Raw genomic sequence first — 71,720 nt, forward strand, 5'->3', positions numbered from 1 at the left:
AACTGCAGTACACCGAGGTGGTTCTGGCATTTCAATTGCACTTAGCGAACCTGCCTTGTGGTCCATGTTTCAACCAAGCAACCAAACCCTGGGGCCCTTTCTAACTCCTTAGGCTGCAACGAGTCCAGACCCTCTGCTAGTGGCCCTGTTTCAATGGATTCAGCCTTATGTGTCTCATATTCCCGCCACCTGAATCCCACATGTGTTCTCCAGATTTCTGTCTGCATGAGGTTCTTCTGGAGCGTAGCCACTTCATCACGGGCCACACTTTGTACCTCACCCTTTGGGGCCTCCTGGGGCCTGAGTCTAGTTATAAGCAAAGCTGGGAGGTGGGGGAGCTGGTCCTGAGTATCCCACATGGACCCTGCTCCAGGAGAAGCCCTTCCAGGTGCTTCAGGTAAAGGAGGACTGACTGCTTCAGGCAGGGACCGAAGAGGGCTCTTCTGGCAAAACAGCCAGTGGAACAAAGGGGTTTGAGGCCCCCAGCTTTCCCCAGGTCCCCCTTTCTTCCCAATCAATAGCCCAGCTTTGACAGCTGGGCCTGGCCATGCACGAAAGGAGACTGGGTGCACTGCCTGCTTTGGCTGCTAATTCCCAGTTGCCCTGAGTGCATGGTGCTGGCTGGGACTGTGTCATTGGTGGCCATCTCAGCCATACTTAATTCTGCTGTGCTTTCCACCCTGAAGCCGCCCTGGAGATGGCACCTTGCCCTCCTTGGTCTTTCCTTCTTTGGGGTGGCACATCCTCCCGTGGATCCTGCGCTTGGCCTGGCCCTGAACCATGAACTCTTTCTCCCCAGAGTTGCCTTTGCCAGCCGTGGCCACCTTCCTTCTGCCATGTTCCCTTGAAGGGTCTGGTCACTTCTTTCTACTGGTTCTGGCTTCAGCCCTGTGCATCAGAAGCTCCTGGCCATCCTTGGGCGTGAGGAGCCACATGGAATTAGCAGGAGCTGGGGACCACATCTGGTGTTCCCCATTGGACAGGGGTCAACTGCCCTGCCCAGTGAAAAGTCTGGGGATGGCTCTCAGAGCTGACTCTAAGTGGGAAGCAGGGGTGTCACCTCGGAGAATTTGTACTTTGAACCTGCAGGTTTGCCACTGGAAGTTTATTGTAAAATAGCATCCCCAAGTTGGCCTCTCACCTGGACCACAGATGCCCAGGTGTCTGGCCCAGTTACTCTTTGTACACTGCAGTCATTGTCATGTAGAGGCTGTATTTCACAAAAGGAAACACAAGCCTTGTGCAGAAAATAAGGACCCCAAGGACTGGACACCTCTCGTACCTGGAGGAAGAGAACTGTGACTGGCTGTCCTCAGGGGTCCTGATGCACGGTTTCTACATGTCTGGGTGAGGCCAAAGCATGGGCTCCCACCTCCCTGTTCTCCATCACATGTCCCGACAAAGGAGTGGATGAGTCACTGCTAATCGGGTAGAGTGACCAGATGCTGATGCGCTGATCCCCGGACCCTGCAGCCAGCATGCCATCGGCAGCGAAGGCCACACAGTGGACGGTAGCACTGTGGAAGGAGAGCACAGCTAGTGGCTTCATTGTCCGCCAGTGAAACACACGGACACGATGGTCCCAGCCTGCAGTGGCTAGGATCTTGCGGTCTGGCCGAATCTTGACATCAGCAATCCCAGGATTGGTGAGTTCGTGAGTTTTGCATACCTACAAGATCAAGAGCAGCAGAGAGAACCATGAGGTGGCTTCTTAGACTTGTCACAGAGGCTCCCACCTGTGGACATCCCCAATCTGGCAGCTGGAACGAGGAGGGAAACACAGGCTGCCAAGATTGCATGCTCCTATAAACTCACCCCCTACCTTCCAGGAGCCAGGTACAGACCTGCTGAGGGGAGCGGCCTGACCACTACCTTTGGCTGAATCCTTGGGTTATGACAGAAGACCTCAGGCCCTTCCCTTAGAGAGCCCCTGAAGCCCCTCAGAGCTACCCTGTTTCCCTTTCTATCAGGCCCTCAGGAAAGACCTCAGTGGGCTGGGTCCTGGGGCCCCTGATCACAGAAATATATTGCACTCTAACGAAATGCAAGAGGTGTTTCCAGCTTGATAGCAGAATAAAGTCTGCATTTCTCCCTTCTGGGGAAACCTCACACCACCCCAAAGCATGAGGAGCACAAGAATCTTCAGGAAGAGGGGCTGAAGGGCTACCAAGAAGAGGAGCCAGTGGGTGTGAGTGCAGACAGGAGGAGTGGGGGACAACAGGAAGGTGCAGGTCGCAGGCGAACCTGCAGAGCCTGACAACACTGGCCATGGCTGAAACCTTAGTCCCTTGCCTGGTCTAAGAAGGGGTCAGGCAAAACAGAAGAAGGAGTTACACAGATGCATTCTATTTGCGTTGAGCCATTTGAAGCCAACCTCTCTCTGGGGGCTGAGCACTCCCACAGTCAGTGCTCTGTGATGACCCCTCCTCAACACGTGCCTCCTGCAGCAGGAAGGGATCCAGAGCTGCCTTGGTGGTCATGGGACCACTAGTGGTTATACAGCACTGTCTCATGCACTGCAAGGCAATTTGGCATCTCCGTCCCCACACACTAAATGACAAAGACACTTTGCCATCACTGTGACAATATACAATGACCACTTACTTCTACTGATCCCATGATTGGCCTAGATCTGTGCACCACAACCTCTTGCTGCCCTGAAGTTGCTTTGCTGTCTCTCACCAGCACACCCTTTTCTCCTAATTGACTTCCTAATGGGGCCATAGCAGTCTCAGTTAAGAATCCCTCATCTCTGCAAAGATAACACTACAGAAAAGGAGGAAAAAAACATGTAAAAACAAATGGTACGGGCACCTGGGTGGGTCAGTCGGTTGATTGTCCAACTCTTAATTTCAGCTCAGGTCATGATCTCAGTTTGTGAGTTCCAGCCCTGTGTTGCGCTCTGTGCTGACAGCATGGAGCCTGCTTGGGATTCTGTCTCCTTCTCTCTCTGTCCCTCCCCACTTGCTCTCTATCTCTCAAAATAAATAAAAATAAACTTAAAAAATAAATAAAATCATGGTAATGTTCCTTGGAAGCAAACAGAAATTGCTATGAAGCAGTTTTTGCCACAATGTAACAAAACAAAATTTCATGAAGTAATCACCTCTATAAAACAAGAACCCAACAAACACAGAGGAAGAAAGCTGAACTGACAGAGCACAGGAAAGAAGTAGAAGGAAGAACTCAAAGAAATGAAGGGGAATGGGAAGAGCAGGAGGAGACTGGAACTAGACAGTAAGAGCAGGAATGATACAAAGTGAGCAAAATGAAAGAGAAACAAAGAGTTACAATGGACTGGAGAGAAAACAGAAGATGTAGAAAACAGGTAGAGATGCTCTAGCATTCAGTGATTTAGAAAATCAATTTTAATTTCTAGAAATTGAAGTCTTACAATCCAAATCCAAAAACAGGCTGCAGGATGGTCAATGTTAAGATATGCCTTAGGAAAATCACTGGACTAAGGGGGAAAAAAAGACCTTTTGGTGGCCGGGCAAAAAGATCAAGTTGATTGTGAGGGAAGGCTTAGGCTGTCCTCAGAAAGTTCCGTGGCCACATCTGTGCCAACGGACGGTGAAGACTGTGAGGGCAGGCATGGCCCAAGAATTTTATATCCAGCCAAAGTGCTGTTCAAGTATAAAAACAATAGACAAGCATTTTTCAACATGTAAGAACTCAAAGAATATGCTCCCATAAGCTCTTCTTGAAGAACTGGAAGATTAACTCTAGTCTCTTAAGAGATAACCAGAGAACTTTAACAGATGATCTGGCAGGGAATACAGAATCTACTTACCAGAGGGATTATGTCTAAAACAATATGTGGGTTATGACTATAGAACCGGTTATGTAACTAGTCAAAATATAGGCGGATACTGAGAGAGATGGGATTTTTGTTAAATTCATTGATTTGCTCATCTTTTGTCATGTGGGGCCTCAGATACAATGGTCAACCTCATACTTGAGAGATTATCAGACAACCCACTGTAAGTAATGACAAAAACATTACTTCTTCCCCACCCTGACACTAGGTACCATGATTTCCTAGAACTTGCCCTTGCATTTCTCCATAAAAATATATTCAGCAGATTTATAACTGGATTCCAAAGTTAAACCCAAATCCGTGCTATGTGTAAGAGAGACACCAAAAGAATGACTGGCAAAGATATATCAGGAGAGTGCAGACAAGAAAAACAGGGGTCCAGTGTTAGTAACAGGAACGGTTGAATTCAGAGTCAAAAGCATGAAGACAGACTGTATACCATACTTATCGATGATAAAGGGTACAATTCACAATGAAGAACTTTGACTATCTCTTTAAGAGATAAACAGGCATATCATTTATGAAGCAAGAACAATACGAATATGGCTTTGATGGAGTAAAAACTGGTACGAGACTAGTCCTCATGCTATAAACAACCATCAAACTGGACAAAATATGACAAACAACTGTGTCCAGGCAGTGAAGAACAGGAGGGGAAGGGCAGCTGATGAGGTGGGTCTCCCAAACACCCTAGCAGCAATCTGCCCAGGGAAGTATCCCAGCCATGAAATCTAGGTGGTGCACCTCTGTGCACATGAAGCTGAGGAGGCAGAGATCAGAGAGTGGGACAGCTAGAGCAGCTAAGTCTGTGGGGTGAGTCAGCAGCATGGAGGGAATTGGGGGAGGGACTGAAGGCCATGTCTGGTTTCCCAACCATCCTTGTGTGGAAGGCTGGGCTATTCAAGTTCAGGACAGCACACCAAGTTTACCGGACAGTGGCTGCAGCAGGGTTAAATGTAATAGTTACAAGAGATCAACAGTGATCTCTGGTGGATCCAGCAAGAGTGCAAACACTGCCTGACACCACAAGACCAACTGAGATGCCACAATGGTCTTGCTTCAGGAATGAGGAACATGCCTTTGGGTGGGGGGCCTACCCTGGACCTACTATAACAATACTAGAGACTGAATTCTACATGATCAGAAGGGGAGGCAGAGTTTGGAAGGTGAGTCCCACCACTTCAGAGGAGCCTGGGAAGGACCCTGGGCTTTCCACATATCTTCCCTGACAGAGCATAAAGCCAAGCCTACACAAGTTCAAGGTCAACAGCCAATAACTGAACTGCCTGCAAGAACAAAAGTAAACCCGCTTCAGCACAAAAGACTAGAATTCTGAGTCTCCATCACGTATTACATGTATTATGATGTCTACCATGCAAACAAAAAATTATTAGACATGCAAAGAAGCAGGAATATATGACCCACAGTCAACTGGAAAAAAAGGCACTAAATAGAAACTGGCCCAGAATGACACTTAGACATATCAAACGCTTTAAGGCAGCTGTTTAAATATGTATTTTTAAAAAATCATACTGTATGATTCCAGCCATGAGGTTCTGGAAAAGACAAAACCAAAGAGACAATAATGTCAGGGGTTAGTGAGGAAGGAGGAATGAATGGGCAGAGCATAGAGGACTTTTAGGGTAGTGAAAATACTGTGTGTGATTCTATAATGGTGGACACATGTCATCATATATTTGTCCAAACCCACAGAATGCATACCACCAAGAGAGACCTTAATGTGAACTGTGGACTCCAGGTGATAATGTGTCAATGTGGGCCCACCAGTTATAATAGCTGTCTCGCTCTGGTGGGCTGTGGATAATGGGGGAGGCTGTGCATATGTGGGGGGACAAGGGACATAGGGGATATGTCTACACCTTCCTCTCAATCTTGCTGTGAATCTAAAACTATTCTAAAAAAGAGCCTTTTATTCAAAAAATAAAGAAGAACTCTAATAGAAAATATAGACTGAGAAGCTCGATCACTGAGATGCAAAATTTGTAGAATAGGTTTAACAGCAGACTGCAAATTAAACATCAGTCAGTAAAGTAGAGGACAAATCAATCAACATTTTTCAACCTGAAGAAGAGAGAAAAGCAAATGAAGAAAACTGAATAGAGCTTCAGGAACCTATGGGGTGACATCCAACTGTCCAACTGTCTAACTTATGAAAGTCCCTGCATGGTCAACTACTGAAAACCACAGATGAAAAGAAATCTTGAAGGCCGCCATGGAGTGAGACACACGGTGCATCTGGGAATAATGATAAGGTATGATGAATTCTCATCAGAAACTATGAACACCAGATGACAATAGAACAACACCTTTTTAAAATTAATAAATTAAATTAAATTAAATTAAATTAAAATTTTTAAGTAGACTTCATGCCCAGCATGGAGCCCGGCGTGGGGGCTTAAACTCATGGCCCTGAGATCAAGACCTGAGCTGAGATCAAGAGCTTAATTCTTAACTGACTGAGCTACCCAGGTGTTCCAGTACAAAGGCTTTAAAGTGCAGGGAGAAAAACAAAAGCATCATCCTTAGGTCCCATAGGTGGAATTCTTTTTATATTATCTTATTTATTATTATTTTTAATGTTTATCTATTTTTGAGAGTAAGACACAGCGTAAGCAGGGGCAGGGCAGAGAGAGAGGGAGACATGAATCCGAAGCAGGCTCCAGGCTCTGAGCTGTGAGCACAGAGCCCAACGTGGGGCTCGAACTCACGAGCTATGAGATCATGACCCGAGTAGAAGTCAGACACTCAACCAACTGAGCCACCCAGGCACTCCCAGAATGCTTTTCAAAAAGATTGTGAAATAGACATTTTTCACAAACAGAAGCTGGAGAATCTTTTGCCAGTAGAATTACACTGTAAGAAATGCTAAAGGATATTCTTCCAGATAAAGGAAAATAAAACCAGGCACTTGGATCTATAGGAAGAGCACTAGAAATTCTAACAGATGGGGGTAAATATAAACTCTTGAACAACATGGGATCAGGGGTGCTAACCCCCCCCCAACCAATGCAGTGGAAAATCCGCATATCACTTCTGACTCCCCCAAAACTGCGAATAGCCTCCTGTTGACTAGAAGCCTTAGTGATAAACAATTAACACACACATTGTATGTTGTATGTATTATATACTACATATTCTTACAATAAAATAAGCTAGAGAAAGGAAAATATTAATAAGATCACATGGAAAAGAAAACACATTTATAGAAATACACCGTATTTATTAAAAAATCTGCATATAAATGGACCTACACAGTTAAAACCCACTATTGGGGGGGGGGGAGTGGGGAAGGAACAAAGAGAGAGAGAGAGACAGAAAGAGAATCCCAAGCAGTTTTCCACACAGTCAGCGCAGAGCCAGATGCGGGGCTTGAACTCATGAAGTGAGATCATGACCTGAGCCAAAATCAATAGTCGTACGCTTAACTGACTGAGCCACCAGGGTGCCCCTACACTATTTTTATTTCTTATAAGTTTTAATAAGTAACAACTGATGGTTTAGCACAAAACCAGTAACACTGTAGAGTGAAGGTGTATAGAAGTAAAATGTGTAACAGAGGCAGGAGGAAGGGTGGGAAGGTGGTAACTGGAATCCTTCTAGCGTGGGGCTATGACGCACGAAGGGGTAGCATGGCAACACTAAGCAGGGTTGGGAACGCCAATGATGTGTGCCGTGGGCCTGCAAGCAACCGCTCAGAAGAAAACGACAAAAGCTATAAACCAAGAGAGGAAATAAAATGGAAAACTGAAATATGAATACTTGATGGACATACAAGAAGGCAGGAAAGAAATAAAAGAGGGTCAACAGAGAAGTGCCAAGTGGAAAACAAATATCAAGATGGCAGCTTTAATGCTGGACACATCAATAACTACATTAAGTGCAAACAGACTAAGTGCTCCAATTAGAAGGCAGAGAATGTCAGAAAGGATTAAAAAGCAAGACTAAAAAAAGATGCTTTTTAAATATAAAGAGATGGACATTGGTTGAAAATAAGGGAGATGTGGGAGATGTGCCTCGCAAAAAGGAAACTGGAGAAAGTTAATGCAGCTTTATTAGCGTCAGACCAAGACGACCTCAAGACACCTGAAACTAATAGAAACATTCATTGTGTGTCAACTATGCTTCAATTAAAAACAAAACAAAAAAAAAGACGTGACATGAGCTACAGAGGATATTTCATGATGACCAATCAGCAGGATGTGGGAACCATCTTAAATGCGCATAATGACAGCACTTCAAAATTCATGAAGTAAAACAAAACAGAACTAAATAGGGAAACAGGCACATTCACAGCCATACTCAAAGATTCAGACTTTGCTCAGTAACTGGCAGAAAACTGGACAAAAAGATCCGTAGGGATATGGGAGACTTAAATGCTACCAACCACCTTGACCGAGGCCACGCTGACAGAACACTCCACCCACCAACTGCAGAACACACACGTTCACCAAGATGTACCATGTGCTGGGCCAAACACAAGCCTCAATAAATATTGAAATGTTAACATTATACAGGTTCTTTCACTGACAGCAGAATTAAGCTAGATTAAAGATATCTACAAAATCAACAAATATTTGCAAATTAAATAATTTACTTCTGAGGAACAACTGGATCAAAGAAGAGATCACAAGAGCAAATAGAAAGTATTTTGAACTGAATAGGGGCACCTGGGTGGCTCAGTCGGTTGAGGGTCTCTTTTTTTTTTTTTTAATTTTTTTTAATGTTTTTAAAATCTATTTCTGAGAGAGAGAAAGCATGAGCAGGGGAGGGTCAGAGAGAGAAAGATACAGAATCGGAAGCAGGCTCCAGGCTCTGAGCTAGCAGTCAGCACAGAACCTGACATTGGGCTCGAACCCACGAACCGTGTGGTCATGACCTGAGCTGAAGTTGGATGCTTAACCGACTGAGCCACCCAGGCAGGCACCCTGAGGGTCTGACTCTTGATTTCGGCTCAGGTCATGATCTTGCAATTTGTGGGTTTGAGCTGCATGTTGGGCTCCATGCTGACAGCGCAGAGCCTGCTTGGGATTCTCTCTCCCTCTCTCTCTCTGCTCCTCCCCAACTTTCACGTGTACTCTCTCTCCCTCTCAAAATAAATAAGCCAAAAGAAAAAAAAGAAAAGAAAAGAAAAGAAAAGAAAAGAAAAGAAAAGAAAAGAAAAGAAAAAGAAAAGAAAGTATTTTGAACTGAATAAAAATGAAGGCACAAAAATAAAAATCTGTGGGACAGACCCACAAAGGCCGGTAAGCTGGCTTCCCAACAGCCCAGTGGAGGGCTGGTACAAATCCACAGAAGCCCCTAGAAACATGGGCACCATCCATGTGCAGATTCACACACTCAGAGGCCCCCAGTAAATGTTTCCTAACAGGTGGCCTTATCGGCTTCTGGAAAGAGTACCTGAGGAGCGGAGACTGTCCGGGCAACACTTATGGTTACAAAAACAGCAGCGATGAGATGCACTCCATGTGCAAAACCAGCTCTGTAAGAGAGATACCTACATCTCAAGAAAAGTTGAAGGTAAAGGATTAAAAAAAAAAAAATCTATAGGGGTAGGCAGGTGGTTCAGTTGGTAGAGTGTCCGACTTTGGCTCAGGCCATGATCTCACAGTGTGTGAGTTCAAGCCCCGGATTGGGCTCTGTGCTGTCAGGGCAGAGCCCACTTCAGATCCTCTGTCCCTGTCTCTCTCTGCCTGTCCCCTGCTCACACATGTTCTCTCCTTCAAAAATAATTAAATATTAAAAAAATATTTAAAAAATTTAAAAAGCTATAAAAAGAAGTAGTAGAGTCAAAAGAAATCTGGTATGAACCATGTTAATAGCTGGCAAAATAGGCTTTTAGGCAAAAATCCTTTTCAGAGATAATGAGGTCACTAAAGTATAGAGGTTCATTTCTCTAGGAAGATGACCACTCTAAACCTGTATGTTCCTAAGCCAGCTTCAAAATGCAGAAGTAAAAGTGCCTAGGATGCAGGAAAAGTTAGGGAGATGTGCCTCAGCATGGGATCTCCCTGCCCCTTCCAGAGGCTCCCAGTCCCGGCCGCCAGTGCTGCCTCCGTGTGTGTAGGTACAGCCGTGCATCTAGCAACAAGAGGCACTTCCTTCTCATACACATGTGGAATACTTATGTCAACTGGACCGGCCTCCACATTTCAAAGAGCTGATATCATTCAGACCTTATTCTCCGACCACAACGGCATTAAGTTAGAAATTGGAAAATAAAAAATAACTAGGGGGAAAACTCAAACATTTGGAAACATAAAAACACTCTGATCAGCTCAGCAGTCAGAGAACAAATAAGTGTCGGGTCCAACCACAAGTGAGCGCTGATGAAGATGGTGACATGGCCCAATATGGGACACAGCTAGAGGGTCGCAGACAGACTTCAGCTGCCGTGGGGAATGGATGGCAGAGAATGAGTGGGCTCCATACCCAGGTCAAGTCAAAGAAACAGACCAAGCTCAGAGAACACAGGATGAAAGAAGGGAAAGATTAGAGCAGAAATGAAATAGAAAAAGATTTTTAAAGATCAACAAAGAGGGGCGCCTGGATGGCTCAGTCGGTTAAGCATCAGACTTCCGCTCAGGTCATGATCTCACGGTTGGTGAGTTTGAGGCCTGCGTCGGGGTCTCTGTAGTCAGCACAGAGCCTGAGGCCTATTTTGGATTCTGTGTCTCCCTCTCTCTCTGCCCTTCCCCTGCTCATTCTCTCTCTCTCTCTCTCAAAAATAAACAAACATTTAAAAAAAGTATAAAGAATTAAAAGGGAAAAAATAAACAAAGATCAATAAAGATATGACTGATCAGGGATAAAAATGGGACAGTTTTATAAATATAGCAGAAATCTAAACAATCATTACAAATAAAAAAAGGGCAGTATGAAAATACCTTGAAAGTTTTTAGGCTCATAGACAAATTCTTAGTTCAAGAAAATCAAGCCTTCCTTGCAGAGAAAATGCCTGTGCCAGAGGGACAGGCCAAGAGTTACCCATGGCCACTCACAAAACTGACCTCCTGCCAACTCATCCAGAGATCAGGAGAGGAGGGGATGCCTGGCTCCAGACTGTGGGGCTTCTGACACCAAAGCAGAGTGGGGGTAACAGCAGATGGGGTGCAGCTTAGTCTACTGAGAGACAGACAGATGGCCCTGAACAACTCTGCCCCAGCACCACAGCATGGAAATGGACAGGATATGTGGCAGGTTATTTTAGCACTATGTGGTTGTTTTAATATTACAAAAACAAAATCATGCAATATATTAAAGTAACTGATTTGAGAAGAAAACACCAGGAGTCTGACAGTTCAACATCCATTCACATTCCAGATTCTTTCCCCGCTAGGAATAGAAGGAGGATCTAATATGATGGGAACCCGCTAAAACCTGCAGCAAATGGGGCACGCCATCCAACCCATGGCACAGCCAGGATCCCTGCCGCAGTCCCAGCCTCCACTTGGAATGTCCTGGGTTCCTGGCCAGTGCCGTCAGCACGTGGGCAGCCCTGCAGTGACCTTTCCAGGCACCTCCACGCCTGCCCCGCATCTCCTGGTCCAGGGCCCCCTCCTGCTCTTCCAGGGCTCTGTCCAGTGCCTGACTCTCCAAATCGTGGACCGCGATGCCCAGGTTGCCAAGCCTCGCCTACATTGGAGAAGGACTGTGGGAGCCGAAGCCTCTGTGCCGGTGTGAGAAGGCAAATCGTACGTGCGCCTGCATGTGAGGGTGTGCATCTGCCTGAACCTCTCTCTACTCTCATGGACCAGAACAGGGTGGCTAGGAATAAGGACTGAGGACCATCACCGCCCCTCATCCTTTTCTCTTCTGTGGACTCTGCCTCAAGCCAGTCCCAAGCTCAGAGCCACAGACTCCCCGGAACCCGCCTGGGGCCCGGCTTCCAGGTTTCCTCCTTCATAGACCATCTTCATGTGAATTTGTTACCAGGGGGAGTATTTCACAGAGAGATAAGGGCTGCTTTCAAGTTTGCTCTCTGCTGATGAACACTGAGAGCCCAGGACAAATGGAAGAGGAATCTGAATTTCCATAGAGGACCCTGAATTGGGGTCCTCACACACTGGAAGGCGGGTGTGGGGCAGAGAACGCCTTCCTTGCCAGTGTCGCCACCTAGGAGGGGCTGATAGGCCCAGTGCTGCCCAAGGGGGCAGGAGTGACTCTGGCCTTGAGGCAGAAGCACAAGGCAGGCTCCCCCGGCAGGAATGAAGAGAAGCAACTGCAAAAGCTTTGATGGGGACCTAAACCAAATGAGGCCAGTCCCTGTCCCAGGCTTGTATTCTGGAGGAAGAGGAAGAGGAGGGGGAGGGTGGCCCAACAGGGACTGTTGGTGGGGACAGTGGCCAGAGCTTTGTTGGTTCTGCTATGCATCTGAGATGCATATGGTGGGTTGGGTTGTGTCCACAATTTTCTTGGTCTCAGGGCCCTGTAGTCTCCTTCCTACCTGTCCCACACATCCTGCTGCTGACACTTTTGAGGAGAAGGCCAGGGAGAAAGAGGGCAATGGCCACACAGTGGGACGAGGGGATGCCTGGCCAACCAGCTGCCGGCGCAGTGCGGGGAAAGTGTGGTTGGTCTGATTCCTGGCCCAGGCTGGGCGGGGTAGGGGGGGGCCTTAATATTACTTAAAGGCCTAAAAATACTGCTGGCTGTAAATCAGCCCCTGCTTCAAGGCCATGGGCCCTGCCCAAGTGTGGGAGGAAGGAGCAGGTCTGCACACCACCTGTGTCTGATGACAGCCAAGGCCCAATCCCCTGGAGGCTGGAGGGAAAGCCACCTCTGGAAGGCAGGCAAGTGTCCTGGTGTCACCACGTGCCCCTGAGGCCACACTGTCCTGATGAGAGTGGCTGAAGGCCCCCCCGGTCATTGCCGTGGCCCCTGGCCGCACCCATCCTGGATGAGGACCCTCTGGGAAGGATCCGTGGCCACTAGTGGCTCTCACAGCACATGACCTCAGGTGCCAGGAATGCGTACACGGCGCGGCCGCCATCTGGTTCCCATTACCCATGCTCTGCTGCGGGAAACCTCATCTGCGTCTCTGCTCCCAGCGCCCGCCCGGGAGAGATTGATTTGGGCTCATTAGAGAGTCCAACAGCAGGCTGTGAGGTGAGGCACATCTGTGCCCACGTGGCTCCAGGGCCAGGGTGGGCGGCCACATCGCAGGGCCGGCATGGTGTGCTGCGGGCGAGGATGCCTGTGGGTGCTTATGGGTGCTGGCCCCTGATACTTCCTCCTCAGAGGCCTGTGCGTCACAACCTGAAAATTTCCAGGGCCTCTGGGGCGAGCTCTGAAACTGATGTGCAGTTGTTTCTGGGTGAGGCAGCCGTTTTTAGTGACCGTGCTCAGCAGGAGCAGCACTGTCCTCCCCCTTTGATGTGCACTACTGAGCGAGGCCCCTAGCCCAGCGTAACGCCATCATGTAACCACCACATCCATTCCACAGTGCCTGGCTCCCCTTCTGCTTTAACTTTCAAATTCATTAATAATCCCCTGTGCTTCAACTTTTCAATTCATCAGTATAGTAAAAGTTCATCTCTGGACTGGAACATACCCCATAAATTTAAGTCTTAAGTTCCAGCAGCTGTTTCCCAAAACAGGCAGCAGAGACCAGGCAGATCTGGGCTGGATCAGCAGGAGGGGACCCTTCCAGAGATCCAGGGGTTCGGGCGGGGTTCTCAGGGAAGCCACCTGAGTCTTCAGCCCTTTGCAAGGTCAGGCTCATGAAGTTCAAGCCACGGCAGGATGGAGCACTGGACCCCACAATGGGAAGGTGGGGACACTGTCTGGTCCCCACCAGGCTCGAGGGTCAGGAAGGAAGGGTATGAGGGAGAACTCCAATGCCTGCCTGGCTGGGCTCGACACCCCATAAGGTGCCCTCCACTGCTGAGGACGTGAAGACCCAGCACCAGAGTGGCTCTGCCCCAGTCTTAAAGATGACAGCCGGGGTGCCTGAGTGTTTCCGTTGGTTAAGCGTCCGACTCTGGATTTCAGCTCAGGTGGTGATCTCAGGTTCATGAATTTGAGCCCTGAGTTGGACTTTGTGTTCACAGAGTGGAGCCTGCTTTGGATTCTCTCTCTCTCTCTCTCTCTCTCTCTCTCTCTCTGCCCCCACCCTANTCCACAATTCCAGTGCCTGGGGACCCTCCTGCCAGGATGGAGGCAGGAGAAGCTTGGCCCCCGACAGCCAGTCTGGGCCCCATTTGGAGGCCTAACTCTGCTTCCTGCAGGGCCTCCACAGACTCTCTGAGACAACATAAGGACAGGACAGATGGGTATCTGGCTTCACTACAAGTCAGCCATGTGCTGACACGAGCTGGTCTGCTGGAGAAGAGCAATGCCAAGGAAGCATGAATGTGTGCCCTGTCCCCAAATGTGACATGTGACCCCCTCCTTCCTCTCTCTCTGGGCTCTGGCTGGCTGCTCCCTGTCCTCGGGTCCCTGCTAACGTCCCACCTGGAGAGGTGCCAGGACAGCAGGTATAGCTTCAGCCCTGCTGCTGCTAGCTACTTGCTCTGGTTTTCCCCTCCGTTCTCTGATGCGACCGCTCTTTTTAGGATGCCAGTTCCAGTTCCAGCTTCGACATGAAAGGGCCCCTCCTAGGTCCTACTTTGCCTGACTTCAGTGTCCATCCTTGGGTCTCTCTACTATCGAGAATGGCCATTACCATTCACTCTAGCACCTTCTCACCTCGCTCATTCTCAGCTTCCCTCTTGATCAGGACTCCTCACCCACCATGTGAAACCCCTGCCTCTGCTGTCCTCACTCTGTCCCTCCTTTGGGATGACCTGGTGGCAATGTCCCACCCCTGGGTTGCACCCAGGACCCGTGATACCTGCTAGGCACTGTAGATACCTGCTAGGCACTGTAGCACACCCTGATTTTCCATGGGGGCCCACCCCTCCACCCAACCCATGTGCCTTAGGAGCTCATTGGCTACCACCCAGGGCCTCTTCCTCTGGCTGTGGGGGCCTGGGCTGGGCAAGTGTGAGGTGAGGCAGGCTTGCTAGGCTGTGGGCAAGCCTCTCCCACCTGGAGAGGGGCCCTAAGGGATGCCTTCACCCTCGGCCTCCTGTCTCCACCAAGCTACTGCTGGAGAGGAGGGCAAACATGTGATGAGCGCCCAGGTGAGGCCAGGAGCCAAGCCTTCTGCTGGCTATCTCCCTGAGGGCCACATATCTCCCATGCAGGGCCTTGTTCCCCCACCAGACCTGGGTTTACATCACTGTCCTTCCATGCAGCCTCTGCTGGAAGACAAGTGGCCAAGTCTCAGCCTTCCAAGGCTTCCTGGCTAATGGGGACCCCTTGGGCACCCCAAGACACCAGAGTGCACCCAGGCCATCCTCTGGGCATCAAGAAGCATAGCACACCTCACCCCTATGACCAGCAGCCCACTCAGACCTGCCCTAGTGTGAGGCTTCCCGTCCCCCCCAATTCTACCCCCCAGGTCCCAAACAGGGCTGAGCGTGTAGGCTGGGCCACCACATGCTGAGCACCAGCCACAGGCCCAGACGTGGTCTCCAGGTACTCCACAAGTCATGTGGAAAGGGAAAGTCCACTGAGACATTGTGGGAAGGCTTTCAGCACCACCGGGCTCCGCCTTGAGGCCTCACACCCCTTCCTAGCTGTGGTCGCTGGGCCGGCTGTGAGGAACGGCTTCCCTGGGGTTGGCTTACAGACTGCCCTGGGGGTGTGACTCCGAGGATTTCTCCACACTGGGTTGGTTTTTGTTGATTAATCAGTTCCTTACTGACCGAATTCCTCTGAGTTTTTGCAAATGGGCTTGCCTACTCCTGGACTCTACATGCCTTTTCTCTAGATGGACAAGACGTGACTGCTGTTAACCCAAGGTCTGAGAGAAACCCAAACCATGTGAACGGTTCACAAACGCCCACGCCCCCTTCTTCCTGCGCCGGCCCGCGGACAGGCTTGCCTGCACCCCGCCTCACGGTGATTAATTAGCCAGGGATCTGCAACAACTCCTCTTCATGCCTAAATATTGTTTCAGCCTATCAGACTGTTAGTGCAAAGCAGGATAAATGACACTTCGGGTCTGGCGTACTGACCTGCAGGGCCTGCTGCTCATCCAGGCTCCAGACAGCCAGAGCCTTCTCCGCAGAGCCTGAGACGCCCCTGGCCTTTTGGGAGTCAAAGTCAAAGCCCATGACGGGCTCTGTGTGGCAGGCGACACGGCTGCACACCTTCCGCTCAGAGACGTCCCACAGGGCCACCGATCCGTCCTCATAGCCGGCCAGGAGGAGTGGGCGGGGACTGGACTCAGCCTGCAGGGACAGCACAGCAGTCAGCTCCCAAAAGGTACCTGGTATGTTCTGGGGGAGAAGGGGCTCCAGAGATGGGCGGGCTCTCCTGCTGCGCCTTGGGGGTGACCCAGCCGGGGAGCTGTTTCCTGTGTTCCCCTCCCCAGCAGTAACAGTTCGGAGGTTCTGCATGCTCCCCGGATGGCCGGCACCACTGGCACAAAGCTGGCACGGGCCGGTGCTGGGGCAGCCCGAGGACTGAGACTGGGGGAGACAGGGCCTGGGATAGCCCAGCACGGCCCCCACCTCACATTGCCACGCCGCTGCTCGCCAGCCCGGGTGCTGCTGCTTCTCCGTGCCTCTTTTCTGCAGGCTGAGACTTGCGGCCACCCCTTCGTGAGGCGGTCACCTGTCTAGAACTGCCAGCCAAAGGAAATCGTGAGCTCCATCTCAATGAAAAATGAACTTTCTGTGCTTTGTCAATGTCGCCGCGGAAGCCCCCCACCCCCCAGGCCTGGTGAGTCGCCAGGGCGCTGACTGGTGTGAGCTGAGCTCTGCCGGCCCTGGGCTATTGTGATGAATGAGGACACGGGTCAGAGGGCTCCGCACCCTGGGCAGACGCCTCGTTTATCTAGCCTTGGCAACAACCTCAGGGGAGCACCGCGGGACTCCGTGTCACCCCGGCACTGAGAGTGGCAGCCCCATGACTGGTGCCCAGTCTCCAGCACAGGCGCCCAAGTTGCTTCTGGGACAAAGCACACACCAGCTGATGCCTTTTGCTCTTCACTCATCTCTGCATTTCCTGCTAAGCTGCCTGGGGTTGGCGTCACTCAAGTGTCAGAAATAACTGAGCACATCTCCCCAGTGAATTTTCCGAGAGCCAGGAGCTCAGCTGAGCCTTGGCGAATTCTGACTGGGCTTGGCCCCCAGCCCCTGGATGGTCAATGGTGAGAATGGGGGCCTTACAGGGGCTGGTCAGCGAGGCTACCTCCCGGGTCACCTGCAACCCCCAGGACGGTCTACTGCTGGTGGCAAGGCTGGTAGTGAGCAGAATGCCTGGGCCGTACTGGTCATGGGCCAACAAGGGCCAACAGCACCACGGAGGCCCTCCTTGTCCACCTGCTGGAGCTCCTGTTACTGAGCTGTATGGGCGCTTCTCCTGCCCAGAGGGGCTCTGTACCTAGATGCTGTACACACCACACAGAGTGCCTCTCCACATTTAAGAGTGCTCAGAAAGAACCGGCTATGCAGCTAATTAAGGTAACTAACTAACTTTTGGGTTAGCCAGAAGGCACCAGGGCTTGTGTCTAACAAATGGATACTACGTCCTCAACACACAGAAGCAGGACTTTGTGCAGCAGAAGGGGAAACTGAGGCTTCAGGTATGTCACTGGGGCCCTGGTTAGTGATGGGAGCCAGAGGGAGTGTGACACAGACCAGCTCTCTGATCAGAAGGAGATGGCTGTGCCAGAAGATAGGGAGGACACAGCCACCAAGACCTGCCCATAGCACACTGAATCCTCCCAGGCCGGAGTTAGTCTGGAGGACACCTCCTACATTTCCTCGGAAACGGCTTACACATTTTTTCTGATGACAATACATGTTCATACAAACAAAAACAGAAAGGCTCCCTAGTTTCACTTAGCCTGTGGCAGCCTGTGCTCCTCCCTGAGGCCTCTTGCATGCTGACTGCCTCTCGGCAGGCCGGACTGGGCAAGCAGTCAGGATAGTGGGCCCTGTGACCATGAACCCTGTGTGTGCACAGCATCTTGTGATGCCTGCCAGGCAGGGGCCAAGGCTGGGAGCAGCTGAGCGTGGCCACTGGCTCTGTCTAATTGACTCCCATGCAAAGCCACGACATTGTTGGTGTACTTTCCCTGTAGTTTTATAATGGGGAAAAGCTCCATTTTGCTATCTGTCAAGTCATCTGATCGGAAATTATTTGTGAGGTATAACATTATTTACAACACTTTTCTCCAAGGGTGGACAGAGTACTTTAAGCAGTGGTCAGGCCCTCTGCTCTGGCACCTCCTTTTAGGTAGCTGTACCTCTCCAGACAGGGCCTCCCCTCACGAGCAGCCATATCTGGATCCGAGGAAGGGTGACAGCCAGGTGAGAATAGCCTGACCGTCTCCCTGCCAAGCAGGAACTCATGCCAACCCCCTAGACCAGATCTGCTGGACCCCACCCACAGGCCAGGACTGAGGAACTTGCCTGGGGCTCACTTGGATCTGTTCCACTCAGGGCAGTGATCTGTCTTGTCTCCTGATTCCCATCCACCCTGCTTTAGCCCAGTCTGCCCCTCCCCCGGGGCCCTGCCACTGTCTGATGCCCCGGGTACATTCTTCCCTCATCTGGGGCTCTTACCAGGGCCAACACATTGGCTTTGGTCAGTCTCTGTAACCCGAGTCCACATGATGCCCGTGGTTTCTGGGTTCTGAGCATCTCGGCCAGTTTAGGGGCAGCATGCTACTCACCTACTTATCAAAGTACCACAGGGGGACCAGATCAGAAGCCAGGCTGACCTGCAGCTGCTCACCTTGCTGTTGCCAAGGGTGACTAAATGCTGAGCTCTGGCCCTGATGGCTGCTGCTTCCCACCTATGCTGCAAGGCCCCGTGGCCTCCAGTGACAGACACCACAGGCAAGACAGTGGTCTTACGCCCTTGGGCCTTTGATGACAGGCTGCCCTCCATAGGATGAGGATGTGAACTTGTTATAAGGACTTACTTTCTGTCCTGTCCTGTCCTGTGCTGACTGGGTGGGACCCCAGCGGGCAGGGCCTGCCTACAGTACCTCCTGGGACCCGTCCCGTGGGAAGCTCCCAGCTCACTGGAGGGGACCGTAGATCCATGGGCCAGGAGCCTCTCAGAGCTACTGTGATCAATATTCCTGACCTTTCATGTGATGACCATCCTAATAATGCAACTCAGCAGCTTTAAAAAGCAAAACAAGAATACATCTAAATGTTTCAGTGAAAATTACCACGTCAGGCCACTCTGCCACACTCAGATTAACAAATTACAACCTGGGCCTTCAGGTTAGGAGAGAAAAAAAAAAGGACCTTTCAAAATTAACATTGACTTTTTTTTTTTTTTAAACAGGACGCTCTGCGTTGGATCTGTATCAACTAACAAAAACTCGATTTGTCCTTCTGTCAACTATATTAATTACCTTAACAAGTTTGTACATCCCGTTTCTACACATTTTTCTGCTGGAATTTTTACATGATTACACAATGGCAGTGTTGCCAGGGAGCAGAGTAGGAGCGGATGCAGCCGCGATGTCCTCCCTAGGACCTGTGAGCGCCACGCCAGGGCCCAAGGCATCACAGCTTCGGGGTGTTCCCTGCCATATACCTGCTGGCGCCAGGAGCTCTGTCATTTAAGCGGGCACCTTGGAGTCCCCACCAACTCAGTTCCCCATGGGATTCTCTCTGAGAGGCAGCAGGACACCACAGGATCAGCTTATCAGAGATTTCCAAGTGGGAACAAATTCCAATTGGAATGTTCGTGGTGAAGAAATTGCAGGGCAAATTGCAGGGGGAAACCAATGGCAAGAGAAGACATGTCCCTGGAGGGACAAAAAGCTTGAGGCAGGGTCTCTGGGGTGCCTGGCCCTGTGGGTCCTGTTGGTCCCACAGACACCTCCAAACTGCCCAGGGCCCATCTTATGAAAAGTTCAAATGAGCAGTGAGGCACGAGGCAGGAATCACTTCCTCCTGATCTCAGGCAGGCTCGGGGCGGCTCTCAGAAGGTGCTGCTGAACTGAACAAAGCTGGGAAAGTGACCTATAAACTGTACTCCCAAGGCAAGCACTGGTCAATGACCTAGTCACCACGGTGTCTGCCATGGCCAAGATGCTGCCTGGGATTCTTTCCAAGTGAGCACACCAGACCATTTGCTTTGCTGCCCCAAACACTAGCAGCCGTGAGGAGCAGAAACACACACTTTGAGCCAGTGCTGACCCCTGTGGGGGAGAGGAGGATGTGCCTTGAGGAGGGAGGAGGCCTCTGGTTAGAGGCAGGTGGGTGGCCTCAGGAGGAACCCTCCCAGGCCTCAGGCTTGGAGCTCAAGCCAAAACCAGCACTCAGGCTTGCGACCCACTCCCCGGCCCCAGGCTTCAGCTGCCAGCCCCAGCCCGAGGAGAGGCCTCCTGACCCTCTCTACTCAGAATAGTCAAGAAAGAAGGAAATGGCAGTCAAGAATTAGAAATGCCAAGTGTGGCTGCAGGGAAAGTCAACGTGTTAAGCCCACTCCTGCCTCTATGACGCAAAGAGGGAACACAAAGTAATCCCAAGTGGAGCAAGGGCCGCGCAGGCTTGCAGGGTTAGTCAGCACTTCCCTCCTAGCCCCGTGCAGGGCTGTAGGGCTGCGGACTGGTGTGCAGAGAGGAGCGGAGCTCAGCTGACCCAGCTGTCCCTCCTCACCGCATGGGCAGGGGGACACCCTGTGGAGGACAGCACAAGCCAGGCCTGTCCTGGGCAGTTTGTAGGAGCAGCAGCAGCAGCAGGAGGACAGCAGGAGCTGGCTGGGATACCGAGGCTGCGGAACGTAGCGTGTACATGTACTCCCAGGGGGCTAATTGTCCTTTGGTTTGACGATAAACCAAATCGTGAATGGGACATGACTCACCGCCCAGAGGGCGTGGCTGGCAGGGCGTGGTTGGCGTGCGCTGGGCCTTACCTGCCACAGCTCCAGGCACATGGGCATGCCCGGCTTGGCATCTGCCTCCGGCTTCAGGGTGCACACTGACGTCTTGGATGGCATCTCCAGAATCTGAACCTGACAGTAAGAAAACAAGTTGATTTGGGCCGGCGCCAAGTCGAGCCTGTGCTATACAAACAAGAGACTTTTAAGGCGATTAGCCAAGGCTGCTGCGAGTTTCTGTCTGCTCCCCGTAGGAACCTGGGAGCCGAGCCTCCTAATTAGGCCGCACAAGCTCGTGGGCTCAGGCGCTGCCGGGCGTTGCAAAACTTCACGCGTCATTCCTGAGTGACCGGCATGTCCCTCTAATCAGCATCACCACCTGGCAGCCGCCTCCAGTCTCTCCCGATTTTACCTCTTCACTGAGTGGGAGGCTTGCTCGGCACTGACTCAGTTTGCCCATTCACCAGAGCTCTGCCTCCTTCTCTTTCCTGGTGGGGCTTTTCATGTGAACAACTCTGAACCATCTCAGGAGCATGAAATGGTTTACAGAAGTTCCCTGTGCAGGGAGCACCTGGAGACCACCAGTAAGCCTAGGAAATGAACATGGTGTGCACCAATGGGGACTCTGTTTGGAGCCTGCCTGTTCCTAGCACGCCACACCTCTATACTGGGCATCACAGTGGTGTTTTGTGTCACTAGGCCCTCCTGCACCTGGGCTGGAAGATGTGCCTTTCTGGTCCACGTAGCCAGGTCATACTCAGGCCCGTTGAGAGGGGCCACGCTCTGCCCCACACCATCTGCAGAGGACAGCCGCGGCCAGCCACAAGGAGCAGGCTTGGGCACTGGAGGACCACAGATCTGAACTGGCTCCCCAGCCATCTGCATTCCTAGTGCCTCACCTCCTTCACCTACCAAGCAGGGACAAGGGCGGCCCCTTCTGTGGTGCGTGGAAGTAGAGGGGATTCTGTGCGAGGCAGGTCTACCACTCTATGGTGGGGAGGCTCCACTGTACAAATAATGTCACAACAACGTGCAGCCATCGTGGAGTCACACATCATCCCTTGTCAACAAGATGACATCCTCTGGTTTGCAGATGAAGAGTCTGAGGTGCAGAGGGGTTGGGGGCACTGAAGGGACAGCTGGCCTGCTCTCTGATGCCCAGTGAACTGGAGGTGTGTGGGTCTGGGCTGAGCTGCTTTCACTAACCCACATGGGAGAATGAGCCCAAGGTCTGAGATTAAGTCCCAAGTATTAATTCCAGATCTGCTACATGCAAGGGCACACTGCAGGCAGGCCAGAAAGCTAGTGGTACGGCCTGGTCCTCTCAGCTGTGAGCCCATGCGGGGGCGCCACCCCCACAGGCTGAGGTTGTGGGTACCTTTGGGGAAGGGCTCTCGCCAGAGGCCTACACTGTATCCTAGTGGGGGTAGGGGGGGTGTGCTCACTGCAGAGTGTGCACATGCACACACACACATGTACACAGACAAGTACCCCCACCCTCTGTTGGGCCTGCAGGATCAGTGTCCATGCCAGCCACTGTAGTCCTCACTGCCACAAAGGAGACTTTAGCATTTTAGGAAATCATATGTCATTTTAAATGTATTGCCACTTACAATACGACTCTAAGTGATGTGAGCGCTTATTCCGGTCATGAAATAAGAGGCTGCTAGAAGGAGACCCCTGGAACAGCAGAGATGCTCAAGGAGAAGCTCTAGCAAAATTAAAACAAATACAAAAAAGAAGTTGCATGGGGTGCCTGGGGGCTCAGCGAGTTAAACGTCCAACTCTGGATTTTGGCTCAGGTCATGATCAGTTTGTAGGTTCGAGCTCTGCGTTAGGCTCTGCACAGACTGTTTTGGGGCCTGCTTCGGATTCTCTCTCTCCCCCTCTCTGTCTGCCCCTCCCCAGCTCACACTCACTCTCTCTCTCTCTCTCAAAATAAATGGAGGAAGTAGACATCACCTGACACACAGTCTGCACAAGCCTGCACCCTGGATGGCCTGGCACAAGGGTCCACAGATACAGTGAGGGATGGCCTATCCCAATTTGTGGGCCCAGGAAGACCCCGCTGGTGGCACAGCGGAGAGACATGAAGGTAAGGGGATCAGGTAAGAGTGAGTCACCCAGCAAGGCTGCTCTGGGAGGAGAGGGAGGAAAACCAGGACAGCCCTGAAGCCTGAGCGAGGTGCCGTGGGAGGAAGTGCTAGTGGCGGAACCCACAGCCACATCCCAGGTTCAGGAGAGAAAGGATACCAGGACCCGAGGACCAGGGCAAGCCCAGGGGCCTCTGTGAGTCTGAAGTGGAGCTCTGGGCTCTGGCAAGGGCCTGGGCACCTATGCCCAGAGCCTCCTACAGACACCAGTGTGCTTTCCATCTGGCACTCAACTGCAACTTTTGTTTCCAGAAGGTAAAATGTTTGGTTTGGGCAAGTGTGGCCACCCAGACGGCCAAGCAGGGTGGGAGCATGTCCTCCCTGGGCATTGTCTGGGCATAGGCCAGTGATTCTTTTCCAGACAGATTCAGTCCAGGTAGATTCCAGGTGGGAACATGGAAAACAACGATTTTCCCAGAATATACGAGGTCCCCAAACTGGCCGCTCCTGAAAAATACAGCTGCCTCCTGCACTGACAAATAGGGAACCAGCAAGTCAGATTAAAACAGTGTCAAACAGGAGATGCGGGATCTCGGGGGCCAGGCCTGGAGGAGGGACGCGCAGCCAGGAAGACCTGGGGTGGCTGAGAAGTGGAGGACAGCCCAGGACACCCTCCCCTCAGCAGGAAGGGCTGGATCAGCCCGGGCTGAGCTCTGAGGTGTGCAGTGCACAAACAAAACTTGGCGCTGCCTGGCACCGGCTGTCCTAGAGGAAGCACAGCCCTCTCTTTTCACATTAATAAAACTTTTAACAGGTTTTTGGCAAATTGGCAAGAAAAGTGTATGTAGCTCCTAATTGGTGATTTAAATGCAATCGTGAACAAATAAATGCCTGTTCCTATCTCATTATTTATGAACTGAATCTGCTTTAAGACAAATGAGTCTTCTTGGGTGGGGGCCAAACCTCACCGTGTGCGCGCGGCCTCGGGTCCCTGCCCAGCGCTGCCTGCTGCACCACCTCTTGGGGCCAGCAGGGGACACAGGGAGACAGGAGGCCCCCTCCCCTTGCACATGTGCACCTCCAGCCCTCCCTGCCCATACTCAGAGCCCCTGACCCCCCCACACACTTGGTCCGGCCCTGGAGCAGCCAAGCCACAACACTCACCAGGCCTGTCCGATAGCTGCTCCTGGGTTTCTTCTTCAATTTCCCTTCAGCTTCCCAAAAGCTGGCACTTCCATCCATACCCTCATCTTCTACCTTACCCTCCACCCTTGCTTCCCACCATTTGTTCCCATGTCCTGGGCACTGCCTCTTCTGCCTCTGGGGGCGTGGGCATGCTGTCTAGCCTGCCCAGCTTCCTGTCACCAACCACCGCTAACTGCTCTGGCCAGAGCCCCATATGATGGTGACCTCCGAGGCTCCATCATGTCCACCTGAAGCCCCATTCCCTGAGTTCCCCCACTCACCTGTGTCCTCTATACTGAGCTTACTGACCGCCCTGGTGCCAGCCTTTGCCCCCAGCACGCCAGATCTGACTGAGACCCTCTCATGCCAGGACCCAGTTCAGCTCCCCAGAAGGCTGCCTTCCTCTGCTGCCCTGGCTCTGATGCCCAAACTTCAAAAGGCCTCGGTTTCTCTTCTACCACCTCCTGCTGGCCTGCCTGGGTCTCCCCTCCCATGTACGTCTCCTCCTAAGTCTTCTGAGGACCTGTCTGGGCAGTCTCTCCCCTGATACTTGCCCATTCTGCCATTGGTACTGGGTGCTGGGGCCTTCCTTCCTGACTCTCACCACGCGACACCTCACAGGAGGCCAGGCCAAGGCCCCTGGAGCTGCGATCCAGCAGACAGACCTAGGCCTGCCCCTCTGTGGGGTCCGGTGGTAGACACAGTGTTCCTGTAACAGGTGCTTAGGATAAGCATGCGTGTTTAGGGGAACAAAGTGCCAGCAGCTTGTGAAGCCAGGGGCACCATGCGGGCTGGTGCTCACCTCGTCACTGCCGCTCCCTGGCATAGCCAGCATCCAGTGCCCCTGAGCCCTGGTCAGGATGGAGCTCCTGCAGAAGCCCATGCTCTCCAGGTGCACAGAGTCTGTGACAGCGTTTCTGCCCTCCGCCAGGTCCCACAGGCACAGCTTCAGGTCGCGTCCTTGACTGCCAGACCAAGAGGAGACAGAACATGAGCCTCCCAGGTGAGCAGACTGGGTATCCCACCCAGACAAATGTTGGTGTGCCAGGGCCAGGCCAACACCGAAGGCAGGCAGGGGATGCTTTCCAGAGATGGACCTAGAGGGCATCGATTATCTGGCTGGGTAACCGCAGCCAAGGAAGGGCTTTGCATCCAAGATGCCCAATGCCCGGCACATTCACGGGCCGTCCCAGGGCTGCACCCTGAACCCCAGCCCAGGGTGCCGCGTGGCCCCTGCCCCATGCCCAGCCTCCCCATGCCCTTCCTGCCACTTCCTATGCTGCCAAAGTGTGAGTTCACCTTCTTCCGTTTGTGAATTAACTTTGACAACCCAGCAGTCCCACCCTCACGAATTCTCCCAAGTGAATTTAAAACCTATATTCACACAAAAGCCCATACACAAACGTTTACAGAAGCTCTGTTTGTAGCTGCCCGAGCCAAACTGGAAGCAAGCCTTCAACAGGAGACTGGGAAACCAGTGATGCATCCACACCACGGAATTCCACTCAGCGACAGGGACAAACTGGGGCGCGTACAACCACCTGCAGGAACATCTGCTAAATGAGGGAAGCCAGAGCTCAAAGGCCACTTTCTGTAGGATTCCCCTAGTGGGACGTTCTGAGATGGGGGTGGGGGGCATGATGGCATGTGGAAGACTAGGGGCACTGCCTACAGGGGGTATAGAGAGGCCCTGTGTGGCCCTGGGGTGGCACCTATGTGATTGTGGGCATTGTCAAGCCCACAGACGACCCCACAAAGAGCAGACTTTGGTGTGTACATATTAAGAAAACAGCCAGGGTGTCAGGGTCCCAAGATGGATTGCAGACTATAACAAACGTATGGCACAATGTGCCAAGGGGAAGGGCACCCAGAAGCCCACCTGCGGGATGTTGGAGAAGCATGTCGACTCGATACTGCAAAGTTAAAGGCAAAATACCTTTACAAAGACACAGGACTCTAGCCGTCAGTTTGTATCTGAACCCTCAAACAGCTCAGCCTTGGCACAGAGTGGAACTGCCCACCTATCCTCAAGGGTTTCACGGTCACTGGTGGGTGACTCCCATGCCCACCACCTTCTACAATGACAAGGTGCTGTCCCACAGGAAGAACGGGCTTTCCCCTCCCCATTGCTCTGGACTTACACATTCCTGTATTACTCAGTGGGTTGTCATCTACGCTTCTCATTATTTATTTTTGTGCTAAACTATCCCAGATCAGCCAGTGGGACCCCCTTCAGGCTGGCTCAGAGTCCTTCTGACACATGTCCATCAGCAAGGTATTCCAGACCTAGAGTCACTTCCCCAAGGAACCCCTGTTTCTTCTAGTGCAGAGAGAGATCTGCAAACCAAGATCTGGACGCTGGTGTGTTCACTGTTGTGAGGTGCTGCTGCCACCAGGCCCTCTCAGCAGACAGAGCCAGGAAATACACACACACACACACATAGACTCATGCACCCAAACATACCTCTCTCATACACACACACACACACACACACACACACACACACTCACACACACATAATCTCACAGACACAGATTCATACATGCAAACATACCTCACACACAAAGACTCACACACACGAACACCCCTCACACACATACCTCACACATACAAAATACCTCATACATACACTCTAACATGCAAATATACCTCACACACACAGACTCACACACACATCTCACACACACACACAGATTCACACATACAAACATACCTCATACACACAGACTCATACATGCAAACATACCTCACACACACACACAGACTCATGCACCCAAACATATTCTCATACACACACACCACACACACACACACACACACATCCCTCACACATACAAAATACCTCATATATACACTCTCACATGCAAACATACCTCACACACACAGACTCACACATGCAAACATACCTCATACACACCTCTCACTCACACACAAACACGCAAATGTACACACACAAGAATTTCTGTATCTATCTTTGTTTTTTGTTTTTTTTTTTCTATTTTTGAGAGAGAGAGAGACAGAGCATGAGCGGGGGAGGACAAAGAGAAAGGAAGACACAGGATCCGAAGCAGGCTCCAGGGTCTGAGCTGTCAGCACAGAGCCCAAAGCGGGGCTTGAACTCACAAACCATAGACCATGACCTGAGCCAAAGTCAGACACTCAACTGACTGAGCCACCCAGGCGCCCCCTATCTATCTTTGTGTATATATTTTCAAAGTGCCACAAGTTCATGCTGATGCCCTGAGGCTTCTTCCTCCCCACTTCCTCCTCCTCAGGTTTGTGACTTCCTTCCCTGACCAGGAAAAACCTGCTTCCCATTCTTCCTCAAGATATTTACTGCCATGCTCCCCTGGCAAACTTGCTTGCATGATGCAGCCAGTCTCCCAACCTCCCATCACCCTGCTCCCATCACCGGGTTCTCTTACCACTGGGCATGCCGCTCCAACACCCCTGCCTGGAAGCCACTCCCCACCATCCACTTCCTCAACTGCCCAAGTCACTGAACTTGGAGGAGAAATAAGGGCAGGGAGGACAGGACCACCACGTATCCAGATGGAAACAAAGAACTCTCATTCATACCAACAGGCAATTCCAGATGAAGTGTGGGCCAAAAGGCACAAGAGTGAAGCTCCAAGGGAAAGACGGCAGATGTGACTCCATGTCAATGGCTAACTTCTGCTCATTAAAGACCCCATTAAGTGAGTGGAAACTAAGCTAACATGTGGGAGAAGTAACTGGTGATATAAAAAAATCAACCATATCCAGAATATAAAAAGAACTCTCAATAAGAAAAAGGTAGTCAATCCAATTAAAAAATGTACATTTATGGAAGATTTAGCCCAGTGGCTAACAACTGAAGAAGAGGGCTGGCTCGTTAAGTGGTCAGGAAAATGCAAATGAGGCCACACCCAGACGTTCCCAGGCCCCGGGTGGGCAGTGGAAGGAAGGGTGGGGGCACCTACTGCACTGGGGACAGCCTGCCACCTTCTGAGCAGCCCAACGTGTGCACACCCTGTGGCCCAGACGGCCCACCTCTGGGTACAGGGTCCCACCTGCAGACACGGCACACCTGGCACCAGGGGACCCAGACGGGACTCTATTTTTTTTTCCCCAAGATTTTTTTTCTTTTCTTTTTTTTAAAAGTAGGCTCCACGTCCAGTGTGGAGCCCAGTGAGGGGCTTGTACTCACAACCCTGAGATCAAGACCTAAGCTGAGATCGAGAGTCGGACACCTAACCGACTGAACCAGCCAGGCGCCCCAGAGAGGAGCCTTCCTAAGCCTCCTTCTCAGCCCCAAGTGGACAATCTAGACCTCCACCGACAGCAGAATGGTAAATAATCTGGGTGTACACATCCAGTGGAAAACCACACAGAAAAAAACCACACAACGCACTGTGTAGCATGATGGTGGATCTCACAAAGTAAAGCTGACTGGAAGAAGTCATACACAAAGGAAGCTATTCTGTATAGCTCGATTTTTTTAAGTTAAGAAAAAAAACCCAGACATAACAACTCTATGCTTTTTGGAGATGCACATCCAGATGATAAAGTGAGAACAAGTTGCAGGGGGCTGCCTCCCGAGGACAGGAGTGCGGCACACGTCATGGCCGGTAGTGTTCTGCTTCCTGACTGGAGTGGTTACCCAGGTGTCCACTCTGTGATAATACAATGGTCTGTAAACTTGTTCTGTGCACTTTTCTCTAAGTATGCACAGTTCTCAATGAAAAAGGGAGGAAACAAACCCACGCAGGTGGCTGTCACTGGCACAGGTGTGCCCTCAGGCATGCGGGTGGTGCCTCACACTCAGCCTGGCTCCCAGCTTTCTGTCCCCTGGCCTCCCCTTGACATCAAAGTGTACCTTCCTTTCTCAAGGGCCACTTTGGAGAGACTTGGCTTCCAAACACAGCTGGGCGCATGGCCTCTAGTGCAACGTAAATGCACCTGGGCATTCCAAGTACCTGTATAGTCTGCACTGTGGACCTCCTGACCCACGAGACCCTGCCCAGAGCAGGACCACCACAATGCCCTCCAGGTTGGCAGGGGAGGTACCACCAAACATTTACTTCCCATACAGCGTCAGGCTACCTCAGGGGGCAGAACTCAGGGCCAGGAGTTCCTTGAGATCAGCACAAGGCCCTGGAGGAGCAGGAGGCCTCAAAGGGCCTACGGCCTCAGCTAAAAACTCAAGAGGAACGTTTACAAACAGCAACTCCCAGTACAAGTAGGGTAGTTGGACGCAACATCTATTCTAAACATCAGGGAAAGATCCCAACTGTATGGAGAGCCTTCCATACCAACTGGAGATGGGGGCCGGCTTGGCCAGGGAGGGGGCAAGGTGCTGCAACGGCTCTGCAAGCACATACGTCTGGGGCCACTGCCCTCCTGGATACCTCCAGTCAGTCAGTCACCTGCATGCCACCCTCAGGGTGCTGGAAGCAGCATGTCTGGCAAGAAAGTGCTTTGAAGATGGGTGGGGGCCTGACATGCCTCATCCTTTGGGGACTAGGCACCATGGTACCCAGCCATCTGGGCTCCAAATGTAGAGCAGGAACACAAACATGCCCTGGAGGGCATTCAGGAAAGTTTCACATAAACTTGGTAGACAGAAACTCATTCTCTCACCTGCCCCTTCCTGTTGCCTCTTGGCCCACCTCTCACCTGGGGTCCCCAGCCTGGAACCTCCACAAGGCCGTGGTGGCAGTGCCAGAACACAGCCCTTCTAGGCCACCAACCCTCACAGTGCCCATGACATGCACAGGCTGGGACTGCCATGGCTTTGGCCCACGCAGCTTCCTCTACTAGTAGTGCCAGCCCCTATCTCCCTCTCGCCATTTGCTCACCCTGCACTAGACAGCCCAAATGCCACAGACCTGGGTGCCTATGTGGCACTCCCAGTGCCCCTAGCGGTGGCTACACTTGGAGTTTGGAGGATAGCCCCAGTCAGCAGGTGCACTTTAGGCTCAGGCTCTGCACCCGCCCTGGTGACCAGTCCTAGCCACCTCGTGGGAAGGTGCCCACCCATCAGAGCAGCTATTGTGACACCAGAGCCCTGGGGAAGGGAAGTCGAGGCTCCTCTAAGGAGATGCCTTGGGCTCAGCCATCGAGCCCCCAGCTCTTGCCACTAGAGAGGCCTACTCAGGCCAGGGAGGTGTGGGGTGTAGACAGGGCTGCTCTCTGTATTCATCAGGCTCTTCTCAGTGGGCACCTGCCTGGATGACGCAGTGGTCGGGCACGCAGTGCACCCAGGGCAGCCCAAGGGCTGAGGTCACACTGCTCTGCCACTGGGAGGGGCTGCCCTGGCAGCTGGGGAAGACCCCGAGGGCCTCCCCTGGCAAGCTCTTGGCCCCTGGTGAAGGCCACAGCTTGACTCCTTTGGGACTGCACTCACTGGCACCAAGACCCACCTGAGGAGCTGGTGCCCCTGGGGCAACATCTGCAACCAGGTCACACACTGGCCCCGATGGCCATCCAGGGTAGCAACCGGCCTCCGCGTCTGCAGGCTCCAGATGTGCACCAGCCCACTCAGGGACCTGTTGTGACAAGTGCAAGCACAGGTTCAGGGAGAGGCATCAGTGGGGGACATTCCAGCATGCTCTGTCTGCAGGGCTGGCCTGGAAAGCACACAGCTGGTGGACCAGATGTCTTGTTGTTGGTTTTAGTTTAGGTGACAGCTGTAAATGTGAACTAAGGGTAAGAGTGGCACAGTGCTTTTCCAAGGATGGCGGGCAGAGGGCCTCTGGGAGCCCCTGAGGGCCCCTCAGGAGTCAGCTTCTCTGGAGGGGGATGGGGAGTGCCATCGACACTGTAAACTAGATCGTTCTGTAACAGAGAGGGGATGTTCCCTGCCTCCTCCAAGGGGACCGGGCCCAAGGGACAGCTTGTTGAGTGGGCTCTGAGAAGGCAGTGTGCCCGAGTGATGGGCAGCCTGAGCCCTTCACTAGGACCCCCAACTGAGCGCCAGGCTCATTGATAGCCCACCACCTCCTGAATTCATCCTGGGCTGACCCCTGGGGTTGGGCTGGGGCCGTAGCTACTCACCCTGAGAGGAGGAGTGGGTGCCCCTGCCCTTGGGCTCCTCCAAAGAAATGCAGTGCATGTACCGCCGACTGGGTACCTCGGAGGACAAACCACGGGTCAGGTGGTGGGAGCGGTGAGGCTGCCATACTGGGAGGGGGTGCAGTCACCTGGGGACCAAGGGAGGGTGTAAGGGACACACCGTCATCCTTCAAGAAGGCAGTAGGAAACCCCCTGATGCTGCCCATGCCCTTCAGCCTGTCTTCCATCCTGACTATTGGCCTCTACACTCAAATGGCATCACTGTGGCCCCAACCTATACCATCTCTGAGCAGGCACAATGGCACTCACACCTTTCTGAGGCCACTCTCACCCTCACTGTCCTGCATAGAGCCCACCATTGGCCTCCAGGCCTTCCTGTCCACCCACTGGCTGCACATTCTGGCTCCCTGAATCCCACTGGCCACATAGCCAGGGCAGACTCCTCCACATTTGGGCTGTCTGTCTCATCTCTGGGCCTGGCTGACTCCTGAAAATTCAGTCTCCCTCCTCCCTCATGAGGCCCATCTCCTCTCCTCACAGCAATGGAGCAATGACATGCCGGGACATGCTGTCCACCTTGGCCCCACAGCAAGCTTGTGAGAACAGGGGCCACGCTAGTCTGCTACCCCCAGACGCCAGGCCTGGCCACCGGCACCAGGCACATAGCAGCTGCTCAGCAAGTGCATACTGAAGGGGTGAGCCATTGGACAGACAAGAGGTGTGTGGGGTTCCTGGGCGAGCAGGACCTAAAGATGGAGAGGATCCTCTCCCTCAAACGTGCTAAAATATACCACCTGCTGGGTCCTGAAGGTCTGCACATCCATCCTTAGAGAAGGCAGCACCCCATTTACTGTTGGTGAAACTATGGCAGAGAATGGGCTGGTGAGCTGCCCCAGGCCACTCAGACCCAGGCCGGAAGTGGTATGCTGATACCAGGGGCCAGAGTGGCTTGGGCACTGGTGTGTGGGCAAGGGGCAAGAGAGTGAGTCCCCTTGCCACTCCCCAGGAGGACTGATATCACAGATGAGTGACCCTTCCTCAAATCACTGGTCCTATGTTTAAAGCCTGCTGGGGCCCACCCACCAAAAAGAGGAAGCCTCCCAGTGTCCCCACTGAGCCTGCCCCAGTGATGGTGCAGGGGTGGTTGCTGGACCAGAAGTGACCTGCTACAATGACCAAGGGGCACATCTGTCTGCAGGTCCCAAGCCCTGCAAGGTTGAAAGGGAAAGGTCAGGAGCAGACTGCTGGGGAACTGCAGTAACTTCATCAGGAGGGCCTTGCCGGCTGGACTCTGAGATATTTCCCAACCTGCCCACCAGGGAGGAGGCTGCCCGACCACTGCGGCAGCTGCAGCCATAGCCACCAGAGGAACTTGGGCAGGGGAAAGAACAAGAGCAGAGAAGACAGTATGCCTCCAGGAGGAAGGCCCTGGTCAATGCCAGAGGTTGGAGGGGGTTCTAGGCCGAGGATGGAGGCCCATGCAGGAGGGGCTGCGGGCCGAGGACAAGGAACCGCGCAGGGGCAGGAGAGGCCTGGGTTTCTCTAGCAGGAGATCAGTCCGGGCACTGCTTCACCTACACCCTCAAGGGCAAAGCCCTATACCTCCTCTCCTTAAAACCATCCCAGCCCCTTTCCTTCTCTCTCTCCCTTCAGAATAGAGCCAGGAGTAGCTCGATTATACAAAAGGTTCAAAACACCTAAGAAATCCCACTGTCAACGCAGCTGGGGACTTGCAAAGCAGGGGGCTCCAAGTCACCGAGACAGCACAAGGCGGGCTGTGACCCGAGCCTCTGGAGACCACGGGAACCTGGGAAACACTGCAGAGACCCGGCAGGAGGCCACTGCCAGTACCAGGCTGGCTGAGGCTTGGCCTGTGTGAGGGCTGGAAGTAGGGCTGGGGCTGACATCCTGATGACCCAGAGCAGACACTGCAGGGCCAGGGCCAGGAAGGGGCAGATGCGTACCCTTCCTGGTGAGAGACCCCAGGCAGCCATTCACTGCTTGATCCTGCCTCTGTCAAGGGGTTTTAAAGAGAAGGAAGGGGTCCCTGGGAATGTGCCTTACAAATAGCCAAATCCCTGTTTGTTTCTTTCATTTTTAAGGCTTTCACCCTAAAAGCCCCTCTCACCTTTGGCTGAAAACCAAATGACTCTTTCCAAACACAAGGACAGCCTCCTGTGGGCAGAGGGACCTGACCCCACACCGCTCCCCATGGCCCCTGCTCTGGTGTGGGACAGGTAAGCTGCCTGGAGATGCTTCTGGGCCCAGGGCTACAAACCCTGCAAGGCGACCCTCAGGCAGGTGGGCTTGGGACAAGTTCAGAGGAGCAGCTACTGGGTCCTCAGAAGCTACTGGCTGTCTGTGCTATGCCTGCTCCATGAGAACGGTTGACCAGCTCCAGGACCCCAGATTTGGAAAAACCCTCGAACGGAGAACATCAACTCACCAGAAAAGCCCTGGTCCGTAGGGGCTGGGGAGTGGGGTGCATCCCACCTCACTGTCCAGGCCTCGGGGTCCCACAGGCCCCTCCTACGCAGGCTCCCACGGTGTGGTCCTGACTCGCACACACACTATGTTCAAGCGCGTGCATGCACACATGCACGGAGGGCACACACTCACATGCACTCACATATGCATACACACGCATGCATACTCACACACACATTCATGGGCAGCACAGGGGCCTTGGGCAGCGCTGGCCGAAGCCCAGCCTACACTTGCCACCTGCCTGCGGCCTGATGGGAGTTTCCAGAACCTCACCAGCACAAGGCTCAGTCTGAGGTGATGAAATCAAGTTCTCCTCTATTGTTTCCCCAGAACTGCAGGGAACAAACCCGTCACGTTGTTACAACAACCAAAATGTTCAGGCCAAAATGATGCATCGGCAATTAAGGGCTCCATCATTTCAAGCAATTAAAATAAACGCTTTATTTGAAAACTAATTAATTCTAGCTACATATTTTTCCCATGACAATATCCTATGATTACTTGATTTATGACATCTAATTATTCTTTATTAATCTAATTGAGAATAATCACGTTATCCTATCTCCCCTGGCACTGGGCCGCCCAGAGTGGAGGCCACAGCCCCTTGTGCAACACCCGTGCGTGATCGCCCGCCGCCGCTGCTTCGTTTCCCTGTTCTGTCACTTGTCTTTTCCTCCCAGAGGGCAAAGGAACATGAAACTTAATCCACCAAGCACAACTTCGGATTCTGCCTGCTCTTCGAGATGTCAAAGGGAGACACATTCTTTTCAAAATTAAAAAGAAAGACAATCTGACACAATTTGCGCAACTCTGACAGCCTTTCCAACTGATGCTACGAATCCCCCACCCCACCCCCACCTGAAAGCCCCTCAGGCACTTGGCCCAGGATGGAGGACGACAGTGCCCCCCTGCGTCCTGTCTTAGAAGTAGCAGCCTGGCAGGGCTTACATAGGGTCATCCCCATAGAGAGGGGCCCAGAGCCTCCCTCCTGGCGTGGGGGGCAGCGGTGGGGCGGGGGGGGGCAGTGCCCCATGTGGTAAGGCACATGGATGGCTGGGACCAGGCTACATTTGGCACTTACCGTCCCACAAAGCCATGTGTACCCTGGGCAGGTACAGCAGCCACAAGGACCCAAGGATGTCCCTCCTGGGAGTGGGGTAGAACACACACACACACACAACCAGTGACTGGCAAACACAGAGGAGGCAGGGCCAGGGGAGAAGCTGGTACCCAAAGACCATGGGTCCTTACCTCTGTGTGCCTCACAGCCTGACCTGCAAACAGGTCGCACTCAGTCACAGAATCCTTTCCTTTTACTGCCACAGGACCACTGGTCCCAGAAGCAGCTTGTAATCTATAACAGCATGAAGTGGGCCCAAGCAGGGGCCACCACCCAGAGATAGATACCCAAGCACTGTTCTTGACTGCCCGCACCCACCGGATCCCACCTGCTTGGGAGTGCAAGGACAGGCTGCACGGGATGCTGAGAGTGCTTCAAAGAGGACCCCAAGCCCTCCCACATGTGTGCCAAGAACAGCTCTAGCAGCCCCAAAAGGCACTAATAATTCCATAACCAGCACACACTAGGGAAGCACCACTACCTAGCAGGATAGATGCCCACAAAACAACTAAAAATGCTGATAGAATTAAAAACCAAAATCTTCAGTACATCACTAAGCTGGTAAAAGAAAAAAAGTTTAGAACCTTCAGAGGCCCAACATTTAAGCAGAATTAAACCTAGTGAGGTCTGGGGCGCCTGGGTGGCTCAGTCGGTTGAGCATCCGACTTCTGGCTCAGGTCACGATCTCACGGTCTTTGGGTTCAGGCCGGGCATCAGGTTCTGTGCTGACAGCTCAGAGTCTGGAGCCTGCTTCTGATTCTGCGTCTCCCTCTCTGTCTGCCCTTCCCTTCCTTGGGCGCTGTCTCTCTCTGTGAATGTCTCTCAGGAGGAGCTCATCTTCAACACCGGCCTGAATGAATTCATAGATAAAGCCCTATGAAATGGAAATATCCAAAACTCATAGAAACAAAAAAGGAAACATGGCACCATGAGTGAGAGCCATGAGAAACAACAAGAGGCAGAACTAGATCTCTAGCGCACAAAGCATTCAGGCATCTAAAACAGGGATCTTTAATGCTCTTAAAGAAATAAAAAGAGGGCTAAAACTCCAAGTTGAGAGTAAGAGAACATAACAATCACCACTCAGATTTGAAAAAGGATCCAGGCGGGTGAAAGGTTGTTGGGAAACAGGAGATCTGCATTGTGCCAAGGTATTACACTACAGATTATTTACTGATCACAGAAGGAGAATATTCCTTAACAATGGAGACATCTGGCTGTCACCACCTTCACCATGAGATCGAAGCTGGCACCGGCAATTATAAACAAACTGGCATCACTTATCTCCTGAGGTGATGCCAGAAGACACGGCACCATCCTTGTATGTCTGTGCCAATGGCTTGCGGAAAACAATCAGATACATCCAGATTATGGGATACCGGGCAAGATAACTATCTCAGACTTATCATAAAGGTCAAGATCAAGAGAAAAAACAAGAGCAAAAAGCAGGGCGAGTGTTCTCAATTGAGAAACTAGAGGCATCATGACCAAATCTAACAGGTGAACCTTGATTAGACTCTAGATCAAAAAAGGTGGGGCACTATCAAGGACATTTTGGTGACAACTGGGAAAATGTGGACAGGGACTACAGATAGTATGGAATTATTGTTAATTTTCTTGGGCATGATGACAATGGTATTATATGGAGAAGAACGCCCTTATTCTCAGGCCACGATGTTTCAGGAGTGAAATGTCATGATGTCTGCGCATTGTTCTCAAATGTGGCAAAATGCTAACACATAATGTGGTGAACATAAATGAAGAGTATGCAAGTAGTTACTCTCGTACACTTGAAGCTCTTCTATAGATTTATGATTATAAAAGCACTCCAGATGAGAGGGAAGAAGATAAACCTGCTCTGGACTCACAACCAGAATAAAGAACACATAGATCAAGAAAAAAGCAAACACCAAAAAGGAAAATAAGCAAAAGATTTGAAGAGATATTTCACAAGAAACATAAATGGCCAATAAACATATGAAGAGATGTTTAACCTAATCTTGGAAATGCCTGTCAAAACCACACTGTGATATAATTACACTCCTAGCAGATTAGCAAAAAATTAAACAATCTGTAAAGTGTTGACTGGGACAATGTGGGACAACTAGAAACCTTTACCATGCCACCGGGAGCATAAATTGAAAGAATCATTTTGGAAAACAGTCTAGGACTAGTTTGCACACCTTATGATGCAACAACCCCCTTCTTAGATAAACGCACTGAAAAAATTCTCAGATGTGTACAAGGAGAGATTTGTACAAGAATGTTCATACCAATATTACCCATGCTAGTAAAAACTACAAACAACTCGGGGCGCCTGGGTGGCTTAGTCGGTTAAGCGTCCGACTTTCGCTTAGGTCATGATCTCACAGTTCGTGGGTTCGAGCCCCGCGTCGGGCTCTGTGCTGACTGCCAGCTCAGATCCTGGAGCCTGTTTCAGTCTGTGACTCCCTCTCTCTCTGACCCTCCCCTGCTTGCGCTGTCTCTCTCTCTGTCTCTCTCCTAGAAATAAATAAAACATTAAAAAAATTAAAAAAAAAAAAAAAACTACAAACAACTCAAATGGCCATCAACTGCAGAACAGGATAAAATTGATATATTCACATAGACTGTTCCAAAAAATTGAAACTGTATAAACTCCAGTCTCATGTGAATGAAATTCAAAATCCTAATTCTCATTAAGAGATATTAAGGATGTAAAAAATGAGGCTACAGAGAAAATATTCATGACACATATATCTGACGAAAAACCACACTCAGATTATAAAGTTAATAAGAAAAAAGTTAAAGTGATTCTAAAAGGCTAAAATTAGAGATGGACAAAAGTATTTCAGGCAAATAGAAACAACAAAAAAAAGCAGGAGTTGAAGTACAGATGTCAACAAAGTTGAATTTTAGCCAAAAAGCATTAGAATTGACAAACCCAGACACTTTCCAATACTGAAAGCTACAATTCACAATGAATATATGATAGTTGTGAATATCTATGTGCTAAATATCTATGTGCTAAAATATTTTTTAAAAATATTTATAAAATAGAAACTACAGGAAATGTAAGGAGTCACAGAAAAAACTCACCAATAATGGGAAAACGTGATACACTACTTTCTTAGTACAAGTCATATCAAGTGGATAATACTAAGTAAGGAGACAAAAGACTCCATGAGGTAAATATTATGGATCCATATGGAACTTTACACTCTGGTAACAAAGACTACATCTTCTTCTCTCTCTCTCTTTTTTTTTTTTTTTTAAATATTTTTATTTATTTCTAGGAGAGAGAGAGAGAGACAGCGTGAGCAGGGGAGGGTCAGAGAGAGAGGGAGTCACAGACTGAAACAGGCTCCAGGCTCTGAGCTGGCAGTCAGCACAGAGCCCGACGCGGGGCTCGAACCCACAAACCGCGAGATCATGACCTAAGTGAAAGTCGGACGCTTAGCCGACTAAGCCACCCAGGCGCCCCAGACTACATCTTCTTCTCAAGTGCACATGAACATGTGTAAAAATTATTTATTGGGTCACAAAGAAAACACCAGTAATTCCCATTAAAAAGAAATATTATAAACATATTCTATGACCACAGTGCAGTTAAACTAGAAATTAAAAAAATAAAAACTAAAATGCCCTCCCAACTAAAAATTTAAAACCATTTATTAAAAATCAATTTTAGGTAAAAGGAAAAGTACTTAGTCCACAAATGTGAAAAACAACAATGAAAAACACGATAAGCCAGAATTCATGAGATATATTTAAAGCTTTGACCAGAGGAAATGTAGAGACCAACATCACTTAGGAATATCATACAAAAATAGTTCATAAAATATAACATCAAATTAAAGAAATAATATATGATGACCAAGTGGAATTTATCCTTGAAATGCAAGGTTAGCTCAACTAGAAAACCCATTAATGTCATACAACATATTAATAAACTGATGAGAAAAGTTACATAATTATCTCTATAGAGGCTAAAAAGAGCCTTTGACAATATTCAATACCCATTTTTTATTAAAACATTTAACCAAACAGAAACTGATGGGTTTCTTAAAAATGACTAAAATAGACACACACACACACACACACACACACACACACACACAACACACACCTCCTTAGTTCTACAGCCATTACTTTATGAAGAAATACTGGAGGTATTACCTCTAAGATCAGAATACCCAATGTCTATACTAATATTCAACACTGCACTGGAGGTTTAAACCAATGCTATTAAATAAGAAAAATCAATTAAAGGCATATGACTTAGAAAAGAAAACATTAAATTATTTTCCAGATAACATGATGATACACATGAGAGCCTTAGATAACCAAAGATAAAATAGATTCAAGCACTAAAAAAACAAGACAAAACAAAAAAAACTTCAGTATGGTAGCAGGAAGAAAACTAACAAAGAGAACCCAATAGCTTCCACATGCACAAACAGTAACCTGTTAAAGAAAATTCCACGCATAATACCAACTTAGAAGATAAAATACCTAATAAATTAAAAAAATTTTTCCATGTCAAAAGAGATAAAATTCTAATATTTTAAAAATATACAGAAATCTTTGGGGCACCGGAGGTCTCAGTTGGTTAAGTGTCTGACTCTTGATTTCAGCTCAGGTCATGCTCTCAAGGTCGTGAGATCAAGCCCAAGTCAGGTTCCATGCTAGGCATACAGCCTGCTTCCGATTCTCTTCCTATGGCCCCTCCCTTGCTTGTGCACAATCTCTCTCTCTCTCTCAAAAAATAAAATAAGATACAATATATAGAAATCTTCAAAATTAAGTAAAGTCCAAAGACCAAATAGAAAAATGGTCAAAAGACATGAATTCACATACACAAGAAATGAAAATGGCCCTTAAACATATATAAAAAGATGCTTAACATCACTCATGCAGAAATGTAAACTGAAACTACTTTGACAGGCTTCTGGTTCTGGCCAGGATGCAGGAAGCTCACTATAGCCTCTCTCTCTCGGGCTCACTGCAACTATAAAAACTCTGTACAAAATATGAAGAGGAATTACCTAAAAACTTTGAAAAGTGAACAACAGCAGGCAGACTTTGGAGGCAAGCAAAACCTTGGAGAAGTGACCTGTATGGGGATGAGTTGTCTGTGTTTATTATCATGTCTTGAAGCACTGCCTTGAGGATAGGCCCAGTTTGCATAGCTGCAAGGCAGCAGTGGCTAAAACTTAGACTAGTTTCTGGACAACTTTACAGAGAAAAGGTTTAAAGAATGTGAGGGGAAATCCCTGATGGTCTGTTTTCTCCCACAGCACTGCCCCAAGAATGGGCCCCAGAAACGGAACTGTGTGTGGGAGAAGGGACTCTGAGAGAAACCTCTGTCTTTTTGGCCAGGGAACCAAAGGAAGGAAATCCTGCAGGAGGGAGTGTGAGTGGGGGGCAGGGGAGGGAGGGAGAATTGCAGAGAGGAAAGAGCTAAAGAAAAAGGTCTCAATTCTGTGAATGAACGCACAAAAGTCCCAGGCTCACTGCGGAGATTCATAAGCCTGGGATGGACCCAAAGGAACAACTCAAAAGGTTTGAAAATTGAAAAGAGATTAAAAGCATAGCCCGCAAGGGGCAAGACAGAATCGTGTAGCAATTCTAACTGGGTTGACGGCCTGCTAATACAAAACTCAACATTCTCCAGAGGACCCAAAGTAAGACTCACCCAGGATATGAGTACAATACAAAGGATTGTAGGATACAATACAAAATTATTCAACATACCAAGAACAAGGAAATGAGACCAGTTCTCAAGGGAAAAGACAACTTACAGATGCCTACCTTGAGACAATTCAGATGTTGAGAGTATCATTAAGGATTCTAAAACAACTTTTAGGATTATGCTCCATATGGCAAAGGTAAACACACTTGAACAGAAGGAAAGTTTTCAGAAGAGAAAGAGAAATACATTTTTTTAGGGCACCTAGGTGGGGCTCAGTTGGTTAAGTGTCCGACTCTTGATTTCAGCTCAGGTCACAATCTCATCTTTTTGTGGGACTGATCCCCATGCTGGGCTCCACACTGACAGCGCAGAGCCTGCTTGGGATTCTCTCCCTCCTCTCTCTCTACCCCTCTTCTGGCTTACGTGCACACACTCTCTCTCTCTCTCTCTCTCAAAATAAATAAATATTTTTAAAAAGGCAGTTTTTTTAAAAGGAAATTTCAAAACAGAATACTACAATATCTGAAGCAAAAAATTCAATATGGAATGGAAGATGACAAAGGAAAGAGCTAATGAATATGAAGACTGATTAACAGAAATTATCTAATATAAAGACAGAAAGAAAAAAGATTGAAATAAATGAATAGAGCATCAGGGACTTGTGGAATAAGAGTAAAAGGTCTGACACTTGTGTCACTGAAGTCTGAGAAGAAGAGAAAGAAACGGAATGGGAAAACTGCTTGAATAAATAACTGCCTGAAATTTCACAAATTTGGGAAAAGACAAAAATTTATAGATTTAAGGACTCAATGAACCATAAGCAGGATGAAAACTACATTCAAACACACCATAATTAAACTGCTGAAAATAATAAAGAAAAATAACTTGACACTGATGACACATACATAGGGATATAATAATCTGAAACTAATCTGAATTAGTTTCCCATCAGTAATCACTGAAGCCAGCAGAGAGTGGGGTGCCTTTAAAGTATTAAAAGGAAAAAAAAACCCTTATATCCAGTAAATTCTCTTTTGGGAATGAAGGCAAAAATATTCTCAGATGAAGGAAAACTAACAGAATTTGTCACCAGCAGATATAGCCTAAAAGAAATACTAAATGAGGTTCTACAGCTCAAAAATAATGATAATCAGAAAGAAATATGGAACTTCAAGAAGGCAGAGGAAGAGAAATAGTAAATATCTGGGTAAATATAAAAGCAAAATTTCACCTCTTAGGTGAACATGTATATTATTAAAATGATAATACGAGCGTCTGGGTGGCTCAGTCATTTAAGAATCCGACTTCAGCTCAGGTCATGATCTCACCATTCGCGAGTCTGAGCCCCACATCAGGCTCTGTGCTGACAGCTCAGAGTCTGAAGTCTGTTTTGGATTGTGTGTGTCTCTCTCTCTGCCATTCCCCTGCTCATGCTCTGTCTCTCTGTCTCTCAAAATAAATAAATGTTAAAAAAATTGTTTTTCAATGATAACACTGTCTGGTGCGGTTTTCAGTATAACAGCTATCACATGAAGGCAGGAAGGTAAGGGGACCTATATGATTGTAAGCCTTCTATATTTTACTTGAAAAAAAAATTAACTCTAAGAAGGCTGAAAGGTTGAGAATGTACACTGCAATCTCCAGAGCAACCATTAAAAACATCATATATAATACAAAGCGATACAGCCAAAAAGCTAATAGAAAAATTTAAACAAGAGTGTTTGAAAATATTTAAATAATTCATAAGAAGACAGGAAGGAAGGGAGAGATGAACCAAAAAACTAGAAGAAAAAGAGAAAATAACAAAGTGGTAGACCAAAATAGAATCATATCAATGACTATAATATAAATGCTCAACATGTTAATTATCAGATCCAACAATTATAAGCTATTAAAAAAAAAAAGACCCAACTATGTTATCTGGCAGAAACCTACCTTAAATATAAAAACACAGATTAGAAGTAAAAAGGTGAAAGAGAATTACTGTATGCACAGTAAAAGATGGTTGGAGAAGATATATTAATATCATGAAAAGTAGACCTCAGAGAAAGGAATATTATCAGGGATTAGAAGAATACATAAAAATAAAAGGTATCAATCCATCAAGAAGATATAAGAGTCCTTGGGGCGCCTGGGTGGCTTAGTAGGTTAAGCGTCCGACTTTTGCTTAGGTCATGATCTCACAGTTCGTGGGTTCGAGCCCCGCATTGGGCTCTGTGCTGACTGCCAGCTCAGAGCCTGGAGCCTATTTCAGAGTCTGTATCTCCCTCTCTCTCTGACCCTCCCCTGCTTACGCTGTCTCTCTCTCTCTCTCTCTCTCTCCTAGAAATAAATAAAAATATTAAAAAAAAAAGAAGAAGATATAAGAGTCCTAAATATGTACTCAGCTAACAACAGAATTTCAAAATGCATGAAAGAAAAACGGACAGAACTGAAAGTAGAAATAAACAAATACGTAATTATAGCTGGAGACTTAAATACCTTCTTAGTAATTAGCTGAATAAGTGGCCAAAAAGTCATACAGAACCCTAAGACTGTCTACCTATGTGATCTAGTTGACATTAACTAGGAAAACATATTCTTCTCAAATGCACATGCAATATCATCAAGATAGACCATATCCGGGGCGCCTGGGTGGCTTAGTTGGTTAAGCGTCCGACTTTCGCTTAGGTCATGATCTCGCGGTTCGTGGGTTCGAGCCCTGCATCGGGCTCTGTGCTGACTGCCAGCTCAGAGCCTGGAGCCTATTTCAGAGTCTGTGACTCCCTCTCTCTCTGACCCTCCCCTGCTCACGCTGTCTCTCTCTATCTGGGATAGACCATATCCCAGATCATAAAACAAAACCTTAAAAAATGAAAATGAGACAAAAGCATACGAAATACGTTCTTAACCTTATGGAATTAACCTGGAAATCAATAGCAGAAAGGTAACTGGAAAATCTCCAAATATTTGGAAAATGAATAATACACTTTTAAATAATTGGTCTAAGAGGTAGTAGAGAGAAATTAGAAAATATTTTGCATGCAATAAAATGAAAAATAAAATAATCAAAATTTGTAGGATGCAGCTACATGGAGTGAGGCATGGAGGAAAATTTATAGCATTAAATGCCTACATTTGAGGTGTCTGGCTATCTCAGTTGGTAGAGCATGAGACTTTTGACCTCAGGGTCATGAATTCAAGCCCCACGTTGAGTGTAGAGAATAAAAAAATGCCTACATAAGAAAAAAAGGTCTCAAGTCAATGACCTAGTTTGCACATTAAGAAACTAGAGAAAGAGGTTCAAAATAAGCCCCAAAGCAAGACAAAGGAAGGAAATAATTAGGATAGAGCAGAAACAAATGAAACAGAGAATAGTAAAGCAACAGAGAAAAATCAACAAAGGCACAGATTGGCTCTTTAGTTTATTTATTTATTTTCATTTTAGAGAGAGAGAGAAGAGAGAGAGCACGTGAGTGGGGGAGAGGGGCATAGGGAGAGAGGATCTTAAGCAGGCTCTACTGCTCAGCACAAAGTCCAACTCGGGGCTTAATCCCACAACCCTGGGATGACTTGAGCTGAAATCAAGAGTCAGATGCTCAATGGACTCCCAGGGACTCTCAGGGACTCCCAGGCACCCTGAGACTGGTTCTTTAAAAAGATTCATAAAATTGATAAATCTCTATCTAGACTGATAACTACAAAAAAGAGGGAAAGAAATAAACTATCCTCATGAAAGAAGGATTATCACACAAGACACCATGAACATTAAAAGGGCGGTAAGGAAATGCTATAAACAACTCAATGCACAAAAACTCAACAACTTAGATGAAATAGAACTTAGGGCCACAAACTATTAAAATGGCTACAATAAAGAAGAAGAATGAAATCTGACAAAACCAAGTGCTGACAGGAATGTGGAGCAAATAGAATTCTCGTATATTGTTCGTAAGGATGCAAAGTGGTACCAGCATTCTGGAAAACAGTTGGGTAATTTCTTATAAAATGAAATATACATGTATCATATTCCTGACAATCCTATCCCTAGGTGTTTATTCTACAGAAATGAAAACTTATGTGCAAAGAAAAGCCTGTACATGAATGCTACAGCAGCTCTGTTCATAGTGCCCCAGAGGACCATCCATGGGTGAACAGAATACCCCTGAGGAATAATAAGGAACAAACTATTGAAACATGCAACAACATAGATGGGTCTCCAGAGAATTATGGTGAGTGAAAGGTTACATACGGTATAAGGCTAGTTATATGGCATTCCAGAAAAGGCCCAATGAGGTAGAGAGCACAGACAGGCAGTGGCTAGGGGCCAGGGGTAGGGGGGTGGGCCGCCTACTGAGGGGCAGCAGGAGGAAAGTTCTGAGGTAATGGATCAGTTTCCATGTCCGGATTGTGGACGTGCTGGTGTGGGCAGGTGTTACGACTCACTGTAAGTATGTTTCATAATAATGATCATATTAATAACAGATATTCATGAGTTCAATCTGATATAATAAAAGGACTGAAGAAATAAACAGAGGAGAGCAGACAAATCTTGCATGCAGGAAAATTCCAAATAATCTGTATCGATATCCCGCCCTCAAGGATATGGAGCAGAATTCCCACCCTGATGCAGGGGCTGCACATACGGACTTCTTCCTTCCTAAGATGACAGTCTGCAAAGGGAGAGAGAAGAGTAACTTTAACAGAAAGGAAACCTGACAACCACTACTTCGGCCAGGTGACCAAGGTCGACATCAACAGTGATGTCATTTTGACAGCATGTACCATTAATATATGATGAGATGGCACTTTACCTTTGAGGTCTGGCTCCCAGAAACCCACAATGCGTCTAATTGTGAGAAAAACACGTGACATATCCTAGCTGAGAAATATTCTACAAAAGACCCAACTGGTACCCCACAAAACTGTCAAGGCTATGAAAATAAGGAAAGTCTAAGAAACTGTTACAGCCTAGAGGAGACTAAGGACACATGACAACTAAATGTAATGTGATGTCTCGGATGGGAACCTGGGACAGAAAGAGGACATTAGGCAAAAACTTAAGGTATCTGAATAAATTGGGACTTAAGTCCGTAATGATGTACCAATATTGGGTCATTACTGTGACGACCGTACCATGCTAATAATATAAGATGTGAATAAGAAGAGAAGAGGGCTCAAGTATGCACTGGGTCACTGCTCTCGGACATTTTCTGGGATATTATTTTTTTGTTAAATAAAATATGCCGGACAATGTTGTGTTGTTTTTTCTTGACCTACAATTGATTTGATTTACCACTAACATACTATGAAAACCCAGTTTCCTGCTTAGACTTTCCTGGCTTAGGGACAATTTCTATCTAATTCTACTTAGGTGACTCTAAAACAGATTTAATGCCAATTTTCAAGTGCTTATCCCATTTAAAATAATACACCACCTTACTATGGTGCCCTAATAGATTTAAATTCATTTAGTATCCCTAATACAAGGTAGGCAGTATTCAGTTAAGCAAATTAGCCGATGACTGTTACCATCACCATCATCATCATCATCATCATCATCACCATGGCTACTTCTAGAAGCAAAGCAGCATGCCAGGGAAAGGAGACTGTCCTCTACCAGGCTGACCAACTCATTCTCTCCTTGAAGTACATAGCCATCCTAGGGGGAAGCTTCTGAATTGGCTGGTCCTTCAGGCTGCAGGAACAGAGACCCACTCGCTTTGTACCTCCCAGGCTACACCTGGAACCAGAAAGATGCTCTCTGGACAGGCCCATCCTGAATGTTGCCTTGTCACCCTCCCACCTTCCTGATCAGGACAGACTATAGCAAGAGTCCCAGGCCCCTCAAAGCCACATCACAGACACAGACCTGGGCGGTCTAGGCCAGGTCACGGGGAAATTTCCCAGGGCTGCTGCTTCACACCAGGGAAACAGTGACCACTGCCCTCCAAGGTCTTTGAAATGCAGGGAGTCCCAGGGGAGTCAGTAGGTGCACATAAAGGGATCAGGAGCCAGCCTACAACTTAGGACAACCCCTTTTCAAGTTGTCACCCTACTGTTGAGGCCCCTGGGGGTCAATGTCCCTCCACAGTGTTGGCTCACCACTCAAGCCAGGGGTGGGGGCAGCCCAGTGAGTGATGCCCAGGCCCCAGAGGGTTGGTCCTGCCATAAATAAGGCCAAGGGCACAGTCCCTTCCAGAGAGCTCAGACTTTTCCATGTCAGCTTTAGGAAAGCAACTACAGATGAGACAAGGGAAGGGACAAGTCGGCTGGGATAGTAGGCTTTCTATCCCGCTACGTGCAGCTCATGGCCATGAAGAACTGGACACACTCCCTGGGCCAAAGAAAGCATGCTGCACCTCCCTGCTTGGGCCCCATGGGCTGCTGGGCACAGGCCCAGGGCGGGTCAGGCCAGCCCCGGCACCAGCCCAGCCTGTGCGCACAGCAACCCTCCCCGGCCCGAGCCAGGGAGGCAGGTTTGCCGGGGTAACTCAAACTTCACAAAGAAACCATTTCTGGAATAGGGCTCCGTTTGGCTATTCGGAGTCAAAGGCGCACTTCATAGCTCCTTTCCAAACCCCATGCATTGTCAGGGCCCTTTCCCCTTTGAAGCCTCGGTGAGTGATTGAAGCGTCTACTTTCTGAGGGGCAGATAGCACTGGGCCAGTAATCTGACTCTAAGCCCGGGGATAAAGGTAGTTTGTTTCCTCTCAGCCCGTCTGTCAACACCTCCTCAGTAATTAGCCCTAATTATTACCAAGGGCCAGCCTCCCATTCGGTTATTAAATCAGAAATAGTATCGTGGCCGGGCATCTGTCAACGCCCGACTGGCGACCTTGGATTCATTGAATCCTCTGTCAGTATCCGTGGCTTCAAAGATGCAGATCCTGGGGAGGGGTTCCGGGGACTCAGTGCAGCCAGCCCTGCCTGGGAGGGAGGGTTTGCGGGAGGGAGGACAGGGCCATGAGCAGCCCTGCACACTGTGGGCCTCGAAGTCCAGTGGGGAGGTGGGAGCCAGGCACCCACCGTCCCTGCACCCTCCTTCCCCCTGGGCAGCAAGTGCACACCCCAAACATGGCCATCTTCACCTCCCCAGACAACTGAAGGAACACTGTGTGTATGGCGTGGGGGTGTGTAAGGCATGCCCTCCAGCAACCCTTCCCCTAGGGGACCAAAGGCCAGTCCCAGGCCTGTTTGCCTCTGGCACAGCCATCTCCCAGGAACCGTAGGTGGTGGTGGCCTGAGGCCCAGCAGGGGCCCGTGCTGTTTCTTGAATGCACAGGTAAAACAACCAAACCCCAGGGCCAGGAACCCCCTCTGAGCTTCGAGTACAGCCAGGACATCTCCCCCTGGGACCGAAAGTCCACAAATAAGATCTAGGGGGCAGCTGTGGCAGAGTCAAGAGTGCTGCACTACTGAAGGCTGGCGGGGTACACTGACAGCCACCTCCATTCTTGGCCTGAAGCTTCTCGTCCCATCCAAAAGCAGCAAGCCACTTGCTCCATAACTTGGAGACCTGCTATCACAAAGCTCCTCTGAAGGGGAAGATTGACCCCCTCAGGCAGGAGTGTGCCAGGCCCCGCGGGAGCTCCTTGCCTACAGTCCACCCCAGCAGCATCCCACACTGTGTCTGGACATTCACCCCACCAGGTCTGCAAGCACCCCTTCTGGAAGGGCTCCACCGTGTGTGGAGGAGAGGGCAACGGAAGCCTAGTTACAGCCACATCCCATGGGACCTGGCTCCTCTCCTCCGCTGGAGTCAAGGCCCACGTGGTATGATGGGTGCCCAGGCAGAGGTGAGCACAGCCCTCCCACCAGCGTGCCTGCTCTCCCCCGCCACAGCACAGCCAAGTGCCTGCTGGGTGCTCTGCCAGTGCTCCCACAGTGGTGGGCCACGCTGGACTGGCATAGAGGGAGTGAGCTTCACGGACAAAGGCACAGTGACATATGACAGCCCAGCAGCTGCAGTGCGTGAGGTGTGAACAACCAGGGTGCCCCAAGACCAGCAGGGGCTTCCTGAAGCTGGGCCCCTGAGGCCAGCAGTTGCACACTTCTCCTTGGGATTAGGGGACAGGTCAACCTTGCTGAACCGAAAGGAAATGCCAGGGAGGGGGGCTGCTGGGCAGGCAGGCTGGGCAGGCAGGGCCACTCCCTAAACAGGCACCTCACACTGCAGCTGAGGATGCCCGTCACCCTGCTGGGCAGGCAGGCTGGGCAGGCAGGGCCACTCCCTAAACAGGCACCTCACACTGCAGCTGAGGATGCCCGTCACCCCCAGGAGCAAGTCCAGAGAGCTTGGCAAGACAACAGGAAGGAAGTCCCACTTGGAAGCATTTTCAGCCAGCCTGCCCCCACGAACTTACAGGAGGGGTGGGAACCCAGCCAGCGACAGGCCAGCGGCATTTTTGTCCCTAGTGAACACACGGAAAAGCTTGTTGTTTTACAGGAAGTGTGACCGTTCCTACGCACCAGTGCCGGCCTCTGGGGCCCACTTCCACCATGAGATCTGGTCCGCAGTGGCTAGCTGCCCGGGGCTGACAACAGCACCCAGCCAACACTTACCCTGGGCATGGAATGGGGGCCAATCCCTATGGGCTTGTACCCAGGCAGCTCCTATGAACCTGATCCCACTTGAAGAGGGGGGTCGCTAACCATGATGGTGGTGATGCATTTTCTGACAGGGATCCATGTGTTTGCTCCTATGACAAAGGCTACCTCAGGCAGGGGGGTTCCCCCCTCCCCCACTCACAGATGTGCTCACAATGGGCTGCGGGGATCTGTGTACACACACACCTGTCTAGGTGTATCTAGGTGTTCACATGTGTGCACTTACACTAACAGCCGCTGGATGGAAGTCTGGGGCAGGAAAGGACAAGGGACAGTGAATGTAGTCCTCAGGGGCCTGCTGCCTCCAGGCACATGTGAGGCAGAAATTCGCTCCATCACACAGGTAGCAAAAGGAGACTTGCAAAAGTTCAGCAACTTGTGGGGGCCAGAAGGGAATGGGGCACAGGACGCGATGACAGAGGCCAGGAGGCCATGGTGGGCACTGTGAAGTGGATTCCTGGAGCAGGGTGGGAGCACAGGGGCAGAGCTACACTGCCCCTGGGTTACCCTCCTGACCACCACTACCCATGGCTCCCATTTGCATGATTTTCAGGGGAGGAACATAGGGTCTTGGTAGTGGAAAGGCTGCCATCCTGCAGGGGACGGCACAGTAGATCAGGTACCTGGCCAACCCCATGCTTCCTGGATTCCCCTACCCTTTAGGCGCTTACAGACTGCCCACCTCCCTACCCATGGCCTTCAGAAAACCTTGGCTATAGTGCAAAAGTGTCAAGGTGAACGACATTGTGCACTCAGGACTTCATGGGGCCTGAGATGTGGCACTCCCAGTGGCTAAAAGGCGTTCCTGTGCTGACCACAAGCACCTGCCCTTTGCCACCTGTGTGGCAGAGTGTGCCACTGTCAGCCCAGGCCCCCTGCTGCTGGGGCACATGGGGGAGAGCAGCCCAGGATGCTTCTCTCCACTGTCTGGTGGGCGCACCTGGCAAGTGGATGAGCACCCACCACCCACAGGCCCCAGCCCTGGCTGTGTACCCCTGAGGCCAGGAGAGAAGGAATGGGCTGTCAAGGGCACCCTGCAGGCCAAGGGCTCCTCCCAGACTCACCGTCAACACCCTTCTACAAGAGCTCACACCACCCATTTACAAATGAGGAAAGCACAGCCCAAAGAGAAAGTGAGCTCAAGACTCCCGCTGTCCAGGACAGCATGCTTAGCCAGGCAGTCCACCAACATGACGGCCCCAGTTTAAGAACTGACCACTGCTGGAGCCGAGCAATGGACACATCACCTCTGTGTTTACAATGATACGTGTTTTTAAAATTAGACAAGACAATTAAAAAAAAATTTTTTTTTAATGTTTTATTTATTTCTAGGAGAGAGAGAGAGAGAGACAGCGTGAGGAGGGGAAGGTCAGAGAGAGAGGGAGTCACAGACTGAAACAGGCTCCAGGCTCTGAGCTGGCAGTCAGCACAGAGCCCGACGCGGGGCTCGAACCCACAAACTGCGAGATCATGACCTAAGCGAAAGTCGGATGCTTAACATACTAAGCCACCCAGGCGCCCCTAGACAATTTAAAGAACAAGGCATCAGGGGTGGGGAGGTAGTGGGAATGTTTCTCTACCAAATAATGAAGACTCACTATAAAATTAGATAATTGGTGAGGGACAGACTGGACCAGAGAGCCAGGTGTGTATGAGAAAGACAGCACCACGGACAGTTTGGGCCAGCAAGGCATCCTAAACCTGATGCTGGCAGGTCTGTGCCCCATGGGAAAAGGTGAGATGGGGTCCTCTGCTGGTCAGGGTAGAATAGGTCACACTGTAGAAAACACAAGCCCCCAAACTCAGCAGCTCCACATATCAGATTCCCCACTCCTACTACATGTCCAGCACAGGTGGGCGGAGGGGCCCTGCGCATCACTGGCCATCCAATGGCCACAGCAGCCCTCTGCCCGCCATGCCATTAGTTACAAGCTAACTCAAGAGTTGATGTAAAAGGCAAAACATTAAAACTGGGAAATACTGGGGCACCTGGGTGGCTCAGTCGGTCAAGCATCTGACTTCGGCTCAGGTCATGATCTCACAGTTCATGGGTTTAAGCCCCATGTCTGGAGCCTGTTTCAGATTCTGTTACCTCCCTCTCTCTCTGATCCTCCCCTGTTCATGCTCTCTCTCTCTCAGAAATAAATAAAACATTAAAAAATCAATAAGTAAAACTGGGAAATACAGGGTAATGTCTCTACCTTCCAGTACTCACAAATTTCTGAAAGAAGAAGAAAAAGGGGCGCTTGGGTGGCTCAGTTAAGTGTCTGACTTCGGCTCAGGTCATGATCTCACGGTTTGTGGGTTCAAGCCCCGCACTGGGCTCTGTGCTGACAGCTAGCTCAGAGCCTGGAGCCTGCTTCAGATTCTGTATCTCCCTCTCTTTCTGACCCTCCCCTGATCACACTGTCTCTATCTCTCTCTAAAAAATAAATAAAACATTAAAAAAAATTAAAAAAAGAGTTCCCAGACATTACTGGGCATGTCCTGCTGCCGTAGCCTGGGGGCGGGGGGGGGGCGGCTCTGCACGCCAGCAGTCAGAGGTGCTCAAAGGGTGCTCACCACAACACTGTCTGAAATTGCAAAAATGAAAAACAAGAAATCCATTCTGGCCATTATTCCCTCAATTCACACTGAAGTCCTAACCACCACTACCTCAGAGAGTGACTCTATTTAGAGACAAGGTCTTCAAAGACATAATTAAGGTTAAATGAGGTTATAGGAGTGGCCCCTAATCTCATATGACTAATGTCCTCATAAGACAGAGTTAGAGCACAGAAGGACAACCATGTGAAGACACAGGGAGAAGATGGCCATCACAAGCCAAGGGGACAGACCTCAGGAGAAACAACCCTGCCGACACCTTGATCTTGGGCTTCCAGCCTCCAGAACTGTGACAAATACATTCTGTAGTTTAAGCCATGCAGCCTTAGTAAACAGGCATCTTCCCGTGGTTATTGACACAGCCTGGCCCCACTTTGTTGATGGCTGCACCACTGAATGTCATGTTCATCTTCTCCATGCTGATGGCCCCACCCCACAGGGGTATAAGCTGCTCATCCCTCAGGGGATGAGGTGTGGGAACTCAGGTGTGGTTTGGCAGCTTCCTTTGGCCATGGGAACAGAAAAGGGGGGACAAGTATCACTTGTGATTCGTTGTGGTCTTTCCTTTGCCTCTGTGGTTGCGGAGAAATGTGTCCAGTGAGCTCCTATCAGCACGGGTCCTCTGTAACAGGCAGAGGGCACCCCAGCTGATCTGTGACAGGTAAGTGATGGGATGTGGGAGGTGTTTACTGCAACACAATATGGCCCACCCTGATTGTTATGACGGGACAAGAGCTTTATTTACCTTGTTCCTTACTATAGGACCATGGGGATATTTTTAGGTTTGCGGTTAATACAGTGACTGCCAGTAGGCAGTCCACAGAGCTCAGACAACTGCGTGGGGTTTATTTTATTCAATCCTTCCAATACCCTAGGAGGTCAGGTGACACCAAGGACCACGAGCTGGCAAGTGGAGCTCAAGTCCATGCTCTAAAGCTCCACACCAAGGAATGAACAACAGCCATCTGCACGTAGGCAAGTGATCAGGGTCTGCACACTTAGAAATGTTATGTGGGTGAACTGTAGTATTTTATATTCTCACCAACAACAAGAGAAAGCTTATTTCTCTATGCCTTCAACAATTCTGGATATCTAGAACTTTTAAAGTCCTGGGATCACAGGCAGAAAAAAAAAATTCACCATACTTCCCTCTAGTACTTTTATTTTTCAAATATTGAAATCTTTAGTCCATCTGGAGTAAAGCCTGGCAGAGTGAGGTGGGTATCCAGTTTTACTATTTTCCAGATGGCTAACCAGTTGTTCCAACTCCTTTTAGTGAATAATCCATTTCACCCCCATTAATTTGAAACAATACCTTTATGCATGAACTAAATTCCTGCCTTTATTTGGCTTTATTTCAAAGTTCTCTATTCTTCTCTGTTCATCCATCCACACCAATTTCAAGTACCTTCATTGCTGCAGCTTTATAAAAAGTTCTGTATCTCATAAGACCTTGTCCTTAATACTTCTGGTGCTAAAGTTTGCCTTGGAGACATGTATGTTAAAAACCCTTCCACAGAACTCACAAATATCTTATCTTTAGGAAATAAAATCTCCAGATATTTCCAAGGCAAGTAAAGGACAGATCTGATGATCTGGTAGGCAGGCCCAAGCACATCAGCCAGGCCCCAAGCACAACAGCAAACACTGCCAGACTGTCCTGCACCCAGGAGCACCTTCCTCCTTCCCCCATGTGAGAGCCAGGAGTGGCGAATGGCCCAAGGATCCTCCTCTCATCATGCATGGCAGGCCTTCCCTTCTGGCCTTTTCCTCCCCGCTCAGAATGGCAAAGGAGCTCGGTCACTGCATATGTCCAAAGACGGGGCACAGCATTGGCTGGCAATGAAACTATCACTTTGCAATACCATATGCACTGTCCATCTACAAGGCCAGGCCAGAGCCCTCCCATACTCTCCTGATCCCACCTTCAAGTGGCCACTGCCACTGAGACCCTGACCTCCTTTCTCTTTCTTTGTGGCAAGGGTTCAACCACAATAGGAGACATTTTCCAAATTAAAACACAGGTCATCTAGTCTCTCCACAGATCCTCTTGAGCCTGCCTTGGGAGAGGGGACCCTCAGGAGAGGTATGCCAGACTACACACCAAGCCTATAGGAGTTGCCTGGGGCCCAAAGGAGAAAAAGTCCACAGGGCCAGAGGGGCCAAAGGAAAATGGCAATCTTGAGGTGAAGGGATTCATTTCAGGTCCACTAAATGTAGATGAGAAAGGTGGCCTGCACAGATGCCAGCAACAGTGTGAGTGTCAACTAAGTGATGGGGCCATCATCCCAGAGAGCACCTCCTGGTTCTACTGTCAGAGGCATCTTACTGGCTCAAACAATATCGCCAACAATATCAGACCCATTGGCAGGACAGGGAGTGGGAAGCAGTCTGACCTGGGTCTACAAAAGGAGGGTCCAGACATGAGCAATTGTGGAGGGGTAGCATTGCATCTGGGGCTGGGCTACAATATGCAGGGATTTCCCACACTTGCTCAGAACCACGACTGCAAAGTGATTTCTTCTGTGGGCTTGCTTGATTGGTTTTTGGGTTATATCAGTTTCCCACCTATTTCTAAGATTTTCAACTGTTTTTATTTACAAGCCATCTGTGCCTTAAAATAGCTCATGCATAAAACCATGTGAACCCAGAGCCTTTTTAAGTGATAATTACTAAATAAAATAATCCCAACAATGTCTATTTTTACCAGATGTTTGCTTATTACTATTTTTTTCTCTAATAGTTTTAACAGCAATTCACGCTTCCACTTTATTTTTTCTTCCTACTTTCCAGAAAAGTGTTGTTTCTAGCTGTAAAACTGAAGGGGCGTGGCATTCTTGCCTAATCATTCCTCAGAGTAGGTGCACTGTACCCATCCTGTGTTAAACTTGGCTTGAGGGAGCTTCTGAGCTCAGTTCTCATCATTAGAAAACCCATCCTGTGTAGAACAGATCTTTCTTCATTCCACTCCTCTAGCCCCTTGGCCTCACAGCTCTAGTCTGCTGCCTGCCCTTCACTCCAGCTCTAGGAAGTCAGTTTTCAAGGCCACACACCACCTGCCAAGACTCCCATTCCCCCCTATTCAACCCAACTGGTTCCTTCAACCAGATCCTTGAATTTTCAAAGCCCCCACCCACCAGAAACCACACCTGCAACACTGAACCTAGAGTGCTCATGGCTAGGGCCTAGCCTGTTCTCAACAGAACAGGCAACAGTGCTACTGCCAACAAAATAAGGGCTCTGCTCATCAGCTGCCATCACACCACAGGGTCGGCCATGGATTTAACATGTTTAATGAGTACCAGTTGTGTACCAGGGACACAAAGCTGTTCAGGATGGAGCCCCTGCCCTAGAGGCTCACAATCTACCCACCACAGATACAAGTCATTTATAGTCTTATGGTTTAAGTGTTGAGTCAGCAATGCCCAACACTGGGGAGGGAGGCAGGGAATGCTGAAGGGCAGAAAGTGGGAGGGCAACAGGGGCAAAGGCACTGAGACACAGAAATTCACTAACTTCTGAAAACACCAGGCGTGACTACAATGTTAATATACAGATGGGGGAAATGCTTGGAACTTAGTTAAGACTGGCAAGGAGGCTTGTATCCCAACTCCCTAGCTGTCCCAGGCTGCTGGCATACCCATAGGGAAACAACATCTTTCTCTGCCATCCCGCTAGTACTAAGTGATCAAAGTGGCCACTTGCTCCATGCAGCCTTCCTCAAATTCTAGCCCAGAGGACAAAGGTCACAGGGAGCCAAGGTGGGAAAGGAGGCCTAAGTAGAGATACCATCCAGGGTCAGATCCAAACAGGGCTGGCATGGCAGACCTAGTCCAGTCCAGCCAACATTGAATGAGGGGTCTGTGGAGGGGGGTGGTTATGAAGACATACAGATATCTGAATGGGGACTGCTGTATGGAACTCTGTCCAACTAATGGAAATGCAGCTGAGAACCTAGTGGGAGGCAGCCTCTGGGTGACTGGAGAAGTCAGAGAATGAGGGGCACATGGTAGAGCTCAATATTCTACTATAAGAGAAGGTGGGGTGGTGAAGACGACAAGGGGGCTGTTTGTGTTCTGACAGGGCAGAGCCCAACCAGGTGCACCTCCAATAAAGCAATAAAGCAAGCGGATAAGGCACTACCTGGCACACTATGGCTAGAGTCATCTGGCAATGCCACTCTGTCCTGCTGGGGCACTGTGGGGCTTCTCAGCTATGCAGGCCACTTTATCACTAGGGGCACTACTGCATCTGCCTGGGCTGTGTTCTGAATCCAGGGCTGTGGGGTAGGGAGTAAGAGAAACTGCTAGCTCTCCTGGGGTCTCTAGGGTGTCTGCCACCTGCTGGGAGGTACCTAAGGCTGCCTCTGATCGCCCTCTGTCTCAGAAACTTCTTCCTTTGTCTTCTGGGTTTCTGGACCCCCTGGTGGAACTGGGTCTGGTTTCTGGGCAGGCGGGTTAGCAGATCCTGAAAGTGCAGGGACAGGTGTGGGGGCCACCTACCCTGGTTGCGATGAGCTGGCCCCACAGGACCAGGATCAGTCCTGCGTGCAGAACTAGACAAGATGGGGGATTCCATAGACCCAAGGCTGCTCTCCTTGGCCAGCTGCTGCTCAGGAGACCATTTCTGGATGCAGAGTTGGAACTATAAACAGCAAGGGTGGCCGCAGCAACTGGGACAACATCCATGTTGAAGGCCAGGGCCTCCGGATACCTAGCTAAGTACCGCCTCACCAAAGGCAGCTGCGGGGCCACTGGTGGCTGGCTGGAGGCGGGGACCAGGGGACAAGGCACTGCAGCATGGTACTCAGCGAAACTGTTCAGATCTTGAATGACATCCTTGAGATCTGGCAGAAGAGCTCATAATCGTCAGGAAGGGGCAGGTCCCCGACGAGGTAGGGGGCCGCTCCGCCCGGGCTTGGCTGGTCAGGTGCCCAAGGATCTCACAGACGTGGCTGAGGTTGTCCTGACAGTTCTCAAAGCAAAAGGACATGTAATCGCCCAACGGAGCCCAAAATTAGTCCACAAGCCATGGAGAATCATCAAAGGTTCCTGGGTCCGAGCTTGGCACCTAGTGAAAGTTCACCCTGAGGGATCATGGGCTGGGCATGCACAGAGCCAGGGGTCCCCTTTCTGTGGGCTTACCACTAGGAGCACTGCTGGCCGTGCTCTTCTGCTCCATGGTTATGTGCACGAATACAGGGTCCCCACAGCAGGGCCGCTCAATCCAGGGATCCACTAGGGGAGGCATATGTGACCCCAAGAGAGACCTGATCCATCTGCTGCCAAGGGTGTATATTGGCGTAACTGGCTGCTGCTGGGATGGGGTTGCGAGGGCCGTGCCAACGGCACCGGCCATGAGGCATGCTGGGCGGCAAAGGGGAGGACTAGAAGAGGAAAGGGGAAGAAAGGAAGAGATGGCGCAGCGGAGAGGGTGGGCAGGACACAACAGGACAGAGATGGGCTGAAGAGGTGTCTGGCAAACCCAGATGTTCCAGGCAAGTGCTGAGGGTCAGAGGAGCTGACAGCTGTGGCCTCAGGAGAGCTGAGAAGAGCTGATGGGACTGTCAGATGCAGGCCACCATCCAAGGCAATCCTGTCCAAAAACAAGGCGGGGAAGAGCGGGAACTAGGCCCAACCATCTCCACCGTGCAGCAGGAGGAGGCAATACACAGGCAAACCCCAAGTACCCCACTAGGAGCTGTGAGTGGAAGGAGGGCCCAGGAGGCAGGCCTGAGAGGTCTGAGAAGGTGGGCAAATGCCACCTGTGATGTTTCGTGGGCAAGGTGTGATGGCAGATGCTGTCAGTCTCAGGAGAAGGAAAAGGGGCCAGATCAGAACCCCTTGGGCTTCCTTGGACGGCCCAGCTAGCTGTCAGGGATTTTCAGGAGAACGACAGTAGCAACCTTTAACTGAGTGCTCTATCTATGGCAAACACTGACCCCTTGATGAGGCTGATACTCTTATCCTACCAGAGGCAGAATGGTGAGTGAAGTCACTTGTCTGCAGCCACACACCAATCAGTAAGCAGAGGCGGCTGAACCTGGCTCTAAAGACCATACGATCAACCACCACACATCACCATGCTGGTGATCCAGCACTCCACTGAGAAGGAAGCCCCTAGTGACCCCAAACACTATGAGTTTTAAGTAAGCAGACCATATCACAAGATCCTTTTACATCAAAGCACTAGGAGCTTGGAAGGAGCTACTGCATGCCAGACAGAAGCCTGGGGTCCCACTAATCTCTGTGCCCACCGGGTTCCCCACCCATGCTTTCCAGACTCACCTCATCACTCAGAGTCCAGCCTGCTTACACCACCACCCTCACCCCGAACACCACCTCCCTGTCCTCATCCTTGTCAACAGCCCAGGATCCAATCCCTCAGGTTTGATCCTGTTGCTATGTCTTCTTTCACCACCCCAAAGTCACTCCAGTAAAGGGCCTGGAGAGCAGGGGTCATGGACCCTAAGAGGTAAAAAGAGCCCCGAAGTGGGAAAGGAGGCTGTAAACATCAACAAGTACGGTTCTCTTCCAATGCCAGGAGCCCTCTCTCAGGGCTCTCTCACCGCCTAGCCTGATTGTGGCCACCTCCCCAGTATCTCTGCGATGGGAGGTCCACTCATAGCTGCCAAAGAACACACACTCCAACCCCTCCACACATACCCCAATGCTCCATCAACTCACACCTAGGGACACCGTGGTCTGCACACACCTTCGTGCATAGTTGCCTATGTGTTAATCTACCCCTGCACCCATCAGAGTGAGTTCCTCCAGGGAGACACAGCTCTGCTGATCTTTCTGCTGAGCACCTCCCAGGGTGGCCTGCAGCATCTGAAGCTTCTAGGGCCACCAGCACCTACCTCTTCTAGGGCTACCTAAGTATCCTGAAACCTCTCAGGTATGGCCCCCACTCTGAGGGGTGATTCTTCCACCTAAAAGCCTTCCCATCCTAACAGAGAAAAAGAATATGACAGAGCCTGCCAGCAGCAGTGGCTCAAGGGGCAGCACACAAATGGCAATCCACTTGGGAGACCAGCCCAGTCCCTCATCAAGTTCTGAAAAACAGTGACCATGAATGCCAGTAACCACGAACCACACTCCAGCTCCTACCACCAGCCTAAGGGTAAGTGCCAGGCTGTGTGCAAAAACCACATCCCATGCTCAGGACACAGTGCACAACTCAGGTCTCTGCCCTGGCTTCCTCCCAATCCCAAATTCCTACCCCCGGTCAGAACCCTAGCTGTCCCCTGCCTGCCCATCAGCATGCCTGTGTACCCCTGTAGCTTCAGGGAAGGAGGCTCCCTTGCGCCAACCAGCCAGCTCCCTTGGCCCTGAACCTTTCTAAGCTTGAGTCTCTTAACACTTAATGAGAACCTTGGCCATCCCACAGCTATTAGTTTGTTGGCCCCTCTTCCTTCTCTCCCAACCCTAACACTGAGGAATTTGGGCCCTTCTCCTGGACTGCACAGCGCTTTACTCAAGGAGCAGGTACCGGGACGCACACGCATTTGCTCCCGCAAAGCCAAAAGCCAGCCCCTACAACGCTGGAGCGTTCTCCGCTCCCAGGAGACCAAGGGCCCCGGGGGTAGAAAAACTTGCCCAAAGCTTCACAGCAAGTGAAGCGCAAACCACTGCACCATCCCTCTGGCAAACGCCATGCAGGAAACCGCGGGGATATGAGCTCACAAATCCCATTGCAAAAAGAAGCCAACCGACCTGAGGCTCCGCGAGGCGTCTGCGAAGAGGGTCCACGGATTTGCGGTCAGACTGCGGACCCGTCTTCCTCCCAGGGCGAGACTTCAAGTGCCACCTAAAAAGCGTAGAACAAGATCGGCCGCCGTGAGGTGAGGAAGGGCGCGGGGGCGACCTCCGAAGACACCCGAAAATGACTCCAGGCTCTCCCCCCGCTCACGGCGCGGACCGAGAAACGGAGGCCCGCCTTTTCGAAGGGCAACAGGGACTCAGTCCGAAGGCTCCGAGCTCCTCTCCGCGTACAGGGAGTCGGGAAGAATGGAATGGGCCCTCCAGGCACTCGGGTTCCCGCCGACCCACTGACCCTCTGTCTAAACTCTGCGACACGCGCTAAAACAGGATCTTCGCTCGGAGTCTAACCACCTCGCACAGCCACGCCCCCAGCGTGCGCGTGGCCGCCCCATACGTCCCCGCGCCAGTTCCCGGCGCATCCCACACTGGTCTCCCTCCAGGGCTGCGCCTGCGCTGTGAGCCTTGAGGCACGTAGCTGCGCAGGCGCTGCCAGGCCCTGCCAGCGCGGCAGTGAGGCGCGGGGAGTGATGGGAGCGCGCTCATCCCCGAGGCTCCGTGCCAAGTGCCTAGAGCGAACCGGGCAGCGTGGGCAGGCGTGGGGTGGCCAGGGCAGATGTCCAGCTTGCCAGCGCGAAACGCGTTGGGGATGAGGAATCCATCGGAGGAGAGAGGGGCGGGGCACCCACCTGGCTCCCCCAGGGATGTTGGAGCGGTTGCCACTGCCCTCAAATCAGCTTTGCACTGGGGCGTCAGGAGGGATGCTGGGAACAGAGGTCATTAGGGAGGGTTGGGCATAGAGGGCCTTAGGCGCTTCGGTGGAAAATGTCTCTCACCACCCAGCGCCCCATGCTCTAAACGTAGGGCCTGGTTCTGCCTACGTTCCCCCGTTCCGCCCAGGAGTGAGAGGGCAGGGCTGGGCTGGCCGCCAGGACGCCCCCACCTGGGTGCCTAGAGGCTGGTAAGCGGGGTTGGGGGAAGCCTGTAAGTTTTCTAGGGGGTGTGTTTGTGCTGCCCTACTCAGGTCGAGGCTGGACTGAGGACAATGAGGGCAGGCCGCCAAGGCCAAGTTTGCTACCCAGGAGTGGCATGCTCATTCAAGCACCCAGAGACTTTGGGAAAGTGAGTGGAGCATGAGGTTGGGTGTCCTCATGGGCACCGCCCCATGCCTCCTCTCCCAGTGCTTAAGGTGCCTAGACAAGAGGTGGGAGAGGGTATCTGCCCCCCAGCCCAAAACCCTAGTGCCTGTGAGCCAAGGACCTGGATGCAGGCCAGGAGTTATTGGGGCCATCAACAGCCGAATCCCCTGGAAAAAGATGTTTCTCAAGGCGAATACATGCGTAAGAGACCAGCTCCCTTTCTGTCCTGGTCTAGTGACTCCTTTCATGAAACCATCTCTGAAATGTTATCTGCATTTACACCCAAACTGACTCTCTTTGATCTTTGAAACGTGAATCAAAGATCACATTGTACCTTTACTTGGGTCTGTGGGGCTTCCAGCCGCCTCGGCCAAAAATAATAAAAGTGGCACCCAGCCAGGAAACGCCTCCTTGAAGTGTGAATGAAACTTGTATTTTTCGGTTGTATCTTTCCTAATTGACCTGATAATTTAAACTTCCTGCCTCAAAGGAGAGGGGGAGTTCCCGACAATTTGGCTTACCTCAGGCACTAGGCAGCTCAGGCCAACTCCAGGCCGGTCAGCAGAGAGCAGGCAGCGGGCTTCTGTCAAAAACTAATCCATCTGGATGTCTTCTTTGGAGAAGTGTCTGTTCATGTCTTTAGCCCATTTCTTCGCTGGATTATTTTGGATTTTTTGGGTGTTGAGTTTGAGGACTTTAAGATACAAAACAGATGAACATAAATAAGGGAAGGAAAGCAAAAATAACATAAAAACAGGGAGGGGGACAAACCATAAGAGACTCTTAAATATGGAGAACAAACAGAGGGTTACTGGAGGGATTGTGGGAGGGGGGATGGGCTAAATGGGTAAGGGGCGTTAAGGAATCTACTCCTGAAATCATTGTTGCTCTCTATGCTAACTAGCTTGGATGTAAATTAAAAAAAAAAAAAATAACCGAACAAACAAAAACTAATCCAACTAGGCCAGGCCATCAGAAATCACTTCTTTTGGTTCCAATTGCTTTTTTTCATTCAGGCCATCTTCTATGTATATATTTTTAAAATTGTAATAAAATATACGTGTCATAAAATTTACCCTTTTTAAAAACCATTTTTAGGGGCGCCTGGGTGGCTTAGTCGGTTAAGCGTCCGACTTTCGCTTGGGTCATGATCTCGCGGTTCGTGGGTTCGAGCCCCGCGTCGGGCTCTGTGCTGACTGCCAGCTCAGAGCCTGGAGCCTGTTTCAGTCTGTGACTCCCTCTCTCTCTGACCCTCCCCTGCTCACGCTGTCTCTCTCTCTCTCCTAGAAATAAAAATAAAAACATTTAAAAAAAAACCAAACATTTTTATGTATAAGTATATTCACACTGTTGTGCAACCTTCACCACCACCCAGTTCCAGTACTTTGGCATCACCCCAAACAGAAACTGTACCCATTAAACACTCCGCACCATTACCCCTGCCCCAGCCTCTGGTAACCTCTATTCTACTTTGTCTATGTGAATTTGCTTATTCTAGGTACCTCATGTAAGTGGAATCATACATTGTCATTTCACTTAGAATAATGTTTAAAAAGTTCATGTTGTAGCACCTGTCAGAATTTTTGTTCCTTTTTAAGGCTCAGTAATATTCGATAATATGTACACACCACATTTTGTTTTTCCATTCAACTGTTGATGGCCACTTGGGTTGCTTCCATCTTTAGGCTATTGTGACTAATATTGCTATTAACATGGGTGAACAAGTATCTATTAGAGTCCTGCTTTCAGTTCTTTTAGGTATATATCTAGGAGTGGAATGGCTGAATCTTATGGTAATCCTATGTTTAACTTTTTGGAGAAACTGCCAAACTTTTCCCTAGCAGCTACATTATCTTATGTTCCTACCAGCAATGACCAAATTTTTCAATTTCTCCACATCCTCACAAAGAGTTAATCTTTTCTGGGTGTGTTTGTTTGTTTGTTGTCCGACTTCAGCTCAGGTCCATGATCTCGTGGTCTGTGAGTTCAAGCCCCGCATCAGGCTCTGTGCTGACAGCTCAGAGCCTAGCTCCTGCCTTGAATTCTGTGTCTCCCTCTCTCCCTGCACCACCCCTGCTTGCTCTCTGTCCCTCTCAAAAATAAATAAGAACATTAAAAAATTTTTAATTTTAGTGACTAGTGACTTTCAGCATCTTTTCATATGCTCATTGGCCATTTGCAGATCTTTGGAAAACTGTCTGTTCAAGTCCTTTGCCCATTGGTTTTTTTGTTTTGTTGTTATTGAGTTGTAGGTATTCTTTACACATTTTGTATATTAATCCCTTATAAGATATATGATTTCTGAATATTTTCTCCCATTCTGTGGTTTATCTTTTTCACTCTCTTGATGGTTTCCTTTGAGACACAAAATTTTTAAGTTTTGATAAAGTCAAATTACCCATTTTTCTTTTTTTTATTTTGGTGTCATATACAAATCATTGCCAAATCCAATGTTGTGGAAATTTCTGCCTGTTTTTTCCTAAGAGTTTTATACTTTTATCCTTTATGTTTAGGTCTTTGATCCATTTGAGCTATTTTATATATAAATTGATATAAAGGCCCAACTTCATCTGTTTGCATGTGTATATCCAGTTTTCCCAGCACCGTTTGTTGAAAAGACTGTCCTTTTCCCATTGAATAATCTTGGCACCCTTGTCAAAAATCAACTGATAACATAAGCAAGTTTTCATAATATTGAGCAACACTGGGATGAACACCCAAGCAGCTGAATGATTGCATCTGCCACTGATTTCTCCCTCTCCCCAACCTCCAAGGACTGAGTTTTAACTATAAGTTTATTATAACTAATAAACTATAAGCAATAGTTTATTTCTGTGATCTCTATTCTATTCCATTGGTGTCTATGTTTGTCTTTATGTCAGTCTTGAGTACCATAGCTTCATGATAAGTTTTTAAATCTGGAAGTGTGAGTCCTCCAATTTCATTCTTTTTTTCCCAACATTATTTTGGTTATTGGGGATCTTGAGATTCCAAAAATTTATATTTTTAGGATCAGTTTTTCTATTTCTAAAAAAAAAAAAACCACTGTTGAGATTTTGATAGAGATTTCATTTAATCTGTATATCACTTTGATCACTTTGTATGGTATAGATATTTCAGTAATATTAAGTCTTCCAGTCTGTGAGTATGGAAATGTCTTCCAAGTTATTTAGGTCTTCAATAATGTCTTTCAGTGATATTTTGTAGTTTTTAGTGTGCAAGTCTTTTGCTTCTTTAGTTAAATTTATTCCCTTTTATTTTATTCTGCTTGATGTAAGTAGGATTGTTTCTTAATTTCCTTTTCAGACTGTGGTAAGTGTATACAGATACAGCCTATTGATTTTGTATCCTGCAACTTTGAGAGTACATTTATTAATTAGGTCTAGCAGTGTTTTTTGTGGAATCTTTAGAGTATTCTATGTAGAAGATCACATCATCTGTGAACAGAGATAGTTTTACTTCTTCCTTTACAACTTGAATTCCTTTGTTTCTCCTTCCTGCCTTATTGCTCTGGCTAGGACTTCCAGCACTAAGTTGAATAGAAGTTGCAAGAACAGACATCCTTGCCTTGTTCCTGATCTTAGAGGGAAAGCTTTCAGTTTTCACCACTGAGTGTGATGTTGGCTGTGGGTTTTTTGCATATGGCTTTTATCATATTGAGGAAGTGTCCTTCTATTCCTAGTTTTATTGAATGTTATATCATGAAAAAGTATTGAATTTCACAAATGCTTTTTCTACATCAATTGAGATGACCATGTTTCTTTGTTTCTTTCTCTTGATACAATATATTACATTTATCTTGAAATCTATATATACATATATTAATGAATTTAACTTCCCTGTGGGCTGCGTTCTTAACAGGATTCATTCCTGCCTTTTTACCCACACAGTGAGGTGAGCTAACTTTGCTAAGCCCACCAAGTGCCCAGCATGTGAACTCAAGGTTCTCACTGGATGATGAAGGCAGGAGTCAGTCCATTTCACAGATGGAGAAGCTAGGCTTCATGAAGGCCAAGACTTGCCTGAGGAATGGTAAACTCGAGAGTCCCTATGCAGATTGCAGCCCCTCCTTTGGAAATACACCCACTTGTGCTGGATGTAAATGTTTGAATTAGGAAGCCCAGAAGCAGTGGTCAGGCAAGGAGCATTGGAACAAGGACTTTGGCTCTAAAGTGTTCAGAGTTGATGTTTGCTCTGTGTCCCCAGAGCAGGTGGGCAACAAGGAGGCAAGGACCTGCTACCCAAGAAAGGTGACACCAGCTGCCTGAGGACAGTCAGCCTCTGAAGCCTATCTGTGCTCCTGGCACCTGGACCTTCATCAGGGGCATTTCCTAGAGCCCGCTGATAGATGTCTGAGCCCAGAAACAGGAATGCCAGTGTCTCTCTATTCAGCCACCACCTTTCTCATTCTACCAAAAGTTTCCCTAAAAATATAAAGCTGAATCCTTTGGTGCCTTCTCAAAGGTCGCACTTTCCAGAGAGGGGTCTGTTCCAGTCTGGTTGGTAGGGCTGTGCCCTATGTGATTGGCACGGATGCCTCAGAGACCCTTCCAACTTAGCCAGAGGGCTGGGCACCTGAACCTGGTGCCCCTGAAGTTCCTTGTGCTTCATTGTTATGGGCTGGATTTATGTTCTAAAATCCATATGTTGAAATCCTAACCCCCAGTGTGATGGTATTAGGAGATGTGGCTTTTGGAGCCCTCATGAATGAGATTAATGTCCTTATAAAAGAGACCCCACATAGCTCCATCACCCCTTCTGCCATGTGAGGGTCCAGGGAGAAGTCAGCTGTCTATAAACCAGAAAGTAGGTCCTCCCAGACATCAAATCTGCTAGTGCCTTGATCTTGGATTTCCCATCCAGAACTGTGAGAAATAAATTTCTGTGGTTTATAAACCACCCAGTCTATGGTATTCTCTTATAGCAGCCTGAACTAAAACAAGCTTTTGGAAGCCATTGTTGTCTTTGTCAGTTTCTTTTTTTTTTTTTTCTTTAAAGTTTATTTATTTATTTGAGAGCGAAAGCATGAGTGGGGGAGGGGCAGAGAGAGAAGAAGAGAGAGAGAATCCCAAGCAAGCTCCACAGTCAGCACAGAGCCTGCTAGGGGGCCTGAACCCACAAAACTGTGAGATTATGACCTGAGCTGAAACCAAGAGTTGAACACTTAACTGACTGAGCCACCCAGGTGCCCCCATCCATCTCTTTACATTGTGTATGTCTCTCTCTCTCTTTTAATGTTTATTTATTGTCTCTCACTCTGTCTTTCTCTCTCTCTTTTTAATATTTATTTATTTCTGAGAGGGGAGGGAGGGGCAGAGAGAGAGAGAGGAAGACAGAGGAAGTAGGCTCTGCACTGTCAATGCAAAGCCCGGCGTGGGGCTGCAAATCAAGAACTGTGAGACCTGAGCTGAAGTCAGATGTTCAACCGACTGAGCCACCCAGGTGCCTCTCTTTCTCTCTCTTTTTATTTATTTATTTATTTATTTATTTATTTATTTATTTATTTTTTACAAATAGTTTATTGTCAAATTAGTTTCCACATAACACCCAGTGCTCATCCCCACAAGTGTCCTCCTCCATGCCCCTCCCTTTTTCTCTCTTTTTAAATTAAGGTAAGATTTACTTCAATAAAATATACAGATTTGAAAAGCACAGTTACAAAATTTTGCACAGCAAGCTACTGCCACATAAAATTAAGCTATAGAACATTCTGTTACCCAGAAAGTGCTTCCATTCCTCATAGACATTGTTCTGATTTCTACTGCATAACTTTATTTTGCTTATTCTGGAGTTGGTTTTTTTTTGTTTGTTTGTTTTGTTTTTTTAAGTAGGTTTCACGCCCAGAACAGAACCCAACATGGGCCTTGAACTCATGACCCTGGGATCAAGACCTGAGCTGAGATCAAGAGTCTGGCACTTAAATGAATAAGCCACCCAGGTGTGGTCCCCCCCCCCCCATTCTGGAACTTCTTACACACGGAATCCTATAGCAATGACTCTGTGCCTAACCTAGTATTTGTAAGATTCATCTATGTTATGGTTGCATGTGTCTCACTCACTTGTTTTTATTGCTGTGTGGCACCCCGTTGCATGACTATGCAATTTGTTTCATCAATTCTCTTGTTAATGGATATTCCCCTGGTTTTTAGTTTGGAGCTATCATGAATAAAGTAGGAGCATTTTTGAATAAGATCTTTTTGTGGACATAGGGTTTCATTTCTTTGGAGGAGATATCTAGGTCATGGGGTAGATGCATGTATATAGTTAACTTTATAAGAAGCTGTCAAAAGTTTTCAGAAGTATCTGAAACATTAAAAAAAAATTTTTTTTAATTTTTTATTTTTTTAAATATTTTTTTATTTTATTTCTAGGAGAGAGAGAGAGAGACAGCGTGAGCAGGGGAGGGTCAGAGAGAGAGGGAGTGACAGACTCTGAAATAGGCTCCAGGCTCTGAGCTGGAGCCAGCACAGAGCCCGACGCGGGGCTCGACACAAACCCACAAACCGCGAGATCATGACCTAAGTGAAAGTCGGACGCTTAACCGACTAAGCCACCCAGGCGCCCCTTTTTTAAATTTTTTAAATATTTATTTTTGAGAGAGAGAGAATGCAAGCACCAAGTGGGGGAGGGGCAGAGAGAAGGAGACAGAATCTGAAGGAGGCTCCATGCTGCTCATGAGGCTTGAATTCCTAACCTGAGCCGAAGTTGGACACTCAACTGAGTCACCCAGGCGCCCCCCAAAGTATCTGGAACTTTTACACTTCCTCTGGCAATGCATGGGAATTTCAATTGCTCCACATCCTCATCAACATGTGGTATTGTCAGTCTTTTTAATTGTAATCATTCTGGCAGGAATGGAGTGGTATTTCATTGTGGTTTTGATTTCCCTGATAACTAATGATGTCCATGCTTTTATGTGGTTGTTTGTCATCTTTTATTAATGTATAAGTTTTTCATGGATTCTGAATTTAAAATTTCTCAGATATGTGTATTATATATATGTCCTCTCAGTCTGTCACTTGCCTATTCGTTTTCTTAAAGGTATCCTTTGAAGAGCAGAAGTTTCACATTGTGGCAACTAGTGCTTTTTGCACCCTAAAAACTTAGCTACCCTAACATCATGAAATTTTTTCCTATGTGTACTTCTGGAAGTTCTATTCTTTTAGCTTTTACATGTGGGTCCATGGGTATTTTGAATCATTTTTTGTGTATGATGTGAGTTACAAGTTGAAATTCATTTTTATCCATATGGACAGTCAACTACATTACCTTGGCACTTTTCCAATTACTACATTTGTGTGGTTCTACTTCTGGACCCTCTACTCTGTTCCACTAATCTTTGTCCTTGGGCAAGAAACATACTGTCTTACTAATTGCATGTAGCTTTAGAGTAAGTCTTGAAATCAGATAGTTAAGTCCTCCAACTTTGTGTTCCCTTTGCAAAACTATTTTAACTATTGTAGTTCTTTTAACACTTCCATGCAAGTTTTAGAATCAACTTCTAAATTTCTGTGAAAAATCAGCTTGTCCATTTCTAATGAGATATATTTTTAATTAGGATTGTGTTGAATCTATAAATAAATTTGAAGATAGGGAACTTCTTAACAATATCAAATTTCCAATTCATGAACAGATTATATCTCTTTGCTTATTTAGGTCTTCATTAATTTCTTTCAGGAATTGTTATAGTTTTCAGTGCACAGTTTTGCATGTATTTTGTTAAATTTATTCCTAAGAATTTTATAGCTTTTGATGCTATTGTAAATAGTACTTTAACATTTTTCAGTGTCTAGTTTTTCTTTGCTAGTCTGTAAAAACTGAAATTGACATGTTATTTTGCTAAATTCACTTATTAGTTCTAGTAGTTGTTTCATAGCTTCCTTAGGACTTTCTATGTACATGGCCCTGTCATCCACAAATAGAAACAATTGTGCTTCTTTTTTATGTATATGACATTTGTATATCTATATCTATACATAATGTGTATATGCATACACACATATATGTACATATAACTATCTGATTTTTTTTTCTTTGTTGCAGTGGCCAGGACTTTCAGTAAAAAAGTTCAGTAAAAGTGGTAGGAGTAGGCATCCTTGACCTATTCCTAATCCTAGAAGGAAAATGTTTGGTCTTTGACCATCAAGTCTGGTGTCAGCTGCAGCTGTTTTTCATAGATGCCTTTTTACAGGTTGAGGGTGTTTCCTTTCAGTCCCGATTTTCAGAGTTTTGTTTTTTCATAAACAAGTGTTGAATTTGGTCAAATGCTTTTACTCCATCTGTTGCTATGATCACAGTATTTTTCTTTCTTTTTTTCTTTTAATGTGATAAATTACATCGATGGTGTGTTGAATGCAAAACCACTTTGCATTCCTGGGATAGATCTCACTTAGCAATAATGAATTCTTTGTATGTATTTCTGAGTTCAGCTTGCTCATATTTTGTTGAGGATGTTTTCATCTAAGTTTTTGAGGGATACTGGTTTGTAATTTCCCTTTCCTAGAATGTCTTTGTCAGGTTTTGATATCAGGGTAACACTGGCCTCATAAAATGATGAGAAGCATTTCTTCCTCCTCTATTTGCTGAAATAATTTGTGTATGTTGGCATTATTATTTTCTTCCTTTAAATGTTTGACAAAATTCTTCAGTGAAACTCTCTGGGCCTGGAGTTTTCTTTATGGAATAGTTTGTAATGAAGAATTTAATTCTATTAGTCGATGTGGAGCTTTTAATATTTTCTACTTCTTCCTGTGTAAGTTAAGGAATCTGCCCATTTTTAAATTGCCCAATTTAGCAAATTAAGTTTGTTCCTAATATTGCCTTATCTTTAATGTCGGTAAACTCTGTAATGATGCTTCTTCTCTTATCCCTGGTATTGGTATTTTTTCCAAGTAACCAACATTTATTTTATTGATTATCATTTGTTTTCTATGTTATTGATTTTCACTTTGATATTTATTATTTCCATCCTCTTTCCTGTGATCTGAATTTGCTCTCCTGCTGCTGCTGCTTTCTTTAGGAGGTTGTGTGAGTCAGGGGTCATGAACACAAGTATTTTTTAAAACACAATAGTTTTCTTTTTTACATAAGTATTTTTTAACACAGATATTTAAAGCTATACATTTGCCTCTAATCACTTCATTAGCTTCATCCCAAAAACAATGATGTGTTATGTTTTTATTACTAGTCAGTTCAAAATATTTTCCAACTTCTCTTGTGAGCTCTTTGATCCTTGGGTTATTTAGAAGTATGTTGTTTAATTTCTAAATATTTGAGGGATTTTCAAGATATCTTTTTGTGATTTTTTAAATGTGGTTTCGTCTCACTGTGTGGTCTATTTGGTGAAAATTCCATATTTGCTTGCAAAGAATGTGAAGAATAAGACAAATGTGAAGAGTGATGGTGGGGATCTGGTACAATCACTTCAGAAAAACTCTTTGGCATTCTTACAATGTTTTTATTGTTGTTGATGTTGTTTGGGAGAGTGAGAGAGAGAGAGAGACAATGAGGGGGAGAGGGGCGGAGGGAGAGAGAGAGAATTTTAAGCAGGCTCCATGCTCAGCACAGAGCCCTGCATGGGACTTGACCCCACGACCCTTGGATCATGACCTTAGCCAAAATTGAGTCAGACACTCAATTGACTGAGCACCCAGGTGCCCCAGCATTCTTATAATGTTAAACATATTCCTACCATATGACCAAGTCATTTCACTCCTAAATTCATATCCAAGAGAAATGAAAACATACCCACACAAAAAGCTGTCATTAACATTCATTGCAGCTTCACTAATAACAGCCAAAAATGACCCAAATGTCCAACAATAGGTTAACGGATAAACAAAATGTGGCACATCTACACTATGGAACACAGTCTCCAAGAAAAAAGGAACCAACTACTGATAGACAACTGAATGAAAGAAATCAGAGCAGAAGAGCATATACTGTATGAATCCATTAATAGAAAATGCAAACTAATCAATAGTGACAGAAAGCTGATTGGTGGTGGCCTGGAGCAGGAAGCAGAGGAACGGAAAAGGTGGAAAGAGACATAAGGAAATATTTTGTGTGGGTGGAAGTTTCTATATCTTGATCATTGGGGTGGCTTCCTGAGTATATACATCTGTCAAAACATATGAAATTGTACCCTTTAAATGGGTGCAATTTATCACATGTACATTATATCTTTAAAATATTATTAAAAATAAGGGGCGCCTGGGTGGCTTAGTCGGTTAAGCGTCCGACTTTCACTTAGCTCATGATCTCGCGGTTCGTGGGTTCGAGCCCCGCGTCGGGCTCTGTGCTGACTGCCAGCTCAGAGCCTGGAGCCTGTTTCAGTCTGTGACTCCCTCTCTCTCTGACCCTCCCCTGCTCACGCTGTCTCTCTCTCTCTCCTAGAAATAAATAAAACATTAAAAAAAAAATAAAATATTATTAAAAATTATAATAAAGCTACCCATTAGAGTATAGGAGAAAATAAAGGGCTTTCGGGGGGCGGGGGGGAAGACTGTCTCTTCGATAGTTACTGGGCATATGTTCTACAAATGTCAAGTAGGTTTAAGTGGTTGATAAACTCTTATCAATCTTGGCAGGCTCCAGGCTCCGAGCTAGCTGTCAGCACAGAGCCTGATGTGGGGCTTGAACCCATGAACTGTGAGATTATGACCTGAGCCGAAGTTGGATGCGTAACCATCTGAGCCACCCAGGCACCCCTATATGGAGAGTTTAATCCATCTATTTATGTAATTATTAATATAAATTCAGTTTGGTGAGGTTTAGGCCTACCATTTTCCTATTTGTTCTTATTTATCCCATCTCTTCTTTCTTTCCTTCTTTTTCTGTTCCTCCTTTTCTGTCTCCTTTTGAGTTTATCAAGATTTTTTACTATTTCATTTTAACTACTCTATTGGGGTTTTATTTTTATTTTTGAGAGAGAGAGAGAGAGAGACAGAGACAGAGACAGAGAGAGCATACATGCTTGTGCCTGTGTGCACGAATAGGGGAGGGACAGAGGAGAAGGGAGAAATAGAATCTTAAGCAGGCTCCGTGCTCAGCATGGAGCCCGAAGTGGGGCTCGATCTCACAAACTGTGAGATTATGACCTGAGCCAAAACCAAGAGTTAGACAATTAACAGACTAGGTCATCCAGGCACCCTTATTGGCTTTTTAGTTGTACCTCTTTGTATTATATTTACTGGTTGCTCTAGGAGTTTACAATATGCATCTTTAATTTACTGTAATCTACTTAGAGTTAATATTGCACCACTTCACA

At 48.5% G+C, this 71,720-nt stretch overlaps 2 protein-coding genes across 2 annotated transcripts; both read right to left on the bottom strand.

The window, feature by feature from the left end:
* Positions 1-1,086: 1,086 nt before the first annotated feature.
* Positions 1,087-59,349, bottom strand: GNB1L (G protein subunit beta 1 like). The gene is made up of 7 exons (XM_077745940.1): positions 59,268-59,349; positions 31,061-31,206; positions 30,427-30,552; positions 24,824-24,986; positions 20,780-20,878; positions 15,904-16,119; positions 1,087-1,669 (listed from the first exon to the last, which is right to left on the bottom strand). The coding sequence occupies exons 2-7, from the start codon at positions 31,183-31,185 to the stop codon at positions 1,313-1,315; spliced, it is 1,086 nt and encodes a 361-aa protein (XP_077602066.1). The 5' UTR covers positions 31,186-31,206; positions 59,268-59,349; the 3' UTR covers positions 1,087-1,312.
* Positions 54,827-59,355, bottom strand: RTL10 (retrotransposon Gag like 10). The gene is given in 8 exon segments (XM_077745939.1): positions 54,827-55,918; positions 55,921-56,067; positions 56,070-56,165; positions 56,168-56,398; positions 56,401-56,457; positions 56,460-56,793; positions 56,795-57,144; positions 59,268-59,355. Coding segments are annotated over 7 exon segments (1,191 nt in total). The 5' UTR covers positions 56,915-57,144; positions 59,268-59,355; the 3' UTR covers positions 54,827-55,712.
* Between the last annotated feature and the right edge of the window lie 12,365 nt (positions 59,356-71,720).

Source organism: Crocuta crocuta, unplaced genomic scaffold (assembly GCF_008692635.1).
Source record: "Crocuta crocuta isolate KB4526 unplaced genomic scaffold, BGI_CrCroc_1.0 scaffold344, whole genome shotgun sequence".
Lineage (NCBI taxonomy): Eukaryota > Metazoa > Chordata > Mammalia > Carnivora > Hyaenidae > Crocuta > Crocuta crocuta.

Bases quoted from the DNA above. Each gene is read 5' to 3' on its own strand.
- GNB1L (XM_077745940.1), bottom strand. From the start codon at position 31,185: ATGGCAGCCTCACCGCTCCCACCACCTGACCCGTGGTTTGTCCTCCGA. The intron at 24,987-30,426 runs GTGGGTCTTGGT...TTGGTCTGGCAG, and splicing joins CAGGGGCACCAGCTCCTCAG to TCAAGGACGCGACCTGAAGC. The intron at 1,670-15,903 runs GTCAGTACGCCA...TTGATCTTGTAG, and splicing joins ATGAGCAGCAGGCCCTGCAG to GTATGCAAAACTCACGAACT.